Source organism: Mya arenaria, chromosome 15, assembly GCF_026914265.1.
Source record: "Mya arenaria isolate MELC-2E11 chromosome 15, ASM2691426v1".
NCBI lineage: Eukaryota > Metazoa > Mollusca > Bivalvia > Myida > Myidae > Mya > Mya arenaria.
Window position 1 is genome coordinate 17,247,623 of NC_069136.1, and position 72,089 is coordinate 17,319,711.

Below are 72,089 nucleotides of genomic sequence, written 5' to 3' on the forward strand. Positions count from 1 at the left end.
CATACATGCCTGTTTTCATTAACATAGTTTTAATATTATTTATCCATATTAATTTATTTTGACTCCCGTTATTTTAAAGATCATCATAAAGACACTACATCACCTAGTAAAGTTTTGTAGACAATTTTATTGTCGAAGGTTGTACTAGATGTGCCCAACATTTAACCATCCGTGTTTCTATGTCAATTCGTATAGGAAATACACTAGTCTCCCCATACACCAGTGCGTTTGGAGTTGAGGATCGAAGGCATAAAATGTGCTTCAAGAATTCAAGTTGTACTTTTTCCAATAACTCCAAATTTCCAAATCCCCATTTTTCACATCCATAAAGAAGTACTGGTTTAACTAGCTTATCAAACAAGTCAATTTGCATATTTATTGGGAGGTTTAATGATTTAGCTTTTTTTATCAGACAATAGCTTGGTTTGCAATATGTTGTTTTGGCAGATAGAAATGATCCAGAATGACTTAAATATATTCCTAGATATTTATTACCTTTCACAGTTTCTATGTCCATATTATCAAATTGAAAAGTGTGATTTGTCATTCGATCAGATGAGAATATTACAATCTTTGTTTTATCAATTTTTGTTTTTAAATGCCATGTAAGACAGTAGTCATGATATGCATTTAAACAATGTTGTAAATCATTTGCAGTTTCACAGACAATTGCTGTGTCATCAGCGTACAAAAGTATAAATATTTTCATATGATATGACAATAACTGATTTTTACCGATTTCGATGCCATTAAGCTCTTAAGTATTAAAGACTTCGCGCAGATCGTAAAGGAACAAGGAAATAACATTGAAGAAAGATTTTCTCCTTGTCTGACCCCTATATTACTTGCAAAATAGATAGACAACTCACCATTAACCCTATCACACGATTTAATGGAATTAATCATATTTTTAATCACCTTTAGACATTTCTCACCAATGTTATATGAAATAAGTTTCAACCAAAGACCTGAACACCAGACAGAGTCAAATGCAGCTTTGATGCCAATAAACGCACAGAATCATTTCTTCTTTTTAGCTCTTAATATTTGTATTAAACAGTGAATCACAAACATAGTACCGGTTGTTGTGAAGTTTGAGCGAAATCCAGCTTGAAATTCATTTATAAGGTCTTTAATTTTAGCAAATGTTTGCAGATGTTTATTTAAAACACTGGTGAATAACTTGCCTAAACAACTTAAAAGTGTGATTGGCCTTTAATTTTCTGCGCCTAGCGGGCTTCTTTTGTTTTGTCCACTATTCAGGGACATAACCAGTATCTAACACTATGTTGATTAGTTTTATATATATAGTTTCAAATAAATTTAAAGTATATTTAATGTGTTCGTTTGAAATCAAATCTTCGCCAACAGCCTTGCCATTCTTTTATTCTTTAACCATTTTTTGTATTTCCCTATGGCTAGTGTGGCGTAAAAGACGGAAATCACGGGCCCAGTGCGTAGTGAGTATGCAGACGATTTAGGACGATCGCAGTTTCGATTTAGTTTTCAACAATGAAAAACCACGAATTCATGTACCCAAGAAAATGTAAATTTTCGGAAAACCACGAAATTTCATGCCAACGAATATAAATGATTTCACAGTATCTAAAAACTGTATTAAATTAATAAAAAGGGGTTTGCTTATCCATACACATGTGTCATGTTTAAATACTTTACAGCACTATCTTGTCCAAGTAAAAGTAAAAACAAAATAGTTAGTTTTCTCATCATAATAAAACAAGAAGTAAACTTTGGGTATATAGATCACAGTGCTATGATTATACAAATGAGTACAAATGCATATTGCTTTAACCGAATTCCAGATATTCACCTTTTCCCCCGAATATTGTAAACGTAGGTGTTTGTTTTAATTGAAAGGATTGTAATGCTCATATAATGAGCACAAGTCTGTATTGTCATTATGAGATCTTTCAATAATTATACACATATTTTAATTATTTCTATCATATCAATAGGGCGATTTGCCAAACATGGGGTCAAACGTTATGATTGCTGTACAACACACAATATTACGTCGTTATCTTTAAAGTGACAGTCGTATTTAAAATACACATGTATAACAAACATGAATTTTGACTGATAAAACAATACAAATACATAGCATTTATGTAGCGCAAAAGTTATAAAATATTCTATCGCGCTTAACAATTACAGAAACAATTAAAGGAAATCTGTCCACATCTAAACTATCATTGCCCAAAAAACTCACTAAACAGATGTATTAACAGTTTCCGATGAAATGTCATTGATGAACGCGTAAGCATGTAAGTAACGTTTATTTTTGATTGCTCTGTTGAACAAATTTATTCATGAAACGTTCCGCTGTAGGCGGAAGTGCGTTCGTAGTACGTTGGTGTACTTGGTTATATGCAAATTGGCATAACACGATCTCCTTGTGCATGGAGAAAATTTGTATTTAAAAGACCAATCGATCTACTCATGATTAAGCATGCTTTTCTCTGAAGGGATATGTTGGCATTGTTAGACTCGCTCGTATCAATAACATGTTGTGTTATGTTTGAACATTTTGTACATAAGACATCAAACTCATAATGATTTCGTAGATGCCACACATGTTTTCCAACTGCATGTTCTTTAACATGGAATGATTTATTTGTTACATACATCAAACAAATAATTACTCGACGCAAGAATAACATCGTTTACTTCATATGATTTGACGTAAGTTTTGTTATACAGATATCAGATATTCAGAAGCCATTGTTTTATAAAATGTAAATACATGTGGTCTTACCGGGGGTACGAGAGTCTTAAAAGCTGTCCGCATTGCAAGATAAACTGCGTTTGCTGCCAATTTGGGGTCATCATGCCACCTTACTGAATGTGGTGTACAAACACAAGGTGAATCCGTCACTTCAATTACTGATTTAAGTTGACCGACTGAAAACCACATTTTTGAACACATGCGAGGTTGACGTCTTTTGGAGCGTTATTTACTGTCTGCTTTAGATACCACGCTTTTTTGAACCTTTCCGGTGTCCGTTAAGGCGATTAAGGATGTCAATAATATATACAATTCCATAGTTTCATTATGGATGTGAATATCTAAAAACAATTTTAATGACTATGATTAGTTACAAAAATCACAGAATATTAATAGACCTGGCTTGAAGCTTGTTATTAAAATTACGACGAGCAACTCTGATATAAATATTCGTAACTGTTTAAACCAATGAAGGAATAAGCCATTCACGGGATAACATTAACCTACACATCTGCACGTAGACCTCACTAAGGTATTATGTGAAACAAAACAAGCACCTATCGATGGATTTCGTAATGTGTTTTAGCGGCATACCAATTAGTCATTGAAGAACCGAGTGAATCGTTAATCATCCGGATAAAACTTCAATGGTTAAACCTTCCAGCTATGCCATATCCAATCAAGGTTCATGATCATCAACCTCTTTTAAAGATGCTCTCTTACTCCCAAATAAGACTTTCCACAATTAAAAAAAAATATCTAATATACCAAAAAGGATGAAGAACTGTCAAAAACAATAGTTCTTATAAAGGATATCGAGTTTAATTTGAAAGAAAGGTGCAGAATACATGCTATTTCTACCTTATGATAGTAGATCACAGTAAATCTTTAAACACTCACCAATCTTTACATATTTTTAATTTCAGCTATTAAATACACGGTTACAATCTTGTTATCAGAGATTAACATTTTCCTTAAATGCATTATTTAGTTAGTAGTTAAAGGTTTATCATTCAAAATTTATGTGTATTATACATGTGTATGTATTGATTTTGAATAAGAGTGTCACTTTAAGAATGCACATTAATTCTATGCATACTATCCGTTTAAGGGATTCCTACAAAGTCTGCGAAATTTGCACTGCCGATTGCATTAATGTTTGAATATTATGTATTACAAGGATTGTTCATTGACATTCAATTAGAAAGTGAAATTAGCTTTGGGAGTTTAAATTATTGAAACATTTCAGTGATTTCGTAATTGTTGATGTGCTAAAGCCATAAAATGAAGTGTTCCAGCGATAACTTATTCACGACGGACAGATAACTTTGTATAGAGCTGTTGAAGACAGAAAATAAGACTACATTAAGAAATCTTAGTTTGTATTGTAAAAGGGCATTGTAATACAGAAATACTATCTTAAACACTATTGTTAATTAATTTGTACTGTAAGAAATATAAATAATTAATCCTACCACAGAATTTGTACCAAACACATGATCTGTTTATATTGAGTATTTACAGGATAGTAGAATCACCCACTGGCACTGAAATATAAAATATTACACAAAGAATCCTTGCCAATTTAAAGTCAATACAGACTACAGTATGGTTAAATATAAGTTGTTATAAATGTATCCCTGTATATTTCTGTGTTGTCTACATTTAAGCTCTGTTGATTAAGTTTAGAAGGTAGATTGACCGTGATCTTAATATGTCTTTATTGTATGTATTTAAATTATATAATTACTGCATATTTCAACAATGTTTACTTATCTGACGTGCAAGTCGGCATTTGCTGTCTCGAAGTTATTTAGAAATGTTAATCCTATGCTAAGTGTCATGACTTAGTTTACACATAGACATCCTCGGAACACATACAGATTTATAGTTAAACGACACATATCATATATTACTTCTATAATATAAACAACCGTACTTTATGCTTTTCAAGATCATAACATCCCGTGTTATCCGAGTTATTAAATGTCCGGAATGATACGTATATTAAGTCACGTGATCGTATATGACTACAGTCCGGTTACCGGTTTCCGCGAATGACTAGAGTTAAACTTGAAAAGCTTGATACGTCAATAATACTTTTTTTTAAATATACTCTAGGATATATAATTTGCTACGATATACTATTAGCGTTGTACAGTTTGTCTATAAAGGTAGCATTAAATAGTTGTTTTAAGAATGCTACATCCTCGTTTTCATTTAACTCACAAATAAGTATTGCTCTATGATGTTGTATTTCTTTTCCTTTATTTGTTTGTCTGTCTGGTGTTAGTTTGGTGTTCTGTCTTGTTTTTTTTTTGTTTTTTTGTAGGTTTTGGCTTTTTTTTGTATTTACCTGACACGTGAATGTTTACTATATTAATTTATATATACATATCATCATACATATTGAATGTTATTTGTTATTTCATTAAATACGTATATGCTTATAGACAATGTACCATGTACACGTCGGAATAAATATTTCTGTGTGTCTGTCTTTGTACCTTCCGCTAAAGTTATCATTTGAATATCGAGAGATTAATGTGTCCGTTACGTGATAATTGTCACGAGTGTCTCATGACAGCCATATATTACAATATTTTAAATTAATAAAACTAAACTCCAAAGCACAAATACCTAGTAATTTTGGTGTCGAGATTTAGGTCAAGTGTTCAAAAATTAGGTAACTTAGTAAAAATTCGCCGCTTTGATATGTTTTAGCAATTTTAAGGCTGAAGAAAAGAAAAGTTTTATAACCCAGTGTCGTTATCGATCACCATGATAACACATCGCGGTTATCGACCACTATGATAACCCAGTGTGGTTATCGACCACTATGATAACTCAGCGCGATTATCGACAACTATGATAACCCCGAGCGGTTATCGACCACTATGATAACCCAGCGAGGTTATCGACCACAATGATAACACAGCGCGGTTATCGACCATTATGATATCCCAGCGAGGTTATCGACCACTATGATAACCCAGCGAGGTTATCGATCACTATGATAACCCATCGCGATCTAAGATCTAAGTCTTAGAGAACCTGTGAACGTAAACAAAGTCCAAAATGTTCCAAACATGCGACAACCTACGTCGGTATTATTTACATAATTGCAGGACTTGGCCTCATAAGCATCTTTCTGGACAATGTCTACCAGAGTGTGAACAATAGGGTGGCAGTGTTGGAGTTAGTTTTTGGCTGCCAACCCTCAGCATGATTTGTAGTATGTGGACCATCAATGTCGTAATGGTTCAAGACTCGGCGGCACGGAGTCATTGTTAAATTCTTCAGAGCCTGGAACCACACACCTTCAACAGACGCTAGGGGGGACAAGTGGCAGTGCGTGCTGAAGCAAGTAGCACGAGCTTCTTCATTGCTTTGTTGTCCCTGAAGACACATATACCCGTCGATCATGTCATAGATGGTGTAGAGCTGGTAGATGAATGACGGCGAAGAGTAGAAGATACCGTCTTTAACCCTGGCCTCGGCTGTAGACAGTTGATCAGGTTGTTTGCAATGAGGAACGGCTTCTCGGGTAGCGTCCAACACTTCAAAGTTGGCATCCTCTCTGGTCGTTTGCGGCACTGGCTTTGTCTTCGACAGCTGTCTGTATAGACACGATTTGGCTTCGTAGAATGTTGATATTTTAGCCACAACCTCTGGGGTAGAATTGTCTCATGTCAAAAATCTTGTGTATGTTAGCATATCGTTGAGGATGAGTGGCACAGGCTGTGTTGACCTCTTGGGTGATTGTGTTCAACAGCGATTTTGTAGGAAGATCATTCCTAGTGTTGATTTTCGCATTGTAAAGTTTGTTAACACCGTTCCAGCCGCGAAACTCCCGATTTCAATCATGTTGTCTTTTAGAACTTGAACCGTATATCTAAGGAGTTTGAATGTATTTTCATAACAAGGCATTTTCTAATCGGTTACATCATTACATCATACTTCTTCAACAGGCTCGTGTACATGTTCCGGATTTTCAGAACGTTTAATTTTTAGTTCATGGATTGCTTAGACAAGCAATTGTTTGTGTGTTTGTTTGTGTGTGTGTGTATGTTTTTGGGTATTTTTTTTCTTTGGGGGGGCGGTGGGGGGGGGAGAATGTGTTCTAAAGCCTTTTGATTTAAAAAAAAAGGTTACAATTCTTTGGTGCGATGAAACATTTAATTATTACACTTTATATTGAAATGGTATCAATCATTTTCGAGTTTATTTTTCTCACCATCATCTGCATTTCAGTCATTGTCAACATTATCTACTTTGATAATTTCAGTTTTGTGCCTGTTTCGTTAAACATTTATCCTGAAAGGCATGGTAACAGCCAAGTATATTGTTTTAATTATAACGCTTCAGTAATTCTATGTTATTTGATAGTTATGCGACATAATGTAAAAGGTAACACTTTGTAGACACTCATATGCCCAAATTACGCTGCGTAATTTTTTAAAGTGACACTCTTATTCAAAATCAATACATACACATGTATTACAAACATAAATTTCGACTATTATTAATATAAATATTAATATTAATTACTGATAACAAGATTGTAATCGTGTATTTATTAGCAGAAAGTGCAAAAAATATTAAATGATTGGTGAATGCTGAAAGATTTACTGCAGTCTACTAAAGTCTCATAAGGTAGAAAAAAACGTTCAAATTTAACTCGGTATCCTTCATAAGAACTATTGTTTTCGACATTTTTTCATTCTTTTTGGTGTATTAAAACAATTGTATCAATTGTGGAAAATCTTATTTCTAATGTTATTCTGTTTCCAGCTATTAAATACACGATTACAATCTTGTTACCAGATATTAACAGTTTCCATAAATGCATAATTTAGTAAGAAGTTAAAGGTTTATCTTTCAAAATTGATGTTTGTTATACAGGTGTATGTATTGATTTTGATGGTCAATTAGTATGACGCTTGATATCAATACATCCACCCGTGATAATTTCCTACTTCGTTAGTAGAATACATTAAAACCAAGTCCATTCCCCAGGATTATGAGACGACAAGTCACTCTGAATTGTTATAACAGTTATGAATTATTTATATCAGGGTGGTTTGGCATCATTTCAATTTAAACGGAAACTTCAAAACCGGTCTCTTTATACTCAGTGATTGTTTTATTTAAATTTTGTTAGCAGAAATGTATTCAGAAGTTTAAAGACATAATGAAACCTATTAGTTTCATTGCCTTGTCAACCGTAGCCGTCACTTTGAATGCCGGGAATATTCAGAAGACGAAGTACCTAAAGAAGACAGTAAATAACGTCCCAGCAGACGTCAACCTCACGTGCGTTCAAAAATGTGGATTCCAGTCGGTCAACTTCCAGAAATCAGTGATCGAAGTGACGGATTCACCATGCGTTTGTACACCGCATACAGTAGGGTGGTATGATGACCCCCAAATGGCAGCCGGCGCAGTTTATCTTGCAATGCGGACAGCTTTTGAGACTTTCGTACCGCCGGTAAGATCACATGTATTTACATTTTATAAAACAATGGCATCTGAATATCGTATTTCTGTATAACAAAACTTACATCAAATGATATGACGGCAACGAGTGTTACGTGTATCCGTGCGTCGAGTTATTATTTGCACACCCCAAATGTCATCTGGGACAGTTTACCTTACGATGTGGACAGCGTTTGCGACTCTCGTACCGCCGGTGAGACCGCATTTTAAGATGGATTTGTCTCACATTGTCTGGGACATTATAATTAATTATTATACACGAAGCTTTGCGTTTAATGCTACAACGTAATTGTTTTGTATTACGCGTAATTTATATTTATTCGTCGAACAATTTACCTTCAAAATATCAGGACTAATGTCTGGTTAAACTTCATATTCCTTAATTATTTAAATGTCAATATCACTAGTTTAAATATATTTATTTTACAACGATTGTGAAACAAGTTATTACAACATTATATTAATCACTCTCGTTGGCACGATTTTACGCGAGAGTGTGGTCTTGTGTTGTGGGGGAAAACGGAGAACCCGGAGAAAACCCACTTGTCCGGCTTGGTGACTCACATGCGCCCGAGCCGTGAATCGAACCCGGATCGCCTAGGTGAGAAGCGAGTGCGCTAACCACTGCGCTAACCGGACAACCAATCAATATCACTGCATTAATTGCTAAAACATACATAATTGCTGTTGTCTTTCTGTTTGCAAACATAACTTGTTTTGACATCTAGAAATATGTTGATATTAATTACGACGTCAGGTAAATATAACGTAAAAATTTCACACATCTATGACTCTTCTATGACACAGTACAGTAGATGGATGGATGGATGGATGGATGGATGGATGGAAGGATAGATTTATTTCGGCAATGAGTGCATAACAAGGACAATCAAAACAATATGGAATGTAAATATAAAAATATTACATAATATGCATATATTAAAGGTCCATGTCCTGCACACCAGCGCCAAGCCATCGAGGTCCTTTGGTAACATCATCAGCTCTCAACTGTAAAGTGTATTTCGATTCTAAAAAATTGATATTAATAAAAACCTAATCGTCCAAGCACCTCTTTTGCGAATTTTGTTAACCTATTTGTGTTGCGACGTTTTTGCCCCCCCCCCCCCTCTTGTTGGCGGTTTATGCACGCGATTTTTTGTGTACTTTTTCGAAAACTTATTTAGATCCTTTCTTCCAAAAGCAGACTGTCATGGCATGAGGAAATTATTCTATTGGCGAATTTTTCGGATATACTATTTCTGTCCATGTTACCTAGTTAACTCACGAGTTACGAGTGTTCTTTACAAATGTTTTTTTACATGATAAATATCATACAACCAACAAAAAATACACATAATGACTTTGACAAAATTCCTACTGTTTGCCTCATGTATATATGCATTTTAGTCGTTGTCACAAACAGTCAGAGCAATCTACCCTTGTTCAATGTTTAAAGCACTGAAACATTTATCGTAAAATGTCATATCTAGTATAGCAACTCAGCCCCAAAGCACGTTTTTGAGACTATGACTAAATATCTACAACCTCATTTTTGTCTATATAATTGATGTTTTAGTGTCGGTTGATTTAATTGAAAATTAGTTCCATTTCTCAATTTATTGAGGCAAGATTTACTTCATTACAGAGTCAAAACATATGCCGGTGTATAAAACATATAATAATTTACGATTGAATAAGTTTTCCATTACTGCATCATATTTTGTAAAAAGGTTTTTGACCAACATATTCCAAAAGATGTTTTGAATATAGTAGCGTGTTATACATGCATTTATAAATGAACGTTTTGAATTGCCCATGCACTTACCGCTATTTATTTATTTATTGTTCAAATGCTATTTGGGTGTAGGAGGATTATTTGTTGAAAGTACATGCATTTGCATTGAATATTATTATAGAGCATATCAGTTGTAATTTATTTTGTATCTTGTATAGAAAGGTAAATAAGAATATTTTTACATGTTTAAGTAAAGAATATAAAAAGATAATAAGATATTTTATGTAATACCAACATTTATATAATAACAACAACTTGTCAAGAATTTGCGTTTTCAACGAGTAAAGAACACCGCGCCGGACGGACATATTTAGATTGACAGAGAGGCAGACCTTGACTCTTATATAACCATACTAACAAACATGACATACTGACAGACTGATAAACAAGACATACAAACATACTCATAAACATGACATACGGAAATACTCATAAACATGACATACGGAAATACTCATAAACATGACATACGGAAATACTCATAAACATGACATACATACATAGTCATAAATATGACATACATACATACTCATAAACATGATATACGTAAATAATATTTAATTTAATTTAATTATCATATAAATCAAATGTCAATCAATATTGTAATCATTGTTTCTACATACAATCACTAATTCAATATTTAAACAAGAATGATATAATGAATAAATCGAACAAACATTATTTACTTGAAATCCAACAAGTCCAAGGCCATAAGTACCAATAACTGTACAAACAACAAAGAAATATACTTATATCTGTTGGTAATTGCACACAGTATGGATAAGGTATTCAGTGCATAGACGATTATATCAAATTGTTTGTAACGATTATCACTAAAGAATTGTTCTTATATGAACTTCATATTCTCATGAATTAATTGTCCAAAACATTCCGCAAATTGCGCTCAAATTTGATTATTGTTAATTAGCATTCCATCATTGTTGACCACATTTTCACAACTGCCAGGACCCATAGCAATCTATTCTGTCGGGTGCATGGATATCGGGCTTTTTTTAAATTATTCTAGAGCCAATTGAAGGGTTGTCAAAACTATGTCCTATATGACTGGCGATAGATGTACACTATCGGATAAAAACAGACCAGGCGATTTGTCGTTGAAGACCGAATGTTTGATGGCCTAATGCCCATGCTGTATAACGTAATGAATTAGTGCCCTATTTACAGGATCTCTGGATTTTTCCATTATTTTGTCGTTGAATGAATACCGCCAATTCAACCTAAGAAGAATGCATAAATGAACTATGTTAGTATGTGGATTCAATTGCATCAATGCAAGAATTACTCGGTTCATGTTTTTACGGAGTAGCCCACAGTTCTCGGAGCGCAAATCATTTGCTCTGTAAATATAGATGAAACATTTACAAGCTATGTCATTAAGTTATAACAATTATGGGATTATTTTTTAAGAAGAATATACCGCCTGTGGTTGCTTTCTCTACTTCACCATCGGCCCATTATTTGTATGTCCTCATCGGGTATGTTCAGCATACTTGCTAATGTTGTTGCATCGATTCTAAAATAATGGCTTTTAAAATTAGGTCTCGTTCCACAAAATTTAAGGCATTTCATTAACATTGCTCTAAACTGGTATTTTGTCAACGGCCCCCAACTAAAATGACAAAACAACGGACCGTCAATGTTAGGACGTACCGATAAATACAACTTTACAGCCAGTAAAGGGCATAAAGTACTATCCGAAGTTTGTGTAAATATCAATGAAACAGAGTTGCCATACTGGTCTGTTTTTGAACACCTAATGAGAAGTGTGCACTTGCATTCGGATACTGATATATCCGAAATCAGTGCCACTTTCGGCTAGGGGCCTGCTTTCCCATCTACTGCAATTTTTTCTACCCTAAGATAACCAAAAAATGCAATAACAAATGATGCATCAAAATGACTTGTTTCATAAGTTGATGATGCTACAAAAGGCAACGCTCTCAATATCTGCTTAAGAATATATACGGGGCGATTCCGCTGTAAACCACATAGCATTATCTGTATTATGAGTGCTTGAGTGAAATCTTGTAAATTGTTTAGCTTTAGAAAAAATGAAATCCCAGACAAATAGGCATTTATTTTGGAAATTGCACATTTTTTAATTTAGACAAATGTGCGACAAATTGAACTAAATGGGTCAATAAAGGAGGCCAGCAGTAAGGTAAACTGTATTCGTTTAAATAGTTTTATAATGCATTTATGGCCTGACTATAAACTTGCTTGGTGTTTTTGGAAACAGACTGATTAAACAGATAATTTACTTCATCTTTAAATATGTCCAAAATGCCTGCGGAATTGGCGTCTGCTGGGTATCTGCATTCGGGACCAACTGACAAAAGCCTTTGTACAAAGGGCTAATAAACAAGTAAAGGACTGCAACTGACGCAAAGATACTTTTGACTTTGTCATGATAAATTCAATCTGCTGTAATATATATATATTTTTGTCCTGCAGAATGCGAATTTCCATCAATTCAGAATCAAGCTCATAACGTTAGTTTCAAATGTAACCTGACAAACGGTTTTTTCGTCAGCGACAGGGATAGCTAATTTCTGACACAAACTGATTTTAATAGCCCATTCAAGAAATGTGGAGAATGTTTCGAATGTAGAGCAACTAATTGAACAGCCCATTGGCATGCACTTATCAATAAAATACTGATCACCAAGCTTAATGCCTAATAAATCAAAAACCCTTTGGGAAACAAGGTTACAGGCGAAATGCGTTTTTTTAATCCATCTTTCCAGTCCACGTGCCTTTACCTAGGCGCCTGACCATGTGAACCGCATTATCGAAATTTGAGTATTGAACCTTTGCTAATTCTGGGTCAATGAAATCATTTACACGTTCTAAATAAGGGCACTGGGCCAATAGGCGAAACTTTTAAAAATACAATGGGTTTATTAACAAATGGTCCTGACATTCTCCCAGCCTCTACTTCCGTTAAAAGTTTTTGCCTAACAATAGACTCGTGACCGTTAACATATTTCAATTTTAGACATTCAAAAGGTTAACGAGGCACCGAGTAGTCTAGAGAAAACCCGTTTTCAAAACCATTTTTAAATACTCGGCATCTTGTCTGTTAGGATACTGATCAAGCAACTGTCTTTAAACGTCGCATTTAATTTGAGTTTTACATTTTTCCAAAATAGGGACGACAACTATGCCTGGCGGTTGCAGGGAAATGTGACCTGTTTATATATAAGGGAGATAATCGCTTTCCAAATTGGGGGCGAACATTAGGGAGAGACTACAAGTTATCCATAAATGACCGTCAATAAGTGACCATGACCTTGAATTGTCATTAGCCATACGGAGACGGAACTGGATATCGTACTGGTAACAACCGCCAAAGGGGTTCGATTGAGTAGCCCCCCCCCCCTCCCCCACCTTACAATTGTTATGTACTTAAAAATCTCCGACCCCCTACACTGGTGTCTTTGTATGGATATCAAAGCATACTTTATGAATGCGTCAGTCTATTTATCGATATTTTTAATCTTCTGGAATTTATACTGTAGTTTTAACATCAATTGGTTATTAGTTAACGTCAATTGTACATTATTGTCAAAGCCATTTTGAGCATTAGGTTTTAAAAGAAAAATTAAATCTGCATATTTTCTATTCCAAATATTTTCCTTAATTTGATCCAAACATATGTATCAATCTCTAGGGAATTTAACAATAACAAAGGATCTTTCTCACTAAATGTATTCGTTGGAAAGATTGCCATGCCTTGGTTCGTCATTGAAACAGGCCGAAAACGTTGCCTGCAAGTTAGAACCACCACACACAGGAGGGGCCGGTGGCTAGGCGACCGGAATGCATGTGTCGTTGGGAAAATCGGCCCTGGTAAAGTTCAGCCTACTAGCGGTGCGGAGGTCCCAACGCTTGTCGGAATCACTGTCTAGTTGCCCGGGATGGGATGGGTGACCGACATTTCTGGCACCGTGGTGAAAGTAGGTTGCCCGTTTCCGGCAGAACTCGTGAAAGCCCTAGTCCACTGCACTGGTGTCGAAACACTGATGCATGACGATTGCTGATTTGAAGCCTTGGATACCAATTGTTGTGTACCTGCACCTGCAGAAGTCAAAGCCCTTGTTGTTAAGGTCGCTGTAATAACCGGAGGTTGATGGCGAGGCGAGAACCCGGGCCCAGATTCGCACGCCTTTGCTGAATGTAACGTGTCCGCAAATTTCGTACACGATCCACTAAACATGACAATGTAACCGCATCATGTCGCCGGTTGCAGGGCCTTACCCCTCTGACCCTTGCATTGGTCCTATTTTTGAGCCGGAAATTGGGCATAATTATCCGATGACAAGCTATTTTCTTAATTAAATTTTCTGTCCAAAGAATGCTGCCATTTTGTTCCGAGCTGAAAACATGTCATATGATGTCAAAAACAAACGTCATCATGGTATTACTCCAACGATATTGCTAAAAATGCTAAAATGACTTCGTCCCTGTTAAAGAAGTCATACTTATGTATTCCTTCTATAATCGGCATTATAACCTATAACCGATAATGCTCATTGTCAACATTTATACCTTCGTTGGTACCAATTGCTTTGAGGTTGTTATAGAAGGTCTATCTGTACTTTGTATTCAGAAAAAAACCCAGGTGCTTCCAAATCAGTTAAGGACCTTCCCTAACCCTAACCATAAGAACATTCCCTTACCCTTACCCCTAGATCTAACCCTCGTCCTTCGGGACTAGATAAGCACCTTCTACAATCTTTACGTTTTTGGGGAATGTAAAACATTAAGGCGTTTAGAAATGACAGTTTTATTAATTTATGAGGAAAACTATTTTACAAATGTAAACAAACATGTTTTGTGTAATAAGGAAATGCGCAGATTTCACGAAGGAAAATTTTATCTGAGATTTGTAAAAAAATCGTTTCCATTTTCACGTTATTCTACCAAAATGAGATTATCCAACACGTACAATGTCATTTGCTTGATATTTCCCTTTGGCAATTTACCTCCTGTGTATGTATATTCAATCATTATGTCTCTTTTTCAGTTCAAAGTGAGCTTAGGCTCAACTTATTCGCAGTCGGTTCCGTTTCCGTTGGAGACCGGAAGTAGTGTCAGAGCTGCGTTTACACCCACGGAAAAAGAGTAAATATTGTTTTCTTTGTAAAACAAATACAATAAGCGCCCTTGCGTTCTGTTAACGCTGCTCTCAATTGGAGCACTTCGGTCATTTCTCTTCAAAAAACTTTGGATGTACATGGACGATTTACAATTTAAGAATTCTTAACATTTAAATACGCTTTTAAATAAGTAGTTCGCGTAGTAATATCAAATAAGGAAATTACTCTGTATAAAGATTTATGCAATTATTAATTTTACTTGGGATAAATTTCAACTAACTAATAAAACACATGCTTAAATGCTATAATTGAATAATATTATTACTATTATTAATTTTAGGAACTACTTTAACTAATGTAACCTTATATATATGAGGCTCGTCTCATGGCGGAGATGGCAGAGATGTTCCGATTGTTCTGTGGTTTGGTTAGTTTCGCAAGCAAGCTAGTATCATGCCTATACCTTAGCGATTACTTTCGTGATCTCAAGAGTCGAAAAAAAATCAAGCATAATAACATTGTGGTAAATTGAAAGCAATTTAAGTATCTTTTTGAATTTTGCAAGCTGCCATTTATCATATACACGATGTTTAAGAAGGACAACTCCAGCAATTTCAGGCGTATCCATATCTTGAGCAATATTGATTTACTTGAGTTATGTCAATTGTCTTTGCATATGACTGGGAATCAATTCTTAACATCATTTTTCGCCAACTTTCAATATTAAAAGAATCTTGCATGGACTCAATAATTCATATTACAAATTGTTGTGGTGGAATAGGTGTTGTATATATCATAAATGAGCACTCCTTCCTTCAAATACATGTTTAAAGTGACACTCTTATTCAAAATCATTACATACAAATGTATAACAAACATCAGTTTTGACTGATAAATCTTTATCTACTTACTAAATAATTCATGGAAAATATTAATTACCTTTAACAAGATTTTAATCGTGTATTTAAAAGCAGAAAGCGCAAAAATATTAAATGATTGGTGAATGCTAAAATATTTACTGTGGTCTGCTAAAGTCTCATAAGGTAGAAATACTGTGTTTTATGCTCATTTCCTTCTATTTAAACACGGCATCCTTCATAAGAACCATTGTTTTCGACATTTATTCATCCTTTTGGGACTATTGAAACAATATTAAATTACAGTATTAAATGTGGTAAATCTAATTTTGGAGTAAGAGTGTATCTTTAATTGTAAAACCTACTTGTTTAACCTGTTTATGAATAAAATAAACAGATGGCGATCACTGACCGAAACGTCGACTCTTATTTAATTTTTTCGCCGCGAAACCAAAACAAATGCACATGCGCCTTTTCCGACCATGACCATGTTCGACTGTTTATCCAAATGTTCGCGTACACTGTCTTAAAAAGTTGACCACTAATGATTCTATTTTAAGATTAGTTATTGTATACAATTTAAATTGTAACATTCTATGCACCAGAGATCTTTGTCGACTATCACGCGATACATGTAAAAGGGGTAGTTCAAATTTCGCGGACTTTGTCTTAAAATTATGTTTACAACCATTAGGTTTATTTTATAATTGATTTTTGTATTAGTATAAAAATGATATTCGTTCGAACAGACAAAACCACTAACAGTTAAATACTCAGTTTTCTATTAAGAGACAGACCCTTAATTACACACACATATGACCTTTTCATTGAATTTAGTTTCACTTTTTGCAGATTTTCTTTAAACCTGTATCTGGATGCAGAAAACTGCTTCCTACATGTCGTTGCACGTGGAGGAACATTGAAAGTAGATCAAATGATTAATAACGTGTGGCAACAACTCTTGACCGTCGGTCCGTACCCGGGCAACATTGGCCAGATGCAAGAACTTAAAGTTAAGATACACGACAACTACGTCCAGGTATGTCATGGTAACCATTTTTCTAGTATGGGCATTTCTACTGTGGCATTTAAGATGACAAATGCGTAGCTCCTTTAGGATTTTCGTAAGGCATGTTCATCCTTTTCCGAGAATAAGTGCTTTCAGTATTATGTTAAGGAATACGCGTTATATTTCTGAGAAAAATGTAAACGAGGGTTAACCCAGAAGATCGAATACAACAACTGTTATAAAATTGAAATGGTATAAATATGAAATTTTCGGATTTATTTCCTTACCATGTAGACATATTCCGCCTGTCGAGTAGCACACAAACGTACATACCTTACCATTTAGACATATTCCGCCTGTCACGGTAAACACAAACCTACATACCTTACAATGTAGACATATTCCGCCTGTCGCGGTGCACACAAACTACATACCTTACCATGTACACATATTCCGCCTGTCACGTTGCACAAAAACCTATATCGTACATACATTACCATGTAGACATATTCCGCCTGTCACGGTGCACACAAACCTACATCGTACATACATTACCATGTAGACATATTCCGTCTGTCAAGGTGAACACAAACCTACATACCTTACAATGTAGACATATTCCGCCTGTCGTGGCGCACTCAAACGTGCATATCTAACACTGTAGACATATTCCGCCTGTCGCGGCGGACACAAACCTACATACCTTACTATGTAGACATATTCCGCCTGTCGCGGCGCACACAAATATACATACCTAACCATGTAGACAGATTCCGCCTGTCGAAGTGCACACAAACAAACATACCTAACCATGTAAACAGATTCCGCCTGTCGAAGTGCACACAAACATACATACCTTACCATGTAGACATATTCCGCCTGTTGCGGCACACACAAACCTACATCTTACCATGTAGAAATATGCCGCCTGTCGCGGCGCACACAAATCCACATACCTTACCATGTAGACATATTCCGCCTGTCGCGGCGCACACAAACCTACATCTTACCATGTAGAAAATGCCGCCTGTCGCGGCGCACACAAACCTACAAACCTAACCATGTAGACATATTCCGCCAGTCGCGGCGCACACAAACGTACTTACCTTATTCTTAAAAAAATCAAGCATGTTGTTTTGTGCACCCTTTTCCGCATGCGGCGCCGCAAACAAACGTGTTTATCCGACTTAATAGGCATTTTCCCCACATACACATGACCTTACATACATTAGTATCAGGGGCGGATCCAGGAATCAACGTTAGAGGGGGCGTAGCTTAGGGGCGCAACCTTTTGACATGCACCCCTCCCTCTGAACCGAAAGTGTATGGCATAAACTGTTTGCATATGGATTGGGGGTTAAGCAATCAAGAAAAATTAACAATTTGTAGTTGGAAATGATGCATTATGGGCGTATTTTATTATTTTTTATCTCCTAAATTGACATAAAAAGTAAACTTTGACGATTTTAGAGGGGGCGCGCGCCGGATGCGCCCCCCTCTAAATCCGCTAGTGAGTATATACACATATTCCTTCATGTCGCCACGCTACAAACGTATATACCTTACCATAACTTCAATTTTCCGATTGCCGTGCGCACATGTTTATTTCGCTTAGGCATCGTGTTGCTGTTTATAATGCCGTTTGCTATGATATTTAGTTCATTGAATTTTGTATTCGTTACAGGTGTTCCATGACAACGTGTTTCAGATTCAACTCAACACCATGCTACCGTCTGCGAAGATCAGAACGTTAACATTTGTAAATGATAACGATTCAGTTGTGATCGAAATACACACCATGGAATTGGAGCGACTATAACTATTGTGTTATTGAATTTAAAAGTAGCAATACATTTCGAGAAATTCGTATACTCAAAATCATGGCAAACATTAAACCGATTCATCGTTTTCGATTTTGCAATTGATATAATGTATGAGAAAAAAATACAAATTCGAGCTTTTAATGTCGTTGTGTATATATACCAATTATTTTAGTCAGATCAATTTTAAATTTAAATTATGAATAGTTTATAACTAAAAATTAATGCTTCATTTTATGGAAATTTCGAAATTTTAAGAATTAGGATTAATCTTTTCCTTTCAATATAAGTCAATTTTGATACTCATTTCTCGGCCTTTCCAAATGCGATCTTTGCATGCTAATATGATAACAAATCGTGTTTAAATTAATCTTCTTTAATCGTAAAGTTTACCAAAAAATATGAACGAAATGAGGTCGCTTTGGAAATCCTTCTTGATATTCATTCGTTAGAGCTGTTTCCGCTCACTTGAATTTTGCTTTATATTTCAAACGCAAAATAAATAAATTCTTCACATCATGACCACTTGTTGTGTCGTTTAAGTTGAGTTCTATAAAACGTTTGTGTTTTTAAATGACTTTAATTGTGTTGATTATATTTTGGCCTTACACCATTATACAATTGCCACACATCGCAAGAAACTAACAGATATACCAACCAAGCTGCGCTAAATAACCTACAACTTCCGTTAGTGTTTCGGAATATAACGTCTAACATAGAAACATCTTTTGTAAATGTTATATTGGTGCCAATGTTTATGTTCATTGATGTCACTTTTCCACCTTCACGAACATAGGTCACGTTTGTTTTTGTCGTAACATTGTTATGGTCCATAAGCGGATCGTAAAGTTCCCATGGGTATTTTATCTCAGTCCAGAATCGTTTTTTGTCTTGGGTTGTATATCTCGTTTTCCCCGAGTCTGCCCGATTCGAAGTCCAGCTGCGTTTGTGAACTTCCATTCACAGTTAATATGAAATCGGGTTGAAACTCATTTCCGTAGATTCCGGCATACTCGGAAATGTCCGGTAAGAAAGCAGAAATTTCCGTCAACCTCGAATCTGTCTCGTTTTTCCAAGGTTCGGGAAAGGAGCAGGCAGTTGAAGACTCCAGCCATGGTTCTTTGTCCAGTAATAAGTATTCCAGGTAGTACATAGTTGTAGTCAATGATGTGTTCTGGTAATCCTCTAACATGCCTCCATTTGTACTAATAAATATCCCTGCAACAAATATTTGTACATTTACTACAGTGAATCAGGCTTTAAAAAGTTCAAATGATGATATATTTTTTCTACAACTACGAAACAATTGTAAAACCAAAACATATATTCATCAACTTACAAAAAAAAGAAGCTAAACACAGTTTCGGAAACAAATGATAAACATCCGTTGCTGTCGACTTTGGCGGTACCCCTTTTCACCCCTTCCCCCATACATTAGTTTTCTAATTAGATGCGAACTATCAATAAGGATATAGTAAGTCTTACATCAGGAATGAGTAATTCTGAGCTATGATCCTAATGATGCGTTACTAAGTCTTAATTATGATATACTTAGTAGTTTTTAGGAGATAAAAACTTACAATTACGAGACATTTCGTTTAGCGCTCTTAATCTCCTCATTACGAGTTAGTTTCTCCTATTTAGGACTAACGAACTCCTTATTAGGAATTGTTCATTCACTTGAAGCATATACTGCGGATTGGGACATTTCCATTAATACATCATTATTAAAGTGGACATTAAAGTTGTATAAGTATGCACGATGTGGAATATATATTATAAGTTTCTACATCATGTCATTTATTGTTCATCGAAACATTGCAAATTTTATTATACTTTACACTTTATAAATACCTTCATGTTAACATTGGAAATTATACTTCACAATAACACGGTTTTAAATGTATTTTGTATAAGCATTAAAATTGATGAAATGTTAATCAAAATATACATTTTTACTTATGGACTGTAAGCATAGTTACCAATATCTTCCTCCAGAAACAACCAGACCAGAGTTGTGTAAGGCCACATGACCCCACTGTGCCACACCGCTCAGTAACCTGGAAACACAGGCAAGCGTTATGTAAGACCACACATTGTTGATACTTATATTAGGTAGAATGAGTTAAACATAATAATCTATTCTTTGTTTAACTGTTGATGCTCAAAACCCAAATAAAGAGTCGTGATATATATATATATATGCATATATATATATATATATATATATATATATATATATATATATATATATATATATATATTATCACTCGTTATTTCATAGCTAAAACAAGGTTGAGTCCATCACTTATTCGGAATGAGAAACTATGGTGATTTTTTTAGGATAATACGATATATTCCCTGACTTGCTTCAATATATATATACTCTGCTTTAATTTTTAACAAATGTGTGCCATTTTTCTGCGAAAAATGATTTTGCACCTATAATACGTTGTACATACGTACTAACCTTCTTCAATATGATATCGATATTTTTACCATTATATTTTGTGTCCTGACAAAGATGCAAATCCTCAAAAGTGTACAGCAGCTTGATCATAACTAATTTCAAACATTTCTCGTGCAATGCCACAAAGTACACTATATTGCAGGACGCTGAACATTATCCGTCTTGCATTGTACGTTGACACCATGTCTAGACAGCCTTCCTGAGGTTGATAACAGGCGATAAATTACGTCATAAGGCAACACCGTGCATGGCAGTGTAATTACAGTATATGGTTAAATATATAAATTTATCGTTATATTTACAGCTAAACTTTAGTACAGGCCCGTTACATCTCTCTTGAAAGAGCGCTAGTTAACTAGCGACGGAGCCATTCAATAAAGTTAACCAAGACTCGCGATTCTAGGCACCACCACTTTAGTAATAATACACGTGAAAACAGCATGATAACAATTATAATTCAATATTTTTAAACGCAAATATGCACAATACAAAAACTTGAATTCATACCATCATAATTTCTGGCGAACCATGCGTATCCATATCCGACTTGCACTTCAGATATGGAGAATGTGGGTTTGGACACGGTGTCCATCCCATTCACAGGAATGACAGCTAAAATACAAGTATGATTCTCAACATTTGAGGTACAGTAAGGAATCCATGTATAGTTAATTGACACAATTCAGTCTTGATAACATTTAAATGCATAAACACGAAGAATCAAAAGTAAGTAAGCAAATTGAAATATTTGTTCAAATATTTGCTAAATTTAAGTATCTGACTACCTGAGAAAGCTTTTCTGAAGAGCTTAGGGTCGATCTATCAGCTGTTCTACAGTCGTATTCCCATTGTTCAGGAAAAACTGTAAATAACGCACCATATTCTCTGCAGACGTCAATATGGCTCCTGCTGGCTCCACCGGGTGCTGTCTGAAAATGGTGACAAGCTCACAACATTTCTCTTAAAATTTTAAACAAACATAAAACAATACGCTTAAATCCGTTTGAAATGGGTAACGTTCCGTGTTTTACGTCTTGCTGGGTATAAGTGATTTAAATAATAAATATAGTTAAAACTATTAGGAGCTAGTAGTTTATAAGGGAGCATACCCATAAATATCTGAAGTTGAATTCTCAAACGAATCGTCCTTGTATATGTACGGATGCACCATTTCACTTGAAAGAACGTCTGATTTCTTCTTCAGTATTTTAGTTGACTTCATTCCAAGGGGAACAAAAAATCGTGACGACACAAGATTTTCCCACGTGTCCCCACCTTACTTTTCTGCCACATGGGCAAGTAACATGTACATGTAATTGTTGTAGATGAAGGAGTCTGCAATAAAATATCATATGTGAAACGATTCATAACGATTGATCCATTCTTTATATTGAACGTGTACGCATTTTGAGCTAATGAGTTATATAAATTGTAACCATTACTAAACAAAATTACAATTTATACAAAAGTCCGCTCACGTTGCATTGCTCATTGTGTTGTGTGCATTTAACTAGAGCGTTGCGCCCATGTAGCAATAAAATAAAACAGTTAAACAATACGTATGACATATACATTATAATTGTGTTCAAATATGAGATGATTTATTATTTGCAAAGGTCTTCCTTCGATACGGAAGGTGGGAACCCAGCTATGATGCCACTGTCGGGGCTGTTTAGACATGTTCTATGTGACGAAAGGTCTCGAAGAGTTGTCTACCGTGTCCTATGGCCGTCAATGAACCCATACTTAGGGCCAAGATATGTCGGATATCTTCGTCGTCCACTGTAATCTTTACTAAATAACCATGTATTGCGGATTTTGATTGCCAAATGACTTAAATCACTATTTGTATTCAACGCTAAAATAGTTACAAGGCGTATATGAGAACCCGAAATAAAGTACACTCGAAACTGGAACCAATCACACATGAGTGAGAGACAGGCGGGCTGACCAATCTTCTACGCAGTGATTTTCCTTTAGCGGAAAACGATTTCAAGTGTTTATATGTGTATTCCATTAAGACATCTAAATAAAGTTCGACTCTCCAAGTATCGTCCGGACACCTTTGGTTTGCAAATACTAAGATAAAAAGGGAATATAGTTCTGTGAAAATACATTTGTTTGTGAGCAGAACGTGGTTTGTGTTTATTGATGTTATACAATTGTACAAACGGTCTTTGTAATCCGTCAATCATTTCATGAGTTTAAGTTGAAAAGTGACCATATCTGCCTAAAAACGGAGTTTGTTCTCAATGTCGAACTTGACCTGTAGTTTATAGTGTTAGATATTTGCAAGAAAGATTATTCCAATCCGTCTTTAATTTCATGTGTTACACAAATGACGAAGTATGTTTTACCAATGCTTAACTAAAGGTCCTAGCGTCGTCAAAAATAGTTTGTAACTATACTCGAACTTGACTTATATGTGTTTGTGTTAATTAGGTTTACATTTAAATTCATCGACCCTTGCATTAGTGATCGTCCGTACAAGACTGACGGACCGACCGACCGAACTAACCTTAAAAATATATATTTCATCACCAAAATTTGTTGGTTTGTATTATTGAATTAATAAGTTATCATTTTTGTAACGTGAACAAAATACATTAAACGACTTATTGTGTATGTTAATGTTAATTTGTCGTTCTTAAGGCCATATGAAATTGAGCATGTGGTTAGCGTCATGATCCCATTTAAAAGGCCATAGAAAAGAAGGTAGTATTCTCCAAACAATCACTGGCCTTGCTAATATACTTCACCAATGCACAATAGTAAGAAGGCATCATACACGTAGTGTGGATACATAACATCCAATAAATTTACGTTTACCAAGTTTTGCATAGTAAACTAGAACTTGTGCATATTTCTCTTTGCCGCATCAATATACAAAGTTCCATCATACTTGTGTTTGCATTGGCCTTTAACCATTTTATCACATGATTGTCATAATTTTGAAGTATCTAGTGAAAGTAAAGATAAACACGTTTGAACGTTTTTAATTAGTTCTACGTTTTCACATGAAATGATCATTTGCTTTAAAGGTAAGTATAGTTGAATATACTAGCCACTTTCTCCAAGCATTATATAACGTACATGCAATTAAATGGATTGGGGGTCGTTTAAACTTATCAAGTATCTCTAACCTCTAGGGCGTCACATATTTTTACTTAGTATAACAGTGTACGCCAATCCGAGGCCTTATATGTTTAAAGTATTTATTTCTTATTTGTGATAAATTGTTTCTTATTGCTAAAGACAATTCATAATGATTAAATAAATTGCTATAACTGCTCACACACATATAGCCACGCGTACTGTTTGCATATGCAAAGCCGCAATTCCAGTGGCAACGCTGATTTAAATGACATCACAATATCTTGCAGTGATTGCCAGGTTTATTTTACAGGCGCACGGCTTAATCCTAAAACTGATGCAATTTGGTAGGGACTAAGACACCAAGTCAATTAGAATTTTTTAAGTAAGTTCCTTGTGAATATGTGAATATGTAACCGGAGAGGAGCGAAGCGACCGTAGTTTCTTTAAAAATTACTTAATTAACCCTAACCTAAATATACTTAACTCCAATGTAAATAAAGTCCATTCTAAGGGCTGGAAACCATACCGCTTGATGACGCGAAACAACATAAAATCAACCAGGCGTCTCCTAGAGGCTGGCAGTAAAACAAAGCTGCTGAATATCAGAACAATGTCGTGAAGTTTATATCTTGATATGTGCTGTTTGAATGTGTGTATTTAATTATCCATGTAACGACCAGATGGCCAGAACAAAAGGTCTACACAATGGACAATGCTTCCTGTAGTCAGTGTGTGACCTTTCCGTATGTTACTTCAGTTTTGTGTCAAGACTGACTTTATTTATGCAGTGCATTTTAGTACAGTTTTGATGTAAATGCTAGTTGTTGTTGTTTCACACTAACATAGGGCGGATTGATCAGATCATCATTAAATTAAAAACTTTCCTTCCAGCATCGTTGTTAACTTTATAAGGTGACGTATTTAGTGCTCATATACCCAAAAGACAACATGTACATCTTAAACATTTGATTAGCATTAGAAACACTGTAGATCACAAATGTGTTTATTAAGTTATTAAGCATTAACGATGTTTAAAATACCATGATGATTTGATATGCTTTTAGAAAAACGTGCTAAATTGAAATTAAATAGGATTTTTCATACATTGTCAATTCATCGATGAATATGTATGTGGTTTTTCTCTAATGCTATTTAAATTACAATTACCACGCCCCATTTACAGAAACAAGTTTCTATTAACAAACAGAAGTTGGTTTTTGGCCATGCCATCCACAAAACAAGTCCTTATAAAATATAAAAAACTACTTTCAATGTATTGAGAGCGAGTTAACTCTAATATCATAAGTTGATTAAGAAGAGCACAAATATGCCTCGATTCTATTTGTTGATTACGCCCGAATTAGCGATATGTCACTTTATTTTTTTCTCTATCTTTTGGATGAATACAACATTAACAGTAAATGGTCATAGAGAACAGGGAATGAATAATGGCCAGAGTAAACATAGTGACAGGACCGCTGCTTTTCATTTACTTCGGCCTAAACGTTAATTTGACGTCGGGATCTTGTGACGGTGGTATTCTGCTGGTAATTTTAGCCTATATGTCCATGATTCAGTACCCTCGCTCTCCATTTCTGGGATCTTATGATTAAACTTATTTATTTTAACTGCTCTTAGTTGATGCATTTATTTCATAGAAAACTGATTGTTTAGACAGAACCATATACTCATAAGCATTATTCATGATTGAGTCCCGAAGTGATTATTTTGAATAAAATAATTTAAATATCTCCATACAAACTAAAACAACTCTCTAAATAGCAATGCAACAACTCTAGATTAAGTATATTGTAACATTAATATTTGAAGCATTTCAGTTCACAATTGTTAGTTTTGAAGAAAAAATCGAATCTTTAATAATTGGCGATATAATACCAGTTTTTTTTATCAAGATCCTAATTATTGCTTTGCCATTTCGCATCGACTCTACCAACTTTGATAAATCGGACTGTAAACATAATTGTAAAACGTCAGGAAAATGTGTTATATTTTTTAGCAAATTATATAGTAAGCTGTCGTTTATGAATTACCGTGATCATTTATTACTAGAGCATTACAATGCGATAAGGCGTATTTACCATAATTGTGATGTTTGTTAAATTTGGCAAGATTATGTGATTTGTATGAATATAACAATGTTCTTACTTTGGAAACACGCACCACAAGATATATTTCATTAAAATGATATTTCTATGTCCACATGTCTAATATATCATTGTTTTTGTTTAAAATCGTAAGCTAAAACTTTTCATTAGCGTATGTAAATGAAGGCTGATATTTAGGTGAAATATTTTCACAATTTGAAAGTATTTAATAAATTAATCACACATTTGATTGAATTATGTTGCCTTGTGAACGATGAATATGTTTAAGTTCCTAGATAAACGATTTATATGTGGTTAATCTGTAATTGATCAAATGAACAGGACCAATTGCCGCGGGGCGAACTTAAATTGTTTCAAGAAAAAACAAACTCTAGTTTGGCTTTCACTTTCAACCACAAGAAACAGAATACAAAACCTTATCATCATCTGTAATTTGGCTATGTTACGATCATGAAAACCTTTGCCAGTTACACCTTTGGAACACATTGAATTGATCTGAGTTACATATTAACGGCTAGATTCAACATCTCATTGGAATTTTCGTTAATATAAAATTTTGGCTAAACAATATCAATTTCCAAAAGAAAATGTACTTTAAGGGAATAAGTAAGCTTACACTTATTTATTTTTACAACGATTGTGAAACAAGCTATTGCAACTGATACAAATCACTCTCGTTGGCACGATGTTGCGCGAGAGTGTTGTCTTGTGTTGGGGGGGGGGGGGGGGGGCGGAATACCCAGAGGAAATCCAATTGTCCGACTTGGTGACCACAAACCAAACTCACATGCGCCCAGACCGATAATAGGGAATAAGTTAACTTCTGCGTTTTTCGTTATGTAAAAATAAATCACTACAGATTAAATTATTGCTTCGTAATTCTAACAAGATATCGATTCTCGAAAGGAGATGTACATTTTGGGAATTCTTTTAGGTTTGGTGATATGTTAAAGACGTTCATTCCAGAAAGATTTCGTAAGATGCCAATCTCAATGATATAATGGCAATATCAAGGACAAGCCTAGTGGCCATTTTAATTTGCAAAGACCCTGTTTACATACACTGACCGAAAGACACACAACGTTTATACTTAAGACAGACCATAAATACGTATAACCTATATTTATTAATATATATTTTGGTCAGAGAAAACTGAATGCAACGCGGTGAAAGTTAGCAACAAATAGATACAAATTGGTATGTTAACGTTTTACATTTTACATTCGATTTTCTGAGCCTGAGTTTAAACTCGAAAACATCTGCAAACAAAATCAAAAGGCATCATAATTTTTAACAAGCTATAAATATCGGTCTGATGATTTTAAAACATAAAGCTGATTTCAAGAAGGAAGAGTATGGCAATTCGAATTTCTGCAAACGCAGTGACATAAATTGTACGAAAAGATTGAAATTTAATTGTAAATTGTAAATTACCAAATATATTGAAAACAAGTAAGTTAAAATTCCGAAAATGTGACAATACATCAATCGTTTTAGTACTTTATCAAGAGTGCAAGTCCCTCGCCATTACCCTGCCGTTTCACAATAACGTTATTTACTATGTCGACTGTCGGTCTTATTGCACAAAGGCCGGGTGATTTGTTGGCTCATTTGCGTCTTGTTCTTGACTTATTTGGTGTTATATGAGGTGTCGTCTAAAAACAAAAATCTTTCTTTGATATTCATAACGAAACAGCTATACTGACCGGCTTTCAACAAATTTCATAACTAGATTTCAACAGTTTACATGGTCGATTTGAAAAGCTATGTTGCCTGTATTTAGATAAAGTGCACTATTCAAATCTATTGATAATCATGGGCAGCTTTCTTTTGATAATCCTGGGCAGGCGTTTTCGCTTTCTTTTGATAATCATGGACAGGCGTTTTCGCTTTCGTTTGATAATCATGGGCAGGCGTTTTTTTTCTTTCTACTGATATTCCTGGACAGACCTTTATGCATTCGTAGTTTTATTGATACTATATTGCTAAAAAAATATCTGATGTCCCTGTTTTAGCCAATTTAGGATTGACAAAATACATCGTAGTTATTGGGTTTGTTTTAAAGAGTAACATTGTGTTGTATATGGGTTACACATAACCTTGACATTGCTTTGGTTGCTTGTAAGTAGGGCTTTTCATTAACAGCCAAAGTACAAATTTAAACCACAGACAGATACACTTAACACTTAAAAAACTCTAGCTATCAACACAATGCAGCAATAATTCCAAAGCTTTGTTTTGCTGGCAAAAGTGACTACGATTAAACAATTAATTCTAAACATTTAAATCGGACGCTTTCCTGTTCATATTTTTCAAATTAAATGTTTGGACATTCAGCACTTAAACTACAACAAAACGGGTTGCATTGTATCAATAATTTATATTGCCAGTAAATAACGACACCCTACTATTGGTCCCTAGATATTACCCTTCCGTTTAATTTGGACGCTATTAACTATGATAAATAGAAATGTCGACATAGTCGGATAAAGTCTGGGAGATGAGTTGCCTTCGAGCATTTCTGAACATAGTCCATACCAAGAATATTTTATTGCTAATGCATGCATCACTGTCAATGCGATTGGTCGTGTTGGCCCGGCGATGTTTGTTGATTGTACAGGCGGATGAATGAAAAAATATATCATGACAGTAGACAGCTGTATTGCGGTATGAAAAGCGTCTGGTCTATCTATGGTATCTGGTATTGTGACCAAAGTTGCACATACAGTACTTATAATGCATACAAAATTAGGAATAGTTTCCGGTAACTAGATATTGATAAGATAATATGTAATCTTCAATAGTGAAAAATAAAATTTCGAAATCAAGCACGATGTTGTTTTTTTTTAATTTCATTAAAACATCATTTGCTTTGTTTAACCTCACGTTTTCTTCGTTTTGTATGTAAAAGTGAAACGATTCAAGTTAATATAACACTATGAATTATCTGAACCAATTAAAACAACAAATTATTTGTCTTGTTTCGAGAACTCAGTCCTTGGTTCATTGACTATAGTATAACAGTTACTTCATAAAAAACGTCACAATATCTATGTTTATACCAAGCAAACTCCGTCATGTACTTTAAACTTTAAAGAACACTTGAAATGTAGGAGACTGTTTTATATTTAACCTTCTTTTTTAGGAGTTTGCGTTGAATATTCAAAGATGGCACAGGCATTGTACTATACAGTGACAACTTTTACAGTTTCAGCAGTGATGTCATCAATTTGCCCAAATTCAATGAAATCATGTTACTGCTGAAACAGATGAGATAGATGACTTTCTATTGGTTGACTGCTTTGGTGATGTTCGCAATATTCAATATTTAAGATGGGTTAAATGTACATGCAAATAAATCGATTCGAAGACTGTTGATAGAAAACATAACTGCATCTCATATGACTGCCGAATCTTAAAGGAATTTAAAGATTGTACTTTTGACAAAAAAGAATCGAGTTACTAAAATTGAGAGCGAGGTATTTAACCCGCTTTCAGACACACTGACAAAATTAAGACTCTTACGCCTCAACATTTTAAAAGGTTGGAAGGTTGGATCTTAACGTAGACTCATTGTTCTTAGACGATAATGGATTATACACAGAATTTTTCCCTAATTTCGTATTCGAAAATATCAGTTTAAAACCTTTAAAATTGTTATCATTAAGACATTGCAAAATTGTTGACGAAATGAATGATGCTTTTCTTGGACTAGATGGATAAGATACACTTAATCTGGCACATAATAACATACCGAAAGCGGCAAAATTGTTATTACGACTGACAAATTTGAAGAAGATTTATCTATCCCTGCTGATGTATATCGGTGATTACGCATTATATACTCTCTCAAATTTGAGGAGATTGATTTAAGACACACGAGTATCAATGCTACCCTGAAGTTTGCTTATGCTGGTTTTAACAATAGCTTGCAGATTTTACTACTATACGATGCCGAATTGGAACATGGGAGAACACTCGGAGATGTCAGTTTTAAATGTTATCACTCATCAATAATCCCTTTTCTTGTGACTGCGACGAGGTTAAAATCGCCTCAACCAATGGTGTGTTAGATTTAGACGCCACATACGCAGATGGCTATTTCAAGAGAGAGAAATTGGCGCATGTTCATAAACTTCCGTTGGCTTTTGACATTTGTGATACGACCGAAAATAGAACCATAACTAATTGCCAATTCATGCTATAATATACCTCGCAGACATTAATAATCGATTTTTGGGTTTATTGCACATTGTTGCTGTTGATATTTATCTATTTTTAGGGAATGTGTCCAAAAAGGCTGTCAACTTGACCCTTATCAGTACAACATTCTGTACAAGCTCAAATGAAGCAATGAAATGTGTTTTATATACATGTATTAAATAATCCAATTCAAATCATATTTCTATTTATACATGAAAAACGTATTTTTCATATATTAAAGAACTATACTTATTGATGGATGCTCATTGTAGTCATATGACATTGTTCATATGCATATATATGCATGTTTTAAAATTGATGGTTTATCTATTTGAACATTAAAAGTAGAATATTTTTTTCTACATTTTTTATTTTAAAAATATTAGTGTTTAAAACAATTGTTTATAACAAGATCTAGCACAAAATGAATACCCCACACGCCTCCTAGACACCAGAACGATTAACTATTTCTTTAAAAGGGAGCTCTTACTGAACTTCAAGCATGTATTTTATTCTTATCTTGTTTCTATAATTGTAGACATAAAATACCCTTTTAACGTGCATGAAAGATAGTAAAAAACGTTTTAGGCAAATACATTTTAACTAGTCGTACTCAAGGCTATACCCATTTTTTATGGTAGGCGTCAAGAACCAAAATTAAAAGGCAATAGATGGAGAGGCTATTATCTCCAATCAATGCCCCTGATAGCATATATGCAAATTATTAAGAAATTCAATGCATCGTACACATTTGCAGGTCGAAAAATTAAACGTCTTCTTCACTGTGATTAATTGGCATTGTGGTTTATGTGGATCAAGTAATGACCCGTTCAATACTTACGGTACATATCATTTATGCACAATAAGCAACATCTTTATGCAATTGAACATTTAAAAGAATATTCTTGGAACGTCCTATCACACATATTGGTTTGTATCCAGTCAGCATCTTAAACCACATTTGAACTTTACTAGGTAGATTTACGCGTTAAATGATTTAATTTTATAGAAAAGCATTATATGCATTATATTACGTATATGTAATTTAATGGATTTGTGGTCGTTTGAACAAAATCGGTGTCTGTTAGCTCGACATCGTCATATTCCTTTGCCTTTTCAAGATTAACTATGTTAAATGAAATTCTTTCTGAATGCACCGATAATGATTAACATAAAATCAGTCATGGCCAAGAGGCTGGCAGTAAAACAAAGCTACTAAATTTCAGCTCGTTGTTTTGCGGTATATATCTCATGTCTGAATGTAATTATTCAATTATTCACGTGAAGACCAGGTGGCGTTTCAATGAAATGGCAATAATGTCATGTTCGTAGAAATGTAATAGGTTTCGACACTGTTCAGCTACGTGTGTGACCTTTCCGTATTTGACTTCAGTTGTATGCTACGTTTCTCTTTATGGGTACAGTACGATTAAGCACATGTTTCGAGACTAATACTAGTTGGTTGTTGTTTTCGTTTGTGAGTTGCATCGTTGTTAAGTTTAAAATGTGAACTTTTTTGTAACATGTTCATATATTAAAAACACGTACGGCTGAAACAGATTATTAGAGATACTGCAGATCACAATTGTTTCGGTTCTAATTTCAAATAGATGAAATATAAAATTTAACAACGATTCTATGGTGTTTATTCTTTTACAAATCCTATTTAAACATAAAACACATTTTAAGATAAAAGTGTCATTTTAAACTAAACAAGAACTTTCACATATTTCGTTATTCATTGATCATATATTTTGACTTGCTTTATCTCGGATGTTAATGAATTAACTCTTCCGAATACTGTAGATCACACGTACCATTGAATGTAACAAAATTCTAGCAAAAGAAATGAGTTTCGGTCGCATTAACCTTAAACAATACCAGACCTAATGAGATAGCAAAACTATTCGTCCATGTTTCAAGAGTGAGTAAATGATAATAACAATGCACAGGCGCAGAAAAGTTTAAAACACGTCTTGATACTATTTGTTGATAACGCGGTGAATGAGCGGTGTGTCACTCTTAATTTTCTCCTATCTTTGGGATCAATATAGTGACAGGACCGTTGCTATTCATTCACTTCTGCCCAAACGTTAATTAGACGTCGGGATCTTGTGACGGTTGAAGTCTGCATGTATGCCAGCCATAAAACTGTCCATGATTCAATCTGTTCCCCCCCCCCTTTTAGGGCATCATGCAACAACTCCTTTTCATTGCTGGCGAACAATTGACTATAACTGGTGCTTTGTTGATACATTCCGCTTAGTTATTGCAAGTATTCGACCTGCAGTATTGTTGTTTCTTTCATCATAATGGTTCAATATCCCGTGCGGAGTAGTCTAGGGTTTTTGTTAAAAGTAAACGAGCTTTCAGTGTTGCTTTTGAAACAAACCATCAACTCACAATCACTCTGAATGTTTTAATCTCGATGCAGTGTAAGATTCGAAAGAAATGACCAAATTGCAATATTTTTTATCAGTTTAAATGTGTATCACTATATTGATACAGCACGGATGTCAGTCCGTCTGTTGTCTGTATTTCACTGTTTCGTGTTTGCCCCGTTTCACATTAGCCCTTTCAAAAATGCCCATGAAATTCAAATGTTCACGACATTAAAACGATGTGCAAAACCCACATTCCAGACACGCAGTTCCAGGTAAAGGTCACAGTTAAAGATGAATCGAGTCTTCTCTTTATCACCTCAACAGTTTGATGGATTAAATGCTATCACATCGAGGCGACATGCAGATTTCACACTCCATTTGCAACGGCTCTATGTGGATGTAACTGTTTGATTCATATACATTATGTCCACTCCATTTATACTAAATCCGTTGAAGGACTTTCATGAAACTTGTTGACCTTGTCTACACGACAGGCCGAACTGACACTACCGACGCTCCGGATAAGGTCTAGCTCACTGTTTCATTTTAAAGGTTCGAGCCATAAATTTCATGTCGGCTCTATATTCCGTATGTAAGCACCAACGGACACCTCTTGTAGAGTATTTGTAAAATGTGTAAAAGCATTTATCTGAGTGACAGGGACATTGAATAGTTCAGCATGGTTGCTGTAGCCGCCCCAAGGTCCACCATCTGCATATATACATGCAAATGTAAACTTTAACTACCACGGCGACTAAGGTACCATGACATACTGAGGACAAATATTGATCGACTTAAACGGCGTTCAAAGGATTTGGACATGAGACAGAGACTCATTTCATATACAAGTTAAGTAAGTACATACACAGTTCACCTAATCCTTCTCATAATATTTGATAATGGTACCGCTATGGCACGGTCAATTTTCATTTTAACACTGTGGTATAATCTGGCCTTGTATCGCTATACTGAAAGCTTATCACGTGAACACACATAAATATCTTCTTCGACGTGCAAATAAATATGTTTCTACACCGTGCATATAGATATTTTGTATGAGATGCACATATATATATTCTACATTGTGCACACAATGATATATTATGCAGCTTGCACATGGACATATGTTACACATACAATATATCTCTACCAACCCACACCATAAATTGACGTTGAAGGTTCGGGCCCAATAAACTCCCATAACTGGCGGTTGCAAATATTGGCTTTACGGCCCATTTCCCCTAGCACCGATAAGCATTCTCTTTCCCCACCAGAAATGAAATCTTCTATTATCGTACTTTTGTCTCCCAGTCAGATGATTCCCAGACAATGATTTACATAATAATTGTTGTTATTTGAAAGTTCTCTGCACTTTTGTGTTTTCAAGATACGTATCACTGTTATTTTCTTTTTCTAACTCCTGCGATTCACTTCGTATCTAAGTTGTATTGTTTACCGCACTTATAAGTTTGAGATGTTTCTTCGCTTCCTGGGCTATTTGCAATCTATGTGTAATGTACAAACATATCTGCTCATGGCCACAAACACATATTACTTGTAGGTATAAGAAATATAAATTGACGTATCTATTGATGATTTCCGTCAGTGACACAACTTGACATTGAAATTACCTTCAAATATATGGTTCAGATTGCTACCTAGATATTATATGCAATAATTAAACGACATTGTCACGACCTATATAAGAAAATAAAATAATTTGTTTTCCCTTCACTACTCAAGTTTTTGGAAACCGTCAGTCTTCTTCGCTGGCTATCTTACAACCACTCAAACATTTGCCAATAACCCTTCTTGAAAACCTATTGTATTGCTCTGGGTTACAACTGCCAGCTCCAAATAAAGCCTGGTGGATCTATTTGTGCTAGTATTTTTGGGGGTGTTATTGAATTATTTCTGAGCTGATAGTGTCAATATGAATGATGAGTGATTTCATGATTCGTATTGATTATTCATAGAAAGATTATGGCTTTGGAATATGAACAATTTCCTATCTTAAAATATAAAATGATTCTAAATTCTTCATCAGACAGAAAACCTTCCATTTCGTGTGACTGCGATAGAGATAAAATCACGCCAACCAATCGGGTGCAGATTCGAATAGCACATGCGCAGATACATATTTGAAGAGCGAACATTTGTCTTTTAACTTTTGTGATTCGAACGATTATAGAAACATTAAGAGTTGCTCTGAAAAAATAATTATATGCTATTTGTTTTATTGTACAGAAATGATGTTCATGTTAATCCAATAAAGTGAATGAGTGTGAATATTTCATAAGGTTGTTGAAGTGACCATTTATCAGGTCACCATTCTGCAAAAATTAAAGTAATGTGATAACATTTGTATAAAATATGAAAAGCAGAAAACTTTCGTTTTGTTAATATAAAAACAAACATTTTAGAGTCATTTTCTTTTGTTTCATGATAAAAGTGCAATACAATCCAATACAATTGTTCATGTATTAAAATATCGAACTTCTTTCATTATTCGTAACGGTTATATATGATTGTATATACATGTCTCAAAAATTATTTTTAAGCATTTGAATGTAGCATTGTTTCCTTCAATAGTGTATAGAATATTTTTGTTACAATGGGTTTGTCATTATTGGTCAATCAATATGGTTTTGTTTGTATTGATCAACAGTTTTGTCAGGAAATACACAAGCATTGTTTGGACACTATACGAGTACCGTATTAGTTATATTAAAGTTAAGCAGTTGTACTTATAAGCTAATAGCATACCTAAGTATGCCTGATACAGAACTGCTGATTTTCTATTTCGTCCATGTGAAGTGTATATATAGTTCCAGCTGTCTGACCGTGTTTTATTGAATTATTCATGAGAAGACCAGATGGTTTAACAACGACTTGTCTGAGTTGTGAAAATTGTTTCCCTTTCTAGTATGTCCCCAGTTGTTATAGCACAAGTATTGGCGCTGAAATGTCACCTAAGTGTGTTAGCATTCCGTATTTTACTTAAGATGTGTGTCACGTTGTACTTCGTGGGTAAAGTACAATAAAGTACATGCTCGTTGATGTTAGTTGTTCTTTTTTACTGACAAAGGGTCGATTGTTCAAAACTCTTAACGTTAAAGATTAACGTTGCTACCAGTATCATTGTTAAAATTAAAGGGTTTTTTTGGTAACAGGTGCATATATTTTAATATTTACACCTCAACTTCTATTCCTTAAATGAACTGCCTTTCGGCAATTGCGTTTATCAATCGATGAACGCAACATCTTCGGATATGTTCGGATCGCAATTCATTGCATAACAATATACATGAAAAATGTTGATCTTGTAATTGTTTGTATTGTGTCAGCAGCTCCCGTAAAATATAAATCAACATTTTAGAAAGTATTGAAATTTTATTTCAAATGTATTGTTGCCATAAGTGTTTGGATTTTACGTTTGAAAGTGATTTCAAGTGGTTGATCTTTTCCCGCGTTATTGTGACGTCATTTGAAAAAAAATGCTTCCGGATACATTCGGGTCGACCTATTTACAGAATGGGTACGAAAGGGTTACTGAAAGGTTTTCTTAAATGAAATGAAGTATTTTTTTAACAATTATTGAATAAAACAATGAACTAATGGTGTAAATTTAAGAAATGAATTGCGGGGTTGATGTCATTATCGGGGATATGAACGCAATTTGGCATGTCAAAGTACTCCGGACTCCACACATTTGGACCAGCCCAATTGCGTTTATACCCCGATAATGACATCAAGCCCGCAATTCATTCCTTAATTAAAACATGTACAGCTGAAATGGGTGTCTCTAACATTGTTAATGGAAGCGCAGAACGCGTTGAAAGTATGTGCAACAAGCGTGATTTTACTTTTCTATTTAGTCTGTTCACATGCAATAAAAGTCGAATCCAAAAGATATTTTAAGTGATCAAGAACTCTAACCGATTAGTGCCTGTCATTTCCTAAAATGGTAATGTAAATCGATGATTTTTTTACAGTTAACTAGTTTCATAACAATAACTGATAAACCGAATTTTTAAATGTTTGTAGTAGGTAAAGTTACGCAGTGTCTCTTTTAGTCTTGAAGTTAACAACGATGAAATAGTGTTTTAATTTAACTAAACATTCATACATATATTTAAGTAATAATATGCGTAACTGATGTCATTATTAAGGTATGAACGCCGTTGGGCTGGTAAAAGTGTGTGGAGTCCGAATAACTCCGCGCGTACTTTAAGCAGCCCAACTGCGATCATATTCCCGATATTGACATCAATCAAGCAAATAATTATTGTTAAGAAAACTTCATTTCATTTTAGAAAAACCTCACGGTAATTCTCTCTCACCTATTCTATACATAGATCGACCAGACCGTAGCCGTAGACAGTTATCATGTCACGTCAAAATAACGCAGGAAACTTTAAATCATTTAGTTAATAAATTAAAACACAACAATTCATTTAACATATTATAAATTCACACTTTCCAATATATTGATTAAAGTTGTTCGAGAAAATACAAACAAAAGGAAGATACATACTCTTTTAATAATATGCGATGATTTGCGATCCGAACTTTCCGAAGAAGTAGCGTTCATCGGAAAGTATAAATATTGATATAGTTTAACTGGTTTATCTCGTAACAATCCGCAAAATGAAAAGGGAAAACGCAACTTTCCCTTTTCAGCATGGTAACATTTGTATTCAACAGAAACCCTTTGTAATGTCCTCAAAGCATTTCTGTAGGATTAGAAATATCTTTGGAAATATTACCAAACACTTCATAGTATAGTATTGAAGAGGTATAGTGTGGTTTTCAACATTTCTGGTAATATTCCCAAAAGTATCCATAGTATGCCAGGTTTTCTGGGAATATTACCAATTTGATCTTGAAAATTTGGTAACGTTACAAAAACATTTTGAAAATATTTCCAAACACTTTGTAGTATAGTATTGAAAGTTGCGGTGGGGGTTTCAACATTTGTGGGAACATTCCCAAAATAACCGATACTATGCCGAGATATTTTCTAAAATATTCTTCAACTATGAAAAGTCACAAATATTTGGTAATATTCCCAAAAAATGATGAACATTTTCTGCTAGGATTCTGAATTTAATGTCCAGGTTTTCTGGGAATATTACCAATTTGATCTTGAAAATTTGGTAACATTACCAAAACATTTTGAAAATAATTCCAAACACTTTGTAGTATAGTATTGAAAGTTGTGGTGGGAGTTTCACCATTTGTGGGAACATTCCCAAAATAATCGGTACTATGCCGAGAGATTTTCTAAAATATTCTTCAACTATGAAAAGTAACAAATATTTGGTAATATTCCCCCAAAAAATGATAAACATTTTCTGCTAGGATTCGGAATTTAATGTCCAGGTTTTCTGGGAATATTACCAATTTGATCTTGAAAATTTGGTAACATTACCAAAACATTTTGAAAATATTTCCAAACACTTCGTAGTATAGTATTGAAAGTTGTGGTAGGGGTTTCAATATTTGTGGGAACATTCCCAAAATGATCCATACTATGCCGAGAGATTTTCTAAAATATTTTCAGCTATGAAAAGTCACAAATATTTGGTAATATTCCCAAAAAAAGTGATGAACATTTTCTGCTAAGATTCTGAATATAATGTCCAGGTTTTCTGGGAACATTACCAATTTGATCTTGAAAATTTGGTATCATTACCAAAATATTTTGAAAATATTTCCAAACACTTTGTAATATAGTATTGAAGAGTTATGGTGGGGGTCTAACATTTGTGGGAACATTTCCAAAATAATCGATACTATGCCGAGAGATTTTCTAAAATATTCTTCAACGATGAAAAGTCACAAATATTTGGTAATATTCCCAAAATAAGTGATGAACATTTTCTGCTAAGATTCTGAATATAATGTTCATGTTTTCTGGGAATATTTCCAATTTGATCTTGAAAAGTTGGTAACATTACCAAAACATTTTGAAAATATTTCCAAACACTTTGTAATATAGTATCGAAGAGTTATGGTGTGTTTTTCAACATTTCTGGTAATATTCCCAAAAGTATCCATAGTATGTTGAGAGGTTTTCTAAAATTAATAAAAACTAGGGGTTGTCACAAATATTTGGTAATTTTTCTGAATTATGAACATTTTCGGCTAACATTTTAAAATTCGTCTTGGAAATAATGTCCAGGTTTTCTGGAAATATTACCAAAGTTAATCTTGAAATTTCTGGTAACATTACCAAAACCTTTCGGGAATATTACCAAACATTTCAAAGTATAGTATTTAAAGTTATAGTGGGGGTTTTAACATTTTTGGGAGCATTCCCAAAACTATCGATATTATGCCGAGAAATTTTCAAAAATATTCTTCAACTATGAAAAGTCACAAATATTTGGTAATATTCCCAAAATAAATGATGAACATCTTCTGCTAGGATTCTGAATAAAATGTCCAGGTTTTCTGGGAATATTACCAATTTGATCGTGATATTTGGTAACATTACCAAAATTATTTGAGAATATTACCAGATGAACTGAAACAAACTAATTCAACAAAAAGCCTTTGAAAACTCCACAAATAGTTTATGTAGGACCAAACAGTTCATAGTATAGTATTGAAAACTGGGGCTTTTCAACATTTTTGAGAACATTCCCAAAATAATCCATATTATGCCGAGAGATTTTCTATATCATTCTTAAACTAGAATTGTCACAAATATTTGGTAATATTCCCAAAATGAATTACGAACATTTTCCGTTATCGTTCTCAAATTCATCCTGAATACAATTATATTATCTTGAAATATTTGGAAACATTACCAAAACTTTTTTGGGCATATCAAAAGATGAATTGAAATAAAATAATCCAAAAGAAAAAGCTCCACGTGGGCTGCTGTAGGACATGAAACATTCTGGAAATATTACCAAAATCTTCATTGCATAGTATTAAAATTAACAGCAGGTTTTTCAGCATGTTTGTAATATTCCCAGAATAATCTAAAGTATGACTAAAATTGTTCTAAACATTTCTAAAACATGCAATATTCGCAAATGTTTGGTAATATTTCCAATAAAAATATAAACATTTTATAACAAGAGATGTTTGTCAAATATTAATCCCCACCACCCCCTGAGCGCCATGTTGTCAGGATTATTTGAACAATCGAAATATGCATGGACTTAAATGACAGCTGATTGGTCATTGCCATTGGATGACTTTTAGGCAGTTTAAAGAGTATGACCATTCAAAGTGTGAGGATAGTAGACATAGTGTTCAATCGTGTTCAGATGATAACAAATATTTGCAGATAAAATGTGTCCTCTTAGAAGGGAATAAGTAAATACGACAACATTTTAATGGCGAATATGAGTTATGACCATGACGTTTGACTCTAATAAGTGTTGATTGATAAGAAGACATAGATTACATATTCCTGGTTGTTTAAACCTACTAGAATGTTATTTCAGTATTACAGGTATGTCTCTTGCAATTTTACAATTTGACAATAATTATTTTAAATACAAGTGTGGACTTTCGCATATTATGATTTAAAAAAAAACACAGAAAAGAACAGAACAGACGTTTATAAGTCATATACATCAGAACATCGTCTAAACACATACACTTAGGTTTTTGATATCAAATGCTTGTACATGGTTAGTGCTATGGTTAAAGACACAAATATGTTGACGTAAAGGCAGCAGTATCAGAGGATGAACTAAATTAATAATAATAATAATAATTATTTGGAATAACATTACGAATACATACTGATTCTTTAACATAATCGCAGAGCTTAACCAGCTCATATTTATTGACAGAGTTAAATATATTTCTGGGAATATTACCAACTAAATCTTGAAAGGTTTGGTAACATAACCAAAACAATTCGGGGATTCTTCAAACTTTTCCAACTTCCAACTCTACAGTTGAAATCCTTCGTCTATACTTTTTCTCTAGCCCTGATGATCTGGCTCTGGGATACATTGCTATGAAAACATCATCTCCTACATGGCTGTAGACGTTGCACTTCCCCTGTTTTCTTAAGCTTTAATAACCTCCCAACTGGTCTGCCTTTTCCTGTTTTACTTGTCTGAAAAATAATTATAATTGATAAAACATTATCTATGAACTTTTTTTACAAGCAATTAAAATTTAACACGGTGCATAAATATGAACTGGTCTGCCTTTTCCTGTTTTACTTGTCTGAAAAATAATTATAATTGATAACATATCTATGAACTGTTTTTTTTAAGCAATGAAAATATAACACGGTGCATAAATATGATCTATTTGTTTATTGTTCTTTATTATTTAAAAATAATACATGACTTTATGGGGTAACTTAATTGTAAAAAGTACAGTTTTCTGCAGCAAATTTTTCCATTTTTGCAGGCAGTTGAATACATACATGTATGGGTTTCTTTGGTGTTGATGTATGAAGTGGCTGTGTGGGTTCCTCTGGACTAACAACAGCCAATGGTTCATCGGACTCCTGAATTAAACCGTCATTTTAGTATTGTATCATGACTTTTTTCCAGTTTTACTTCTTTATGTGCAAAATTAAATATAATGTCAAGAGTTTGTGCCTTCCAAACTTATCATTCTAATAGAGGTTACACAGGGTCACTGCTTATCAACATTTCTGTGATAATGATCTGAAGCAACACATAAGCCACAGTCTTATAAATACTCCTGACTGCCCAGCTGGTATTCAATTCCAATGCACATGTTTTAAACGAGCTGTACATCTTATTTTTAACTTTTTTGTCGTTCATTAAATTTCATATGATTCAGTTAACTTGAACTTTTAAGTTGAAGAATTAATTTTGTTGTATACCATTATACTTACATAAACAGTTTAGAATGATCTCTATTTGTGGGATATTATATATTTTTAATAATAAGAGCTATCACTAAATGTCATGAATATCCCCACACGCCCAAGTCAACTCATTTTAAATACGACCTCGTATGACAAAATTGAAGACCGAACACAAGCTATCGCCAGTTAGGCTGATAAAGAAATCATACGAAAAAAATGACTTAGATGTCCCTTTATCAATTTCAAGAACTGTAAAGAAAACATTGTGATTTCAGTTTTAACTTTAAATTTATCAATTAGCGTAGGCCAATTCTCTATGTATGCAAATATTTACCCCATTCTCAAGATCATTTTGATACATGCAAAAACTCACCACAAGCTTAACACTGCAGTATCAGTCAAAACAGTCAAAACAAAGATCATCTGGGAATACACACATTCAACAGCCCAGCAGGATGGCCCACTAAGTGGTAATTAATTGACTGGTACAATTTCATGGTGATTTCATGGACTGATTAGCCTTTTTCTCAAAATGAGGAGTAAATGGGAGGCAATTTCTCTGAATTGTAGAGCGCAATGGACTAATTTTTATTTTTCGCCAACTACCTTAGGATAACGGCAATCTACATGCCAATGGTACTTACTAAAATATTAAAATTCTAACCCTTGTAGAAAATTAGTTTTCAGTTTAACCGCACAAAGGCATATATTTATAAACCTATTGACCACTATACACGAGGTTATGAACACTTGCAATCCTACAGTTAATGCCGCTACTGAGCATCAAGCTGAATGCTCGGGCTTATCAGTGGAACTTATCTAACATAACTGTAAACTGACCACTTGACCCTTTCCCTGCTGGGAGCTGTTTGTCTGATTAATTTGAGAGTAATAGCTGTTCTTGTCTTGAGATTTGGGCCATTTTATGTTAGGAGGTTTTTCTTGGTATTTCAACTTTCGCTATCTTGATTATTAAAATAATTTTATTACCGAATGCTTTTGTATAAATTTTGTATATCATAGTTATTATTATTATTATTATTATTATTATTATTATTATTATTATTATTATTATATACGGTAGTCCAAAATCCACTATACTGACGTCCATCAAGTATCATTGTGCAATGTTTAAATGACGTCATAAAACAAGTTTGACATGAATGTAACATTTATTACGAAATCATGTATCTTTTAAGTGATTTAAACCATTGATATATATATTAATAACATGTCGATCCGGAATGTCTTATTCAACTGTTGTTGATGTTTTAAGATATTGATTTCAGTCAGTAAGCGCCTCGTGCGACTTGAGTCGAATTCCATCTCCCTTATCAAAACGCACTACTAATAAGTTATTACCCTATTATAAGATGCTTTAATATACACATATTTTTGCTTTTTCGCAAAGAGAAAATAATATGGAGAAAATATATATTTCTGGAAAAATGCTCTACATACATTGTATTACAGAAACATGTAATAAAAGTTCAGTGACTGCTGTGATTAAAAATTTACATCAACTGTGCATGTAGGAGTGCAAACGATCAGAAAAAGTTGGATAATTTTAAATATTATATTAAAATAAAAGGAGTCATATAACGTTCAAATATACTGGTATGATATCAAAAGTCCGGACATAGTGGTTTAAGATACAGTATTGCTTTGTTGTGATATATATATATGATATATATATAATATGGAAAGCTTCCATGAAGTGTGTATAATGTTTAATCACTCTTCTAATGAAGAATGTTCTCACACAACAATGCAAATTAAGAAGAGAAATCTTACAAAGAAAACAAACGTTGATTTAACTGTGTCAGTAAAGAAGATTTTAATCGCTGTTTCAAAAGCTATATTTTAGGATATGAATTTTCTAGAAAATTACATAAACTAAGATACACAAACATAAAGAGGGCTTATATAATTCACATGAAAAGTGGGCAATGATGTTTTTTTGAAATGCATTTTAGCAAATACCACAATGTCAATGTATCAATAGAAACCTATGAAAGTTCAGTTTCAACATCAAGGTAATATAGTGCTCAGATTACAAAAAAATAAGTTGTAAGCTGTGTTATAAGTAATAAGAATATCTAAGTACATCAATATATGACCTTATTTTTTGGCAAATGGTTAAAATATTACATTTCTTTTAATATTACATCTTATGCCCCCATAAAATGGGGGGGGGGCATATAGATTTGCCCTTGGTCGTCCGTCGTCTGTCTGTGATTCCGTCTGTAGGTAATATGCCAACTTGTGTTACTTAAAACTCGATTATATTACCTAAAGTCCAGAAACCTCGGGCGTTATTTAGGTAAGGACGTTTTGCATCTCGGGTTTCGTTTCCCACTGCACTTAGTAAAACCAGAGTTATTATAATTTAATCAAAAAAGTATTTCACCTGAAAACATACGAACCTCAATCCAAGTGATGACTTCAGAGTTTACAAAATTTAGACTTTATAATTATGAGACTGTTAGCAATTGGATAATGTTGCTATGATTTAATACGGTTGAATTACGCGTAATCATCCTAAAGTGAAAAATAGCAATGTATCAAGTTTGCAGTATTCTTTTCTTGTTCCAAAAATGCAGCAAAAGAAAGTATTAATTTTCATTTGTTGTGAAAATTGCGAAAAACATATTCTTTAAATATAACCATATATAACAAACTTCATTATAACTGCATTATTGACACTGTTAGATATACATGTAATACATAAATTATTATGTTTTATAAAACCTAAATATCCATTTCATTCAATTGTACATTTCATTGGGTATAATAGGGTTGATATTGATACTTTTGTAGTAAGTAGACAGCTAACGTTATCTTAATGAAAAGTATAAATAAAACTCCCATGTATAAAGTTATTCCGTTCGAAATTAAATCAAACGATAAGACTGAATATATTTTTTTATTTACTTCAATGTTTCATTTCTTTGCTATGGAATCAATGATTATGTTTTTTTTTTTCATTTTCATAAATAGTTTAAAACTAGAGTAAATGATATAAATTGCTTTTCTATAGTCATCGTGAATTTTAGTGCAGAAATCGTACTGAAGATGCTCTCTGATAAATATCCATTCTGACCCCAAAACTGACCAGGGAAGAGTGGTTAATGGGCCCCTGCTGACAGAAATTGGTTATCTCAATTACATGCATAATAAACACCTAGCTGTGAAGTGAGGCTTCGAAAATGGACCAACATCCAGAAACCTGGCATAAACTGTAGGACTGCTTGATATGGGCACATTGAAAATGATCCATGGAATAATCAAAACAATAACTGGTAACATGAATCGTATCTTGTTAACCAGTTAGAATGTACTTACTTAATGGAATTCATAAACACTTACTAGATAACCAGTTGAAGCTAAAGGCCAAAATGCATTTATAAATATGTGGTAACACGAATGTTATCTGCCGGTAATTATGTTCCTAATTAAGTGGAATTCGCTAACCATAACTAGATAACCTGTTTATGCAGCTAAAAGGGAAAAAGGTGGCAGTTCCGAGCACTTTGATGCCAGTTTTTAGTATTGTGATATTTATCTTACAGAGAACAGTTTCTATTAACTAGATAGCTTGATAATTATCGCATAATTAAGTGGTTAACACGAACAAGTCGCAGACGTTAACAGATTATCTGACGGCAGTTATGTTCCACCGTATGTATCAGATACATGAGGCCGATAACCTATGTTAATCATTTTGTTATTGTGTAACTTGTAAAAGTCAATCTCTGGAATGCTTTGATTGTGCAAACATTAGCTCCTACATCCTTTAAAGAGTCACATCAGTTATAAAAAATGTATAACTAAATAAATAGTAACAACATGATGGTTTCATAAATGTGCATATATACTTAATTATTGAAAAAAGTATACCTTTACACGTTTAGTAAATGCATGCAAATAACATTTAATGAATGTAAATGTAATACACGTTGTGAATTGAAGAATCACATTTAATTACATTTTAAAAAATATTGCATTCCTGAGAGGGCAATAGGAAAACATATCAACAGCATAACATAAATAACTGCACCTTGTTATGCTTGTAACGTGGGAGAATACTCCTCGTATTGCCCTTTCAAGAATGCAATACTTGTTTAATAAATACTAGCTAAATATTTCTGAATCATGTGTTTTTGAATTTCACTACAAAAGCTTCATGATACTAAGTATTTCTTTTTTCTATTTTACATCGATTGAACTGAAAATGTCCATCGATTATATCAATTATCCCTCTCAATGACTGAGTCCCGGGTCATAAACAAGTAGGCCAACCGCCTTTATTATGGGACCGTATAAATCAAAGTCGTATTTTCCTACCGGGATTCAAACCAACGACCTTAAAAGTCTGGCACCCAATTAGCCGGGTATAATGCAGGAAAAACAGGAACAAATCGTTCAAAGTTCTGATTATCAAACACTCAGCCATTTCTTAATTTCAAGTATGCCTCTGAATCACGGTATTGGGTGAATTATAAAAACTCTATAGAGCATTAATGAACAAAATATCACAATAATATAACGCGCATTCCATTAACATGAATTCCATGCGCATATAATCAAATAGCGCCTTTGCGCCGAATCTAATGAATATGATTAACCGAAGAAAATCGCATGCGTAAAGTAAATACAAATTGCAAAAACATACTCCTGCGCTGGAAATATAAAAAGCCGATATGTGCTTGAATTTATACTGAAATAGTTCTTTTGTAATTTTTGAAACTTTGATTTACTTAAATAAATAAAAATGACGAGTCTGAGAACGTCAGTGTAACTGATTTGTTTATTGTGTTTATTAAAGTTCAAAAGCAATGACCCTTAAACAAGAATCATACTGCAGACACTTAAAACCAAAAGTGAAAGTAAATTGCGCAGTAAACAATTAAATATTTTAAAGTTGAAATAATGCCATTATAGCTAAAAAACACCCGTTCCGTTCTATTGCATACAAATAAAAGTTTGTAAAAGTCTGTATGACCTTTCGATTTCTACAGATAACAACAGGTAGTGAATACTCCGAAACAATACAACTTTTGACATCCATCTGATAAAGAAATCAGAAGAGGTAGGCAGACATTGAGTTGTGTATAAAATGTAAACAAAATTGTTGATCTAAATACACACATTAAGAGTCTAAATCACTCAAACAAACTATAAACGTCACTGGCAGTATACATTTATTAAATAACAAAAAATAATAACAGTTTACCTTTAGGCTGAAGATAAATTCATCATCAAACTCAAAGATATGCTTTGACAAATCCTGAAAGGTCAAATATTATAATAATTATAATAGTCTTAAAAAACCATTAACTATGTTAAGCATACATCATACATATTTATGTACTTAATACAGTTTGATCAAATATCGTTATATTAGTAAATGGAATTACGTAGCATTATAAAATATAATGTTAATCTAAATTGAGCATTAAGATAAATTCCATGGTGTATTCAATACAAACATTGCTTTTAATCTGCCTTTACGACATAAAGGTTACGTAACTGCTTTACATAAGTAGAGTTATTTATATAAGAATATTTGAGTAAAACATGTAAAGTACCTGAGCATTTAAAGAGGTTTCCATTTCCTCAAGGGATATTCCTAATGTGTTGGTTTCTTCATCAATGACATCTTCCAAAGAAATGTTTTATAAAGATATTCCGAGATAATCCATTATTGATTTCAGCTAAATATTGTGGGAATTAGTTTCAATTAACTGATAAAGTTCAACAAAATTTAAGCAGACTATCAAAGTTGTGTATCCTAAACAGTTCAGTCAAAATCAATTTTATTTCACATTTTAGTAGTCATATTGATAAATCACATTCTGGATTGTTGCTTATTGGTTAATTATATCCCTCCGCAAATTTCTTAATTTCTAGACATTTTCCTTCAATCTTGAAGCTTCGTTTTATGACCTGCTGATGAGCAGTTATAGGCACTTGAACAACTGTTGCGGATTTCAAGACAAATATTGATCTGATCTTGACACTAATGGGCTTTGCAATTACAAGGGTGATATCTGACATCAAGCTGGTGTTACTGAGTGTTTTAACTGGTAAAATAAAACAAAGGTTTTACTATTGACTGATTTTAGCGTCAATCTAGTCCAAACTTATGAAAATAGGCTCTGGACTGAAAAAATATATATCTGGCAACACATTCAATCATAATAATGTTAGCTTTTGACTAAGCTGACAGTACAGTGACTAAAGCTGAAACAAATGACTAATAAGCATGGATAACAAAAACCTTTTCCCCATTTCTTGTCTCATACAGATCGCATTGCAACTGCATAATGTCAAATGTATATGAATGGTCAAAGGTAACATATTTTATTATCTGTTTAATTTAACACAGGTTATTGTTAATATGAATGCACATTTGTATAGTTTTGGGTCATCGGATCGATTTGTTGATTTGTTGATTGCCCTTACAGAAGTATACCAACCCTTCAGGTAGCTCATAGTGGTTAAGCACCTGACTTGCAAGCAGGGGGTTGAGGGTTCGAGTCCCGAGCTGTTTATAGCTGTGTATAACCAGAACTCGTTATGCCCTATATTGTATCAGCCCTACTTAGTTAAAAAGCACCATCTACAATTTTATTTAACAATACGTGTACATTATACTCATCTCCCTCTATATATGCACTTGTTTTCTCTTTATTCAACAGCATTGATACTGGTACTGTTAGAATGGGCGCTACCTAAGTAAATATCAAACAATATATCTTGTACATGTAAGAACTTGAATTTGATTGAGAACTCAATCCTTCCGTCTGTAATTTCAAAAAAGAAGTCGATTTTAAACCGAAACAATAACAGGATAAAACTGTTTTCATCCGTCTGATCGCGTCAATTTGTGGTGTATGCTCCTTTTCATAGTTTCAGACTAAAAGCATGAACATTGATATTGATATATGTGTATGTTACACGTGTAACTTATCACAGACACAGCTAATGGAAGTATTAACATCATTATTATAATTGTTATACGAACGCGTTTTGATGTGCAACACAATTTTTTAAATTACTTTATGTACAGCTCAATATCATAAAGCATTAATCATTGAAGGTCATTAATAGCAACTTGATAATGCAGGACGTTATATGTATGCGTGCGTGTTTGTTCGTTCATCGGTCCATATGTCCGTGCGTATGTTTCTTCTGTCTGTACGTGTTCGTTTTTATATGGATGTTAAAATGTAGAGTTCCAGACACATAACCTTAATCTTGACATTGTTATATTCATATAGACATGAATATACGATAAACATAAATACAAAGACGACCACGTCGTCAATGGTTGCGACAACAATCAAAAGGATTATGACAACGGTGATGACAAAATGAACATGATATTGAAGACAAGAACTATTACGAATCTGCTGATAACGATGGAAATAATAATGATAACAATAATAATTTAATGATTATGCTTATGATGATGATTAATATTATTATAAGTATTATCATGTCCAAAGAGCATTCAACTTTAGCAATGGTACGTCACATTGCAACGAACAACGGTGTTCAAAATATTGACACGAAAATATGTAAGAACATGACTTTTAATTTTTTGCCGAAAAATGTTTGGTTAAGTGCAAACAGAATAGAGACATAATAAAATTGGGACTTTTGCAATAAAACAAAGTGCCATACCAACTTTAATTACATACATGTACTATGTTTTAAACTACACGATTGTTCCAATTATACTATTAAAGTCCGAAATAAAATCGATATTATAGTCACATGAAATAGGCGTCTATACGACGTCTAAAGAAACACGGTAACTTAACTGACTATCTAACAGTTAACATTTTAGATTTGCTCCATTGCAAATCTTCTTCTGTAAGAATAAAGCTTGGCAGATAAACAACTTTTATAAAATACTTCAATAAGTATGATCGAAGAAATATATATCTTAAAGAAACTGTTGTTTTCCATTCATTATCAAGATAATAAATTGGCTCCCCGGGAGGCCGCTGACAAGATTATTTCAATATTGTACAAAATTAGCATAGGGACCAGCGTTTAAAGTAGATGAACCAATGTTAACGTGTATAAGAACTCTTGCACAGGAAAAGATGTTTGATTAATGACTTCATGTATAAGTCTTCAATGTGATCTCATGATGACGCAAGTAACATAGATAGTCTTAGTAATCTGTTGCAAACAAAAAGATTGCGTATGCCTTAATATAATAATACATATGTATTACAATTGCATCACCGTAAAATCAATTTAACAATTCACTAGAGTGACAGGTACATTTGTTTATGTTTCAAGCATTGGTTTTACTTATCATAACAATATTACATTTTGATTCAGTGCGGCGAGTGCCTTTACTATGGTTAATTTAACGATTCTCATTTTTCGTTGGAAAAATCTAGGAACATACTGAAAGATTAAGATGTTAAGAAAGTGTATAAGCTTTTTCACCAGTCAATTTATAACCACGCCCCCTCCCACATATCCGGCGGGATAGCCGGGGAAATGGGCCGTATTTTTACCTTTCAGGTAGCCCGGTAGTGCCGGGTGAATGATGTGGTTTTGTCTTTGCGCCAAAAATAGCCAGGAATAGTCTTTACTTGGGTGCGGGGGAATTTTGCGAGGATTTTACCACTAGTTTTTCCCCGAAGGACGGGGATCATGGCTGGACCAAAAGTCAAAGTCCCCGCTAATCCACGGACCTGGGAGGAGGGGGGGGGGTTGGGGCGTGGTTACAATTGACTGGTGCATTACGTTGATATACAAGTATGCAGTGTCTATGTAAATGAACGTTACCTCCGTAATATTGAATGCAGCAAACGTATGTTTTAGGTACAATCTATGCATTACTATTATTTTGTAACCGTAAGTAAACTATATATAATCAGCAGCATAAAATTACAAGTTTTCGTTTCAGAATTTTTTTGATATTCATTTCTTTTTTTAGCATCACATTTACACTTTAAGAACTTCTTATTGTTGCGTTTTCATCATCGTACTGTTATGTTTTGAACATCGTACTGTCCTCTTTTCACCATCGTACTGTCGCGTTTTGACCATCATACTGTCATGTTTTCACCTTCGTACTGTCACATTTTCAACATCGTACTGTCATCATGGGACTGTCGCCTTTTTGCCATCGTACTGTCATGTTTCACCAACGAACTATCATGTTTTCAACGTGTAATGTCATGTTTTCACCATGGCACTGTCGCCTTTTCGCCATTATGCTGTCTTGTTTTCACCATTGTACTGTCTTGTTTTCACCAGTATACTGCCTTGTTTTCATCAACGTACTATCATGTTTTCACCATCGTACTGTCATGTTTTCACCTTCGTACTGTCATGTTTTAAGCATTCGACTGTCTTCTTTTCGCCATCTTACTGTCTTGTGTTCACCATTGTACTGTCGCATTTTTACCATTTTACTGTCATGTTTTCACCTTCGTACTGTCATTTTTTCTACATGGGACTGTCGCCTTTTCGCCATCGTACTGTCGCCTTTTAATCATTTTACTGTCATGTTTACACCATCATACTGTCAGGTTTTCACCATCCTGCTTTTATGTTTCACCATCGTAATGTATTTTTTTTCATCATGGGACTGTCGCCTTTTCGCAATCATTCCGTCTGGTTTTCACCATAGTACTGTCGCGTTTTTACCATTGTAATGTCATATTTTCGCCATCGTACTGTCAATGTTTTCATCATCGTACCGTCATGTTTTCACCATCGTACTGTCGCGTTTTCACCACTATACTGTCATGTTTTACCACTATACTGTCAATGTTTTCATCATCGTACCTTAATGTTTACGCTATCGTACTGTCATGCTTTCCCCAACGTTCTGTCATGTTTTCACCATGGTTATGTCATGTTTATGCCATCGTACTGTCATATTTTCACTATCGTTATGCTTGTTTCACCATAGTACTGTTACCTTTTTTGCCATCTTTCTTTCATGTTTTCACTAACGCACTGTCAGGTTTTTGTCATGGTAACTACATGTTTTCACAATTGTACTGTCATGTTTCCATCATGGTACTGTCATGTTTTCACCATCGTACTGTCATGTTTTCACCATCGTACTGTCATGTTTTATCGTACTGTCATGTTTTCTACATAGGACTGTCGCCTTTTTACCATCATACTGTCTCCTTTTCACCATTTTACTGTCATGTTTTCACAATTGTACTGTCATGTTTTCACCATCCTGCTTTTATGTTTCACCATCGTAATGTATTTTCTTCATCATGGGACTGCGCCTTTTCGCAATCATTCTGTCTTGTTTTCACCATAGTTCTGTCGCGTTTTTACCATTGTACCATTGTAATGTCATTTTTTCACTATCGTACTGTCATTGTTTTCATCATCGTACCGTCATGTTTTCACCATCGTACTGTCGCGTTTTCACCGCTATACTGTCAAGTTTTCACCATCGTACTGTCATTGTTTTCATCATCGTACCGTCATGTTTTCGCCATCGTACTGTCATGTTTTCACCAACGTTCTGTCATGTTTTCACCATGGTTATGTCATGTTTATGCCATCGTACTGTCATATTTTCACTATAGTAATGCAATGTTTTCACCATGGTACTGTTACCTTTTTTGCCATCTTACTGTCATGTTTTCACTAACGCACTGTCAGGTTTTTGTCATGGTAATTACATGTTTTCACAATTGAACTGTCATGTTTCCATCATGGTACTGTCATGTTTTCACCATCGAACTGTCATGTTTTCACCATCGTACTGTCATGTTTTATCGTACTGTCATGTTTTCTTCATAGAACTGTCGCCTTTTCGCCATCGTACTGTCTTTTTTCACCATCATACTGTCGCCTTTTCACCATTTTACTGTCATGTTTTCACAATTGTACAGTCATGTTTTCACCATCCTGCTTTTATGTTTCACCATCGTAATGTATTTTCTTCATCATGGGACTGCGCCTTTTCCCAATCATTTTGTCTTGTTTTCACGATAGTACTGTCGCGTTTTTACCATTGTAATGTCATTTTTTCGCTATCGTACTGTCATTGTTTTCATCATCGTACCGTCATGTTTTCACCATCGTACTGTCGCGTTTTCACCACTATACTATCAAGTTTTCACCATCGTACTGTCATTGTTTTCATCATCGTACCGTAATGTTTTCGCCATCGTACTGTCATATTTTCACCAACGTTCTGTCATGTTTTCACCATGGTTATGTCATGTTTATGCCATCGTACTATCATATTTTTACTATCGTAATGCAATGTTTTCACCATGGTACTGTTACCTTTTTCGCCATCTTACTGTCATGTTTTCACTAACGCACTGTCATGTTTTTGTCATGGTAACTACATGTTTTCACAATTGTACTATCATGTTTCCATCATGGTACTGTCATGTTTTCACCATCGTACTGTCATGTTTTCACCATCGTACTGTCATGTTTTATCGTACTGTCATGTTTTCTACATAGGACTGTCGCCTTTTCGCCATCGTACTGTCTTTTTTCACCATCATACTGTCTCCTTTTCATCATTTTACTGTCATGTTTTCACAATTGTACTGTCATGTTTTCACCATCCTGCTTTTATGTTTCACCATCGTAATGTATTTTATTCGTCATGGGACTGCGCCTTTTAGCCATCATTCTGTCTTGTTTTCACCATCGTACTGTCAAGTTTTCATCACGGTTATGTCATGTTTATTCCATCGTACTGTCTTGTTTTCACTATCGTAATGCCATGTTTTCACCATGGTACTGTTGCCTTTTTTTGCCATCGTACTGTCATGTTTCACTAATGTACTGTCAGGTTTTTGTCATGGTAATGCCATGTTTTCACAATCGTACTGTCATGTTACCACCATGGTAATGTCATGTACTGTCATGTTTTCACCATAGTACTGTCATGTTTTTAACATCGGAATGTCATGTTTTCAGCATGGCACTACTGCCTTTTTTGTCATCGTACTGTTATGTTTTTGTCATTGTACTGTCATGTTTTCACTTTCTTACTGTCATGTTTTCATCATGGGTATGTGGGATTTACATCATTGATTGTTTTGTTTTAATAATCGTACTGTCGCGTTTTCACCATCATTCTGTCATGTTTTTACCATCATACTATCGCCTTACGGTGCGCATGCACATAAAATAATTTGCCCTTCATGTGAAAAAAATATCGGATACGATCACCATCATTGTAAATCTCCAATCATAATTGCGTCAAACTTGATGAAAATAATACAGATGTATAAGAAACGTCTCGTAAACTCATCGGTCGTTTGAAAAAAACTAATGATAGCACAGCCCTAAAGCAAATGGCACAGTCTGAAGTAAAATGACGTAACGTCATATTTACTTTATAAAAGCACCTGTCTTTTTTATGAATAATAATACTTCTACAACACTTCCTGCTATTGGATCTGCTACTGCTACTACTACTTCTACTACTACTACTACTACTACTACTACTACTACTACTACTACTACTACTACTACTACTACTACTACTACTACTACTACTACTACTACTACCTGCTGTTGCTGCTGCTACTGATACTGTTACTACTACTACTACAACAACAACTTCAACTTCCACTACTATTACTACTCAATTGCGATCTCTATTCTGACTATTTGCTTGCTCATGCTGCTATTCTGTAATACAACTATGACAGTGCGATGATGGAAATACAATTGTACTTCAATAAAAAACGCGATAGTACGATGATAAAAACACTATAGTGCAATAATGATTACACGACAGTACGATGATAAATACAAGACAGTACGATGATGAAAACACAACAGTACGATGATGAAAACGCGGTGATAACAGCAGACAAAATAATGAAAGAAAATTAACATGCATTAAAAGAAACCATCCTTTTATACTACAGTTATCAATTTCCAAGAAAGAGTCTAACATTTGTTAGTAGGGGTCAGTTCCCACCAAACCTGCTCTATCATAGTTTATTACGCTGTTAAACTAGTGACTGGCTGATTTGATTATCCATGCTGGTATATAGTAGTAAAATTATGATAGTTGAAATAATTACTACAGTCCTATGCAGACCGCTGTTTGTTCTTACTGCAGGATTGACCAAAGTTGGGGGATTTATGGAGGATGGATGACTTGCTAACTGAATTGCCAATCTCAATAACACCTATAATAAACACCTAAATTATTTAATCATTCACTTCGTTCCATCAGATAAATGCTACTCAGTTGCAGTCTGAGGATTGAAAAATGCGTCTCTTTGTAAAGTCAAGTTCTGGTTGACTTGCCGACAACAATGTACAAGCATATATTACTGAAAATAGAAAACTGGTTAGATAATAATAGCCGTCTCCCCGGCAATCTGTCCATTTCGATTTTTGTGTGAGTGAAATTACAAAATTTTGAGCGACTCAATAAAACTTCATATATTAATTGATTACGAACAATGAGAGAGAATACGAACGCTATTTAAGTATTTTGAAGTATATTTGCATCATGTTTAATTTTAATTAAATTGATAAAAATATGTTTTACTTGGAATATTAATGATTGATTTGATTTATTTAATTTAAACACGATTAGCTCAACTCTCATGAGTTATACACAAATACACCTTTTCGAAGACGTCATCATATCAGAAAGTTTAAATGGTTTACGGTTAAACAGACATTGTTATCTTTAAAGAATTCTTTATATTTCACACAAGTTAACTACACCATGATATAAATTGGTAAAACATTTCTTAAACGAGGCACTTAATGCACTATAATCAGTTGGCTTTGACACAAAGCCCCTGGGATGTAAATGGCAATTAAATTTTGGCATTAACTATCCAGCCACAAGAGTGCTAGATCTTAAATTACCCCAATGCCATGCTTATCAAACTGATCACAAGAATTAGTTATACATCATTATGCTGAACAAACTTGCATCGCGTCAGTGTCAGTGGCTAGCAGGGGAAAGTCTTATTTTGCATACGCACTGCCCTCTCCATTCCTAAGTTCACTGAGCAAGCGCATGCATGTAAAATGGAATTTTCAATGAAGTGGAGTATTGATGGTCATATCTTCCAAACTATAGAACAAAAATTCAATGGAAGAGTAATCAAGCATGTTCATTGTGGCAGCATTGGTTGCATTAAGGTAAATACTACTATAGTTTTGTTTATTTGTAAAAAGATATGATTGTTATGGTGTTATTGCCTTTAACCCTTTGTAAAAGCGGATGCACAGTTTTAAAACAGTTGCTGCCTTCATGAAACAGTGTAAAAAATACCTTTGTCAAACAATTTTCGCTAAGTTCCACATTTGCATTCCTTACACATTTTACTAATTTAAAACATATAATTTATGTTTGGCTTTTCAAACAACATTAGTTTTTATTATCATCTTTCTATCAACAAATTGCAATGCTATAATTAAACATTTATCAAGTATTATATGAGTTGATATGAGCAATTTGCAACTAAGTTTTGCCACGCATATTTTCCTAGCAAAGTTTATAAACGCCTTTTTAAAAATAATAATTATAATGATAATATCATATAAAACTTTTCACAAGCACTAGTTGTGATGATTATATTTATCTTGTTTAAAATAAATATCTTTCACAATTTTCCACAAAACAGGTTTCCTTTGAAGATGATGAAAGCATTCAATGCAAGTTAGAACAGTTTATTTCCGGTACGAAGCCAGGATTCAGGCAAAGCAGATCCCTGTTCTTGAAATGGTTAGATTTCAAGGTAAAATTGTTCAATGTATGCTCACTTCGCCCATTCTTAATAACTTATAACTTACTTCAGGTCGTCTAACTATTTATTAGTAAAACATTTTTATAGTAAAAGTAACCTAAGCCTTAATCCCAGGTGCATTACGACACAAGGTGGTTTACAGTTCTGTTACGCTTTGTGACTCTGGCTCATATACTTATAAAAAAGTGACAGTTGCACTTTCCTAATCACGACTTTTTAAAGTGACACATGGAAGCCGGGCAAATACCAAATAATTCGTATTTTTTAATGCAGCATTTTTTGGCAATATCTTTTTTACATAATTGGACTTCCTGTTGTTGTTCTGTTTATTTAATTAGCGTAACTAGGTATCTTTTCTGAAGTTTTTTAATGTTATATTTGTCTAGTTGTTCTTTAGTCATCACTATTTCAATTTATTTAAATATTTCATGATTTTGAAATGGATCGTCTGTAGCGTTTGCTATGAATCCATGTCAAACATCCATTTCTTTGTATTTAGATGTATAAAACTAAATTAATATCAGTGGTTTGAGGATTGTTAAATGGTGTTACAAGGAATGATAATATTTTAGGCACACCTGTGAACAATCTCTTTGCCCAGATTATCACTACGAGCTGCCATACTTTGTTGTATTTCAGGGATGCGAGATGCAACATATATCCCGATATCAATCACCTCGAAAAGAAGTGCATCGCTAAAACGCGGCAAATAAATGAGGTATAGTACCCGGATTGCCAATATAGTAATGTTTTAAATGTTTTTAATTTGCTGGGAAAATCACACACAATAAGTTGTAAATACAAATATAACAAGCAATTTCTTTTCACACGCGTGAAGACTACTTGAGATAAATGTGAAATTCCATACATTATTATGTTGTTGAATAGTATAAGGGTTTAATTGTAATTGTTTATTTTTCAGTTACAAGGGGATATTCTGAATTTGAAAGAAAAACTGGTAAATAAAGACAGGCAGATTGCAGATATGCAGGTAATATGCCGTTAAATCTTAAATGCTTAAAATGGTAAATGTTTTAAACTATTTTGATTAATTATTGACATGTCTTTTTTTTGTATCGTAATATTTCCATTTCTGTTAAGAGACCTTGTCGGTGTTCAACTTTTAATGTAGTGTAAATAAATAAGCATAGGCCCTCTATTTTGTAACAAGTATTTCTTTATATATGAACAACCTTATAAAGAACATAAAAAAAGGAAAGCACACATGCTTATCTATAAATATTATTCATAAAATGAACATGCATTCTCTGTGAATATACGCCTATACACATTTTCAGAGAGTATTATGTTTTGTACTATTAAAATGTTTATTCAATATTTTCTATGTCGATTTAGAAAAATATGGCAAATTTTGAGGCCATGAACATATATTTCAGGCAAACCAAAACAGAATGTATGCAGAGAATAATAGTCTAATGCTCAAGAGTGAAAATGGCAGAACAGACAGCAGCAAGGGCAAGGGCTTCCCTACCAAAGGTGCCGTTTTTTACATGGAAATAAGTTATATTCAATGAAGCTCGTTATTTCTCATGATTATTATGTATATGCGCATGTTTATAGCTTCAACTTAAATAACAAACTCCACAGCCTCTAACCACATACATAAATGCCGCATCTTATCAACTTAGAAGTAAATGGGGTACCTATTATGACCATATTCCTTGCATTTGTTTTAGCTCGTCTGTTTAAGAAAGATGAGCTTACATCATGAAAACGTGTTAAAGTTGATATATGTGTAAGATGATTGACAAGTATATTATAAATCATAGTAAACCAAAGGGTCAACATTCATAACTCATGTAGTTCTTATTACTAATATGCATTTTGGTAAAATATTGTTACACCAGCAAACAATGCCAGATTCGATAAGGTTTGTTTGTCTGAAGAAATACAACTTAAAACTAGGCTGAATTCAGTTATTACATATGACTGATAATATTTGATAGACATACTTTTCTCCTACCTCAGATAAGTAGATCAAAAAATTTGGCCATGCAGGAAATTAGTATCTTGCCCTCGGGCAAAGATAAAACAAAGACCCGTATTAAATACAGTTGAACACTGCTATTCCGAACACCGTTTATCCGAATTGATCGCTGTTTTTTTTTTCTGGTCCCGATTTTACTCCTACTTTGTTTAACTAAATTTTTAATCCTTAACCCGAAATCGCTAGTCCGAATTAATCGCTATTCCCAAGTTAAAATTACGGGCCCGATTTGGTATTTCACACCTATTTATCAATTCTTATTTCGAACCTTATCATGTCATAGTTTTTCACACCATACTTCAATTACACTAGGGCATGGGCTTGGGGTGACAATGGAGCACAATTAGCGCTTGTTAAAGAATGAAATTGAGCACGCGTATTTTACAATCATCGATGTCAGAAAATTAGCAATTCATTTAGGTGATGTAGTGTGTATATAATTTCTGGTTAACACAACATGAATATAAATCGAAAATACGCATTGCTCACTTAACCCGCTACCGAATAATCCGTACTATGTTCCGAATGCATACATGTGCTGTCAATTTGTTTTAAACGTTTTATGTTTTAATGAAGAAGTAAAAAAAAATATATTTGTCATTTAGTACATAATAAATCAACAAATATTTTTGTATACGAAATATCACTCAAACCGAATGTATCATATTGGTAACGTGTAACCGAAATTGCAATCTTCACGACTTAGTATATCACGTCATCTATTATTCGCGAACGCTGTCAATTTTATGAAAGTTGTTAATCCGAAATATCGTTATCCCGAAATATTTTTGGGTCCCTATGATTTTCAATTAACGGTGTTCAACTGTCCTTTTATTATTGTCATAAAGAGTTCAAGTAAAAAATACATTTTTACCTTTTGTTAAACTGAGATGGGAGAAAAAGCATATACCATAGCCGCCCGTATAAGAAAGGTTCGTCCCAACACTCGCTCAGGGTGTTCTATAAAAACTCAGTAAACCTCGAGTAAACCTCGTTTCCACAAAACACCCGACGCACAGGTTGGTAATGAACCTATCTTACGCTCTCGGCCATGTAGGATACTAATAATAACGTTGATACGTAATCGAATTAGCTAAACACTTCCAACTAAAAAAAGGAAATGGCCAATCGCAAAATTAAGTTAAAGTTATAGTTCAGTAGTTGTAAAGATTGTATGAAAATAGTAATTGAATTTAAGAAAAACAACTTATACATGCTAAATTATTAATGTTTATTTTCCATGATTTCTTTACCAAAGATAACTGGCAAAATCTTATTTTATGTAACAATTATAACTGAGCATAATAAATGATTTTAGTAATGAACTGAAACTTTCCTACCAGTATTCAAATGAAAACTTGGCAAGTGGCATACATGTATTGCATATCACATTCATGTTGTATGCAAAATAATAACAATATGCAATATAATACTCAGCCATATTCATGAATTTGGCAACCGAAGAAATAGTGCAAAAAAAAATCATACATACTTAAGAGCAAAGTATACTTTTGCAATTGCTTTAGAGCCCCGGTCCTGTGGTTAGACCATATACTTTAAAATCACGCTGTTGCGGATTCGAATCCCGCCTCCGTCCAGCATATTTTTATTATGGTTTCCCCACCTCTGTTTGTTATATGCTTTTTATAAAGTTAATCGTTATTTTAGTACAGCAGGATTCAAAAATATATTTTCAGACAGCAGAAACTGAAACTTTAGCCGAAGTAGCAGACCATATGACGGTATGTTCAAGTATAAATACAGAAATATAAAGCCATTTGTCTATTAAAGTATGAAACATTATATAACAAACCGTTTGCCTGTTAAAGTATAAGACATTATATAACAAATATACTGAACTTAAAATGATCATTAATTGGATTTTGGCTGTAATGGCAATATGTAGTATACACTGTAATTTTAAGAATACACCACATCTATAAAATCTAGGAAATACTTATATGTTTGGTTCGTCTTCAGGTGGCAGATGTGGAATATACAAACCAGAGTGTGTATATTGGGGAAATGGAGGGAAACATGATGACCTTTGCCCGTCGGCCAGTCGGAAAACTAACAAGTTCTCTCGACGTAAAAAAAAACAGAGCGTGATTTTGAATCCCTTGGACAAAATGAAAATTAATCGTCGATTTTTAATTGCAAAATTCGAAGGATGTAAGAAAGACAACGTAATACAATTATCGGAAATTCAGATTCAACTTATAAATCAGTCCGTAGCTTCGTATTGTTCCAAACAAGCTTCAGACATCTAAAACCTGATATAACCATACACATAGTTGTTTGTCATTCACGTTGTGAATAATTTTTTAAAACTGTATGTGTTATAACCGAAGAATGTTCAATACTGCTATTCATTTAAATGCCCCAGTCTGAGAGGCAAATAGATTTCACTTGTCTGTATGTTCGTCGGTTCATTCAGCTGTCACAAAACATTTTGTCACATGTATCTCCGGCAGTAAATTAGCAAGAGTCGTAAAACCAGCATGTCTAGTTTTGCATCTTAAGTTCTATTTGTCTGTTGGGTGTTTGTATGTTTGTCAAATAATCATATTTATAATCATATTTGTATTTCACTTCATCTGGTAACATCCCCGAATTGTTTTGATTATGTTACCAAACCTTTCAAGATTTAGTTGGTAATATTCCCAGAAATATATTTAACTCTGTCAATAAATGTGAGCTGGTTAAGCTCTGCGATTATGTTAAAGAAACAGTATGTATTCGTAATGTTATTCCTAATAATTATAATTATTATTATTAATTTAGTTCATCCTCTGATACTGCTGCCTTTACGTCAACATATTTGTGTCTTTAACCATAGCACTAACCATGTACAAGCATTTGATATCAAAAAACCTAAGTGTATGTGTTTAGACGATGTTCTGATGTATTTGACTTATAAACGTCTGTTCTGTTCTTTTCTGTGTTTTTTTTTAAATCATAATATGCGAAAGTCCACACTTGTATTTAAAATAATTATTGTCAAATTGTAAAATTGCAAGAGACATACCTGTAATACTGAAATAACATTCTAGTAGGTTTAAACAACCAGGAATATGTAATCTATGTTATCTATCAATCATCGCTTATTAGAGTCAAACGTCATGGTCATAACTCATATTCGCCATTAAAATGTTGTCGTATTTACTTATTCCCTTCTAAGAGGACACATTTTATCTGCAAATATCTGTTATCATCTGAACACGATTGAACACTTTGTCTACATCCTCACACTTTGAATAATCATAATCTTTAAACTGCCTTAAAGTCATCCAATGGCAATGACCAATCAGCTGTCATTTAAGTCCATGCATATTTCGATTGTTCAAATAATCCTGACAACATGGCGCTCAGGGGGTGGTGGGGATTAATGTTTGACAAACATCTCTTGTTATAAAATGTTTATATTTTTATTGGAAATATTACCAAACATTTGCGAATATTGCATGTTTTAGAAATGTTTAGAACAATTTTAGTCATACTTTAGATTATTCTGGGAATATTACAAACATGCTGAAAAACCTGCTGTTAATTTTAATACTATGCAATGAAGATTTTGGTAATATTTCCAGAATGTTTCATGTCCTACAGCAGCCCACGTGGAGCTTTTTCGTTTGGATTATTTTATTTCAATTCATCTTTTGATATGCCCAAAAAAGTTTTGGTAATGTTTCCAAATATTTCAAGATAATATAATTGTATTCAGGATGAATTTGAGAACGATAACGGAAAATGTTCGTAATTCATTTTGGGAATATTACCAAATATTTGTGACAATTCTAGTTTAAGAATGATATAGAAAATCTCTCGGCATAATATGGATGATTTTGGGAATGTTCTTAAAAATGTTGAAAAGCCCCAGTTTTCAATACTATACTATGAACTGTTTGGTCCTACATAAACTATTTGTGGAGTTTTCATAGTTGAAGAATATTTTTGAAAATTTCTCGGCATAATATCGATGGTTTTGGGAATGTTCCCAAAAATGTTAAAACCCCCACTATAACTTTAAATACTATACTTTGAAATGTTTGGTAATATTCCCGAAAGGTTTTGGTAATGTTACCAGAAATTTCAAGATTAACTTTGGTAATATTTCCAGAAAACCTGGACATTATTTTCAAGACGAATTTTAAAATGTTAGCCGAATATGTTCATAATTCAGAAAAATTACCAAATATTTGTGACAACCCCTATTTTTTATTAATTTTAGAAAACCTCTCAACATTCTACGGATACTTTTGGGAATATTACCAGAAATGTTGAAAACCACACCATAACTCTTCGATACTATATTACAAAGTGTTTGGAAATATTTTTAAAATGTTTTGGTAATGGTACCAACTTTTCAAGATCAAATTGGAAATATTCCCAGAAAACCTGAACATTATACTCAGAATAATAGCAGAAAATGTTCATCACCTATTTTGGGGAATATTACCAAATATTTGTGACTTTTCATCGTTGAAGAATATTTTAGAAAATCTCTCGGCAAAGTATTGATTATTTTGGGAATGTTCCCACAAATGTTGAAGTTGGGAATGTTCCCACAAATGTTGAAACTCCCACCACAACTTTCAATACTATACTACAAAGTGTTTGGAATTATTTTCAAAATGTTTTGGTAATGTTACCAAATTTTCAAGATCAAATTGGTAATATTCCCAGAAAACCTGGACATTATATTCAGAATCCTAGCAGAAAATGTTCAACATTTTTTTGGGAATATTACCAAATATTTGTGACTTTTCATAGTTGAAGAATATTTTAGAAAATATCTCGGCATAGTATAGATTATTTTGGGAATGTTCCCACAAATGTTGAAACCCCCACCACAACTTTCAATACTATACTACAAAGTGTTTGGAAATATTTTCAAAAAATGTTTTGGTAATGTTACCAAATTTTCAAGATCAAATTGGTAATATTCCCATAAAAACTTGGCATCCTATGGATACTTTTGGGAATATTACAAGAAATGTTGAAAACCACACTATAACTCTTCAATACTATACTATGAAGTGTTTGGTAATATTCCCAAAGATATTTCTAATCCTACAGAAATGCTTTGAGGACATTACAAAGGGTTTCTGTTGAATAAAAATGTTACCATGCTGAAAAGGGAAAGTTGCGTTTTCCCTTTTCATTTTGCGGTATCTTTCGTATGAAATTAATCGTATGAAATAACCGAGAATCACACGTTCTATTGACAGACGAAGGTTCTATAGGCAAAGAGAAGTAGGTTTCCGCCTCATTATCCATAGCAAATAGATAGCACTAATAAAAAGCAATACCATTTTTCTCGATGTCTCAAGAGTGATTTAACTCTGATAACATAAAGAGGTGCAGAAAAGCGAAACTACGCATCTTTACTATTTGTTGATAACGCCCGAATGAGCGATGTGTCACTTTTAATTTTCTCCTATCTTCGGGATCAATACAAGATAACGAGTAAATGGTCATCTATAACAAGGAATGATTAATGGACAGAGCAAACATAGTGACAGGACCTCTGCTTTCCATTTACTCCAGCCCAGACGGTAATTAGACGTCAGGATCCTGTGCTGGTAGTAATCTTCTGGTGTGTTAGGCACACAGATTAGATTTTCAAGTCCCCCTTTTTCATCTTAGGCCTGAAGTCATATTTATCGATAGTGACCAAGTCGACTTATTTAATTCATTCATATTATGGCCTCATTGGTTATATTTTTGCTTAGTTGTATCAAAAGAGTTTTTGTTAAATTTTATTCTGATGGTACTACATTCTGCGGAGCAGCATTCGGTGATTTTTGAAAAGCGCTTTTGTAGAAAACTGTTGCTTGTTTCTTTAGTTTTTCACATAAATATTGGACACAATTTATAATCAATCTGATTGATTTAGTTCCGAACTGTTCATTTCGAAAAAGAATTTATAATTAGCAATTTATGAATATATCGGCAGAGGCGTAGTTTACTGTTGGCGATATAGATCGCGGCTTAAAAATCTTATTTCCGAAAAATTAATAAAGCCAGATATTGAAGGTTTTAAAATAAAAAGTAAGGAAGCCGGTGAACTTGTTTATATAATATCCGGTAAGAAATTAAAGTCAGAGTGCACCTCAAACAATCAAGCTGAATACGTTAACCCTTTTATAAGATGCCTAAGTGCGTTTTCCATTTTAGGTAGACTACGTACGTTTGCCTCATGAAAATGCCAACGTGCGTTTGCCAAATTTGAAATACTTCAGAAAAAGCATTTATGGAAATGCATACAAATTGCATCGCACAAAATATTCAAAAAATAAATAAATAAAAATCATTGTTGAGCAATTAAAAGGATTAAATTTGAAAACAATGTGGCTTTTTGTCTAAAGCTTTGACATTTTATCACTAGCTACGTGTGTTTGCATTCCTGGACACTATTTGTATCGAAGACGGTGTTCTTGGAAACTAAGCAAACTTGAATATTGACCAATACACCGATCGAAAGACAAAACAATTATGCATTCTTTTTTTGCGCTATGTCACTTTAACGAACTCTCGCGTATAACAAAAATATCGATAAGAAACTTACCTGAATTGACGATCAATCAAGTCAAAATGCTACTTCCGTTTGCATTTGTGGCCACGTGACTTTTTTGTTCATCCCCGGTGTTGTATATGATTAATTTATTACACAATATCTGATTAATGCTGTCACCATAAAGCATATAACACACAACTATTTTGTTTTAATTACAAACTTACAACAAGTCATATCAATTGTGCGAAAACAAAAAGTGCAATGAAAGCCGTAGACCCTTAGCACCAATCTTAAGGCTATTGGAACTATATTATGCCGCCACAAACAAAAATATATGCATGTAAAAGTATCAGTGCGTTAGTGTTTATTATTAGCATTATGTATGGTAATATTTCATGTGTTTTTTTGTAAGTTTATCCTGTTTTTCTCATGAATAGAACATTTGACACAAGTTCCATAAAAATCCGTCAAGCGGTGAAGGGGATATTAAGCAGATACAAATTCAAAGCATAACTGTGACACTGACCTTGCCTCGGATAGATTTACTATACAAACATGGCGGTCCTTTGCCGCCAAGTTTCTAATCAATATGTTCCATTCTTCTCTTACAACCGATGTACATACATTGTATGGCTTTTTTAATAAATGCCCAGCAACAAACAAATGTTGGTCTTGCTTTGATTACTTACATGCTTTTGATATGATAATCATCAAATAGCCTTGTAGTTGTAATGGCCATCAAAAAGTCTAGTACAACACATATATAAAATTTTATGGTATTCATGTAGTTTGCAAGGTGAAAACGTTTCTTTATCTGTTTGGCTATTTGTAATGTTCTCTGGCTCATAGTTCCCGTTTATATTTAGGGGACAGCGCTTACCAATCAAATTTGTCAACACTTATCACGTGCAATAATCAGCCAATGAACATCATTTGCCATCGTTTCATTGTCTTCCGCGTCTGAACATCGCGAAAACGCACTTTTATTATATACCACACCTACCCTATAAACACATGTATTTCATATCAATACCTGACAGAAATCCAGTCATGTTTGCTCGCGTATTCTTTTTCAAATGCCAGGCATAATTGTATTGTGTAAAATTTGCGTGTATACTACTTTTAAGTTTGTTTTTATGTACCGATTTTTAATTTTGTTTAGTCTCATGTTTGCATAAATATTTTCTACTGTATATATAACTGTCGGTCTTCCGCCGCCAGTTAAATAATCAATATGTATCCTAGTATTCATATGACTGATGTATATATAGTTTGTAGCACTTTCAACAACAATATTACTACAGAATCGAGGCAAAGCTTACCGGTAATAATTATTGCCACAGAAATGTTTAATACGCTTAAGTGTTATTTAATCTAATATCAATACAAAATAAGTATATTATTTGTAGTGGAAGCAAGCGAGGCATTTAAAAAGCAATTTTCTGATATTTCATTTATAACTAACATGTTTTATCCTTTCATTTCGATGATAGATACTGACTGATTATGCTTAATTTGATAAATCGGGGGTGGGGAAAATGGGAGGGTGCAGCCAGGTTTCTGTGAGATATAACTGTATACGTTAACTTGTGGTTCGTAGGATGTATTACCGAGAATTACGTTATTATACTCGCTTGATTGTATCAAGTATAATATTCCCTTAAAACGGAAACATAATTTATATTTTTCACATCGTTCGTAAGGATATCTGGTGGATTTCGTAATGCACTGTTTTTGGAATAGTGAAACTTCTTACTAGAGAGACGACCTTTACAAGTATAGTTAATTTATTTGCGATATTTGTTTTATCTGTGAAGTGCAATTATTTTGGGGTGATTACAGATCTTCAGTCTGACTCAATTCTTGAATTGGTACTGACAATTCACTTATATTGATAAAAAGTAAAATTGTAAAGTAAAATCGTCGGAAAATGATAACGTAATCTGAAACTGTTGTGCAATATTTGTGAGTGTTGTGAATGATAATATATAGTTATTGATTAATAATAAGGGTTATGTCCAGTTTTATGGATCATTTAAATGTGATAATTGCCGAGACCAAGGCGGGAGAAATGCAAGGTATCTATTAGGTTTTGTGGGCAAATAAAACGGAATCTAAACCGATACCATCAGTCTGTAAATTTGAACTTTGCTTCTGGTCTGTCGAACTACTTTGTGACTCGGTCACCGATTTGATCTATTGGCCTGAGATTTCGATAGTGTTTTTAAAAAAATGGAGGTGGATTTTTTTCAAGTCCATCTGCTTTCGAGAACCCCCATACTTCTGAACCATGATTTAGTATTGGAGTTATTAATTTATCGAATAATGGTAAGACGTGGCTTACTTTCAAATTTGTAAATATTGATAAGCTTTTTTTAAGTTTAAATATGGCTTTAAGCGCTTGACCTCCTTGACTTCAAACGTTTTATTAAATGAGCCCCCAGTGGACAAAGTTATTCCAATGTATGTAAACTGATTTACTATTTCTATTTCTTTATTATCATAATAGAATTTCAAATTATTTCTTAATCTGCCCCCTTTTCGAAACACCATAATCTTTGTTTTTAATATTAACAACTAATTTTCATTTCAGAAAATAATTTTGTAAAATATTTAAGCCATTTTTAGGTCTTCCTCTGAATTTGAAAATATAACAATATCATCGGCATACAATAATAGCAGTAGGTTGAGTGTGTTAACATTAAGTCCTTGGAACCCTTTTAGTAAGAATTCTTCTTCTAAGTCATTAATATACATAGAAAATATAAATGGAGACAAGCAGTCCCCCTGACGTGTCCCTATTGAACATTTCAATGTCTCACTTAGCTCATTTTGTAATTTTATGCTTGATTTAACATTGCAATATAAAGACTGTATAGTATTCATTATGTTGCCACGTATGCCGTATTCAATAAGTGTGTAAAATATATTACCCCTTAATAATAAATAAAATGCTTTGGTAAAATCAACAAAACATACATACAATTTGTTGTTTCGTTTAAGAATACTTTCAATGATATTATTAAAGACATACATATTATCAATCGTACCCATATTTTTTTTCTGAAACCGGCTTGTGACTCGGTGTAACATAGTAATTTTCTGCCCATGTAATCAATCTTCCGAAATAAACAAAGGCGAACCACTGTGGTTCGAGTTAACGTCGAGGACGACGGAAATGCCAATATGCTGATAGAGGATCCATATTTTTGGCCCCGCGGTATATCCTGCCGTCCATGGATGTCTAATGGTAGCTTTAGAAACCGTAAAGCAGACCATAATTTAAACTTACAGGACAAACCATCTGAAACGGACACACGTCCGATCAGACGGTTAAGGTCCGATCCTAGGTATAGTAATTATGGTAGTCAAAGCGGTTACGATAATGACGAGGACTATAATCCGTTTACCGTCCTCGACTCCGAAGTTGACTAGGTCAACACGCTCATGAACAATCATTCACGGTCATTCCTAGAGTATTGAATTTAGCCACTTGGAATGCCAGTGGAATCATGTCAAGCGCAAGTTATTTAAGCCACTTGCTGGAAACGAATAACATTCAAGTGTGTGGCCTTTCAGAGCACTGGCTATACAGAGCAAATTTGTCATTTCTCGATTCTATAAATAACAAGTATATGAGTTATGCCTTTTCCGATCCTGACCTAGATATTATGTCCCGAAGGAAGGTGGGAAAAGGCGGTCTTGCTTTTCTCTGGAAAAAAGACATACACCACATAATATCGCCTTTGGAACTTAATTCGGAAAGGATTATTGGTATACAAATTATGACAGCCCCAGATGCATATATCTTTGTCATACAGGTCTATGTACCATGTAAAAACCATCCAATGTCTGTGTATAATGGCTATCTTGAAGAGCTAGAAAACATTGCATGTAAATATAATGATAAGAGAACACTGATTATTTTAGGAGACTTTAACACTGAACTCCCTTCAGAGAGATGTATAAACACAATATTAGGATCAAGGGGAGCACAACTGTTAGATATAGCAAACCGACATAATCTTAAATCTTTAAATACAATGTCATTTTGTCAGGGTTCGAAGTTTAGCAATGTACCTTTTAATACTAACAGAGAAACGCTTATTGACCATATTTTTGTATCAAAAATGCCACTTGATTGTTTTACATATTGTGAAATTTTAGAGGATCATGCAACAAATGTTTCTACCCATAGGCCAATAATTTGTAAACTTAGCATTCCAAGTAACGAGGGTTCTCTTCCTACTAAACTTGGGGGCGTTATCAACTGGCACAACGTCAAACCAAACAATATAGATAATTATAGGATTTTTTTAGAAAACAGCGAGGTCCTGCGTCTTGCGCTAGAACTACCCATCGTTTCCACATCAGATATTGACAATCTCTATTCGGGTATCGCTGTGATAATAAATCTAGCCACCGACTTGTTTATCCCTAGAGTAAAATTTAAACCGCATATAAAACCATATTGGAATGTAAGTCTAAAAACACTTCACAAAAAGATGGAAGTTGCGCGGGCAGCTTGGGTTACCGATGGACAGCCCCGCGACGTCACTTCCGGAAGCTACATACATTACAAACAATTAAAAGCAATATTTCGTCGAACTCACCGCCATGAAGTTCTCGCATTTATTGAAAAAGAAGAAAACCGGTTTGATAGTGCCGCTGATCTTGATAACAATGAATTCTGGAAATTAGTTAACAAACACAAAACAAAAAAGAACTTTTCACCCGGCTTTGAAATGAATTTTGATGGCAATAAAGTCTCAGACCCCGAACGTATTAACCATGGCTGGAAAACATATTTTTCAAAGTTATACTCAGTGAACGGAGACAAATCTTTTGACACCGAATACAAAACGTATGTTGAAAGGGAACTGAACGACTTAACAAATAATACACGTCAAGGGTGCATACAGTTTCCAAGAATATCTATCGATATGGTTACAACAGCGCTAAAATCATGCAAAAAAAAGAAAAGCTTGTGGATACGACAATTTGTTTTATGAAAACTACATCCACGGCGGAAATCACTTAATTAAATGCATAACGAAATTGTTTAATCATATGATACAATTCTCGCACACTCCAACAGAGATGAAGAAGGGCGTGATTACAGTTCTGTTCAAGGGAGGCAACAAAATAAGATCTGACCCGTCAAGTTATAGAGCTATCTCCCTTTGTTTTACTATGTTAAAACTTTTCGAAAAGATAGTTTTAAACCTTCTTGAAAAAGACGGTTCTATAGAGTTAAACCCCTCTCAAGGTGGCTTTCAAAAGAACGTGAATTGTACTATGACGTCATTTATGTTACGTGAATGCATTTACTATGCCAAAGAAAATAACTCGAAACTATATACATGTTTTCTTGACGCCAAACAGGCCTTCGATCATACTTGGCTATCTTCGCTTCTTCTGAAGTTGTACAGAACCGGAGTTGATATTTCTCTATTTAGTATATTAAAATCGTTCTTTGAAAATAGTTTCAGTTGTGTCAAAACCAACGGATTTTCGTCTGAATTTTTCCCGATCCTACAAGGCACTCGCCAAGGCCAATGCTGTAGCCCGCAATTTTATATCCTCTTTATTGATGAATTACTACATAAGATTGACGCCTGCAACAGCAGCTTTAAGATGCATAACATGGTCTGCGCATGTCCTACATAAGCAGACGATATGGTCATTATCTCTAATGTAAAAAGGGGTCTCGACGATCTCCTAGATGTCTGTTTTCACCATGCCGGAAAGGAAAGATATTACTATAATCCATCAAAATGTAAAGTTTTAGTATTTAATGAAAATAAAAAGAGCCCTAGGACATGGAAACTTGGTGATTATTTAATTGATGAATCCGATTCATATAACCACCTTGGAATACTTTGTAATAAACAATTAAATATCAATGAAAACATATCAGAAAGCTGCCATAAGCTTCGAAAAACGTTTTTCAGTGTGACAAACTGTGGAATCGGTAAAAACGGGCTAAACCCAATCACCTCAATACGCATCTACGAAACGAAAGTTCTCTCAGCCGCTCTATACTGGAGCGAACTCTGGAGCGGTGTCACTTCGAACCAGTTGCTCCCCTTGGAAAGAATCCACCGGCAATGCATTAAGTGGATCCAAGGGGTCCCAAAAGAATCACGCACAGACATTGCACTCAGTTGTCTTGGAATCCAACCAATTCAAAATTTCATTGATTCGAAAAAATTAGCATTCTTATGTCAATTATGTCACGCCGATCCAAATATGAAAATTAAAAAAGTTTTTGTCAACAGACTTTTATCGTTTATATCACAACCTATAAAAGCTCAGGGATTTATCCCTGATATATATAGTATTCTAGGTAAATACGAACTCACATCATACTTAACAGAATTTTCTAAGTCTTCCGTGTTTCCAAACAAATTTGGAAAAGAATTTGCAAATCAGCCATTGATGAACATGTGACAAAATCGTGGAAAAGTAGAGTACACGATGACGAAAACCTCAAACTATTCTCTCTTTTTCACTCCAATTATGAATTTTGTCTGATATGGCGATTTCTAAAAAGCTTCCCAGTCTATAAAAAGCAATGTTTCTCAATGTTCGGTTTATTATGTAAATGTTTTGCACGGAAGTATTTCATTACATGCTATCATTGTAATGCAGTAACAAATGAAATTGTTCTGCATAAGGTGTTCTTTTGTCCATATTTTGAAAATGAACGATGCCGGCTATGGTCCAAACTTATAAACCTCTTAGGTGAAGAACAATTTAGACGCTTGATTTTATTAAATCTGAACCATTAACTTGTTGAGATGTTAAGAGGATTCACCAATCTTGACATTACTGA

General features: G+C 34.0%; 1 protein-coding gene and 1 long non-coding RNA gene across 2 annotated transcripts; one reads left to right on the top strand and one right to left on the bottom strand.

The window, feature by feature from the left end:
- The first annotated feature begins 8,405 nt into the window (after nt 1-8,405).
- Nucleotides 8,406-19,201, top strand: LOC128219156 (uncharacterized). Its single transcript, XM_052926977.1, has 4 exons — nt 8,406-8,438; nt 15,091-15,188; nt 16,873-17,059; nt 18,714-19,201. Exons 1-4 carry the CDS (start codon nt 8,406-8,408, stop codon nt 18,846-18,848), a joined length of 453 nt encoding a protein of 150 aa, XP_052782937.1. The 3' UTR covers nt 18,849-19,201.
- A 22,337-nt stretch (nt 19,202-41,538) lies between these two features.
- On the bottom strand, nt 41,539-48,121 carry LOC128218832 (uncharacterized). The gene is made up of 3 exons (XR_008258477.1): nt 47,544-48,121; nt 47,189-47,242; nt 41,539-41,622 (listed from the first exon to the last, which is right to left on the bottom strand). It is a non-coding gene; the product is annotated as an uncharacterized LOC128218832 (long non-coding RNA).
- Nucleotides 48,122-72,089: the final 23,968 nt, after the last annotated feature.

What these genes read in the sequence shown, in the direction of transcription:
- LOC128219156 (XM_052926977.1), top strand. Translation starts at nt 8,406, where the DNA reads ATGTGGACAGCGTTTGCGACTCTCGTACCGCCG. An exon ending in TTGCGACTCTCGTACCGCCG is followed by an intron (nt 8,439 to 15,090) that starts GTGAGACCGCAT and finishes TCTCTTTTTCAG; the next exon opens with TTCAAAGTGAGCTTAGGCTC. An exon ending in TACACGACAACTACGTCCAG is followed by an intron (nt 17,060 to 18,713) that starts GTATGTCATGGT and finishes TATTCGTTACAG; the next exon opens with GTGTTCCATGACAACGTGTT.